This window comes from Peromyscus maniculatus, chromosome X (assembly GCF_049852395.1).
Source record: "Peromyscus maniculatus bairdii isolate BWxNUB_F1_BW_parent chromosome X, HU_Pman_BW_mat_3.1, whole genome shotgun sequence".
In the NCBI taxonomy this organism is placed as follows: Eukaryota; Metazoa; Chordata; class Mammalia; order Rodentia; family Cricetidae; genus Peromyscus; species Peromyscus maniculatus.
Window position 1 is genome coordinate 133,648,025 of NC_134875.1, and position 60,948 is coordinate 133,708,972.

The 60,948-nt window shown below is 39.1% G+C and overlaps 2 protein-coding genes across 2 annotated transcripts; both read right to left on the reverse strand.

Annotated features, from left to right (window-relative positions):
* Positions 1–9,096: 9,096 nt before the first annotated feature.
* Xk (X-linked Kx blood group antigen, Kell and VPS13A binding protein) lies at positions 9,097–58,064 on the reverse strand. The gene is made up of 3 exons (XM_006976913.4): positions 57,610–58,064; positions 47,010–47,272; positions 9,097–13,509 (listed from the first exon to the last, which is right to left on the reverse strand). The coding sequence occupies exons 1-3, from the start codon at positions 57,852–57,854 to the stop codon at positions 12,659–12,661; spliced, it is 1,359 nt and encodes a 452-aa protein (XP_006976975.1). The 5' UTR covers positions 57,855–58,064; the 3' UTR covers positions 9,097–12,658.
* On the reverse strand, positions 42,064–42,578 carry LOC121825676 (histone H2A-Bbd type 1-like). Its single transcript, XM_042269040.2, has one exon. The coding sequence runs from the start codon at positions 42,504–42,506 to the stop codon at positions 42,177–42,179; it is 330 nt and encodes a 109-aa protein (XP_042124974.1). The 5' UTR covers positions 42,507–42,578; the 3' UTR covers positions 42,064–42,176.
* Positions 58,065–60,948: the final 2,884 nt, after the last annotated feature.

Here is a 60,948-nt window from a genome sequence, read left to right on the forward strand (position 1 = left end):
ATATGAAACCATAATAACTCCCAATAGCCAAAGGCATTCTGAGAAACAAGAATAAAGCAGGAGATATTATGCTACCTGACTTTAAAAGATATTATAACACCATAGTAGTCAAATCAGTATTGGGTTTAAATAAACATAGACACACAGCACACTGGGAAAGAACAGAGAGTCTAGAAGTTAATTCCTTCATCTTTCACCAATTGACTTCTGACCAAAGGTGCCAAAAACATACTGTGGAAAATAAACAGCTCCTTTAACAAATGGTGTTAGAGAAACTGTATATCCACGTGCATATGAATGTTGGACCTTAATATAAGATATGACTTTATCAAACTACTAAATAAACCATAGGGAATGCTTCACAATATTGAAATTGGGAAGATATTTTTGGACAAGATGCCCTCAAAATACATACAATGAAAGTGAAAGTATACAAGTGGGATTACATCAAATGTAAAAGCTTTAGTACAACAAGGGAAATGTTCAAAACAGTGCAGAGACAATGTACAGAATGAGACCACATTTGGACTCTATCTGACAACACGTTGATATCCAAAATATATGCGATCCTAAAAACTCAACAGCAGTTAGACAGCCCAATGTCAAATGGGCTTAGATCTAAACAGATAAATCTCAAAAGGCACACAAATGGATAACAGGTACATGAGAAAATACTCAACATCATTAATATTTAGGAAATGTAATCAAAACCACAATGAATTATTACTTCAATAAGAATAAATAAAGCATTTAAAAAAGGTATTAAGCACTGGCTAGGGTATGGAGAAAGAGTAACCCTTGACCACTATTGTTGGTAATGTAAATTAGCTTAACCACTATGGAAAACAATCTAGAAGTTTTCCAAATTAAAAAAAAATAAAACTACTATATGATCTATCATTTCCAAGGAACTGAAATCAGTATTTCAAAGATATCTCTGCATCCTCATGTTCACTATAGCACTATTACAATATCCACGAAACAGTAAATATATATATATATATATATATATATATATATATGTATGTATGTATATATATATATATAAAATAGTGGCATAAATGTTATAGAGGTCACTAAGACCACTTTTTTTTATTAGATTTAAGACCTACTCCACAGGATGGAACTCAGGTCCTATATTGCAAATCTAGCCAAGAACCTATGGCGGAAGAAGGTCATTGACCCTAGGGGAGAACCTACTACCATTATTTCGCTAAATGATATCAAACTGCCCTTTAAACACATCTTTATACCCATAGATTAGCACATCTCTGAATCATCTTTAGTGGCTTTTTTTTTTTTTGCAGTAGATGGCAATTAATACAGAGATTCACATTCAATCAGTGTTGAGAATAAGGGACTGTGGAGTGCTCAGCTCTAAATGGGACATCTTGTCATATTCATTCCTCCAGTGGCTCAGGAATGATTGCAGAAGTAGTAGCAGAAAGATTGTAAGAGCCAGAAGTTTGGAGTTCTGAAAAAGTGTTGTTTGAAAATGATAGGGCTTCACATAAGAACTCACAGTTGCTGTGACTGTATGCACAAGGCCTGTACAAGATCAAGCCGGTCAACATTAAAGCATGGATAAGGGAGAAGTAGTGGTAGTTATGAGAGGCATTGGAGGGGAGGGAGTGCGAGATAGATTTGATAACAACACTTTGTAATTGTGTATTAAATTCCCTCCCCCAAATAAAAAACAATTAAAAAGCCTCCTCTTTTCTGAAAGTAAACAGAGGAGGAGTGAATCTAAGGGAAAGTGGAGGGGGACAATTAGGAGGAGTGGATGGTGGGGGCTGTCATCAGGATGGAATATATGAGAAAAGAATAAACTTTAAAAAAGAAAAAATATTACAAATGTATAAAAAATTCTCCATCAACGCAGCTGATAGCAGCAGAACCTTGAGAAATATACCTTGAGAAATTTTTTATACATTTGTAATAGATAGGAATAAACCAGAAAAAAAGAAGAAAAAAAAAAGTGGTGGAGGAAAAGGTGAACACTGCAAGAATACTCAAAAGGGCTGAGAGTTGCAAACGCCAAGAATGGCTTTGCATAGTAAATGGAATAGAACAGCTCTGAACTATAGCTTACTTTTCCTGGTTTGGTCTGACAGAATGATTGAATGCTTTTGTACAAAAATCAGAGCCTTAAAAACAAGGATTTGGTGAGATTGTAAAATGGTGTGCCACTTTGGCAAAACAGTTTGGTGGTTGGTCAAAATGCAAAACATTGTTACTCTGTTACTCAACAATTCTACCCTTAGGAATATATCCTCAAACTACTGAAAATGTGCACCTATGAAACATGTACATGAAGGTTTACAGCAGTGTGTTGCTAATAGTAAAAAAGTTAAAACAACTCAAATAGCTATCAAATACTGGAGAGAAATAAAATGTGGCTTATTCATACAATAGAATATTATTAAGACATAAAAATGAATGAGAAACTGACAGATTAAATGACTTTGGTGAACCTTCATAATTTCATTTGTAGATCTTTCCATTTCTAACTTATAAATACATTTGGGGTTATAAATTATAAATGTACTGCCTCCTGTCAACATTGTATACTTCTATTTGATGATTTCTGTGTCAAACATTATATGGAAATGTTTCCAAGTATTTTCTGTATTAACTGTGAATGAATAGAACAAAATAAATTGCCTGTGATGGGAAAAAAAAAAAAAAAAAAAAAAAAAAAAAAAGAAAAAATAAATAAATCAAAACAGGTTTTCAGGAGAGCAGTCACCAGGTAATATGATTGAAACAGCTCTGTCCACTCTAACAGAAACCACAGAAGGGAGCTAATGGGCAATTCTAAATGCCTTAGTAGTCACAATAAACAGCAATTTGGAAGAGGTAAAATTAATTTTATTAAATGAAGTAAAATTAATTTTATTAATCCATCTTATTTGGAATAAACTCCAAGTATTTTACTTCATCATGTCATCCAATGTAAAGGTAATCATTGTTAATATTTCCATTATGTTTTTTGGTATTAAGATTTCAGTATATTCATGTTTTATATCTACACACTTCAATTTGAAGTAGACACATTTCATATGATTAGTAGTCACATGTAGTTAGTGGCCCCCAAACATGATAGACTGGTATAGACATAATAGCATTCATTAATATTAGATGCTAAATATGAATGTTATCTAAGGACATTACTGTTGTGGGATGTCCTGTATGCTGTGATTATATGTTGTTATGATTGATTGATAAATAAAACACTGGCCAGTAGCCAGGACCAGTGTAGGCAGGACAGGAGAGAGGAGAATTCTGGGAGGTGGAAGGCTCCCAGAGAGACGCTGCCAGTCACCACGAGGAGAAGCATGATGTAAGATACTGGTAAGCCACAAGCCACATGGCAAGATATAGACTTGTAGAAATGGGATAATTTAACATATAAGAACCGATAGCAAGCAGCCTGCCACGGCCATACAGTTTATAAATAATACAAGCGTCTGTGCATTTATTTGAGGCTGAGTGGCTGCCGGTCCGGGCGGAACTGGAGGTAGCTCCAGCCACACATTACATTCTAATATATAATGTATTTCCCTTTGGAAATGTGTAAATATCGAGGCCTTAGTAATATTTATTTTATCCTGTAATTCTAGGCGGCTCTGTTAGGGTACAAACAGCTTATCATACCTGAATAGTTCTTTGGGGTTTAATATAAACCTTGCTCATCTTTTTCCTTCAGAATCAGTTCTCCAGAGAAAGGAGAAAGTAAATTCAGTGTGAAAGGTGGAAAATGGAATATAAAGAAATTCCAAGGAGTTTTAAAACCTAGGAAATGAGGTCAACATTCAGGCAGAGAAATAGGAATTTGTTTTCAATGTAACCCATAGTACTGGATGAAAAGTATGACCCTGGTGGGTGAAGACTACTCTGCCTTGATACACTTCCTGGGCCCTTTCTTTTTTAATAAATACATACATATATTATATTATAAATAAATTACACAGTTGACTTTCCCACATTTGGGGACATCACAGGGTTCAGCACAACTGGAATGCAATGAATAAACCTCACCCTGGAGTAGCTGGAGAGTTTCTCTCCAGGTCCCGCCAAGCCCCAGCAGTCCCGCAGCCCACTTATAAAATAAACACACAGACTCTTATATTATCTAAACTGTTTGGCCTAATGGCTCAGGCTTCTAGCAATCTAGTTCTTACATCTTAAATTAACCAATTTCTATAAATCTACACCTTGCCAAATGGCTTGTGGCTTACCAGTATCTTACATGTTGGTACTCATGGTGGTGGCTGGCAGCGACTCTTGACTCAGCCTTCCTGTTTCCAGAATTCTCTTCTCTGCTTGTCCCGTCTATACTTCCTGTCTGGCTACTGGCCAATCAGCAGTTTATTTATACAGAGCAATATCCACAGCACCCTTGGGATACCATCTTATGATCATGGTATCACTCCTGCCATTCCTGGACCCTATCCACACTTTAATCAAGAGAAGTTCAGAGTCAAGGTCAGATTTGAAGTCCAGGATTAGGCTACATTAGAACTCCGAAAGATTTGCCCTCTGGTAGAAGTGGCTGAACCCTTTACCCCACTGAGCTTATAAGTCCAAATATTAACAGAAGAAATACATACATGAAATACTTTTAAGAAATATAAGTGCAGGTTATATATCCTTTTAAACACTTAAACTTCTTGAATCTTTGTACAGTGTGGGGAAGAACCTTCCCACACGTGTCAAAGCAGCTAACTAGAGGTCCACATGGAGTTTAGAGGAAACAAACATTTTGCCTCTCTCTTGCAATAGATTTTTGTTCTTAGGGACACTGAAGGGAGAGACTGGTGGTCTAGGTGGGTAGTGAATTATCTGGGGGCCTGTGAGCTAATACTAAAATATGGCTATACAGCCCCTTAACCAAACTGTGTTTCCACAATGGGAGCTCTAGTAGACAGAAAAACTAGCCCAACAGAGAAACTCCTCATAAAATAGTAGTCCTGTAGTTTCGATCACAGTGACTGTCTTTTTTACATAATATTTTTATTTTATGTGCATTTTTAAATGTGTTTTGCCTGCATGTACATCTGTAAAGGTGTCAGATTCCCTGGAACTGAAGTTGCAACCATATGGGCATTGGAATTGAACCCGGGTCCTCTGGAAGAGCAATCACTGCTCCCAACAACTGCACCATCTCTTACCTGACATGATAGTGGTTCCATTTTCAACGTTTAATTCTTGTTTGTGGTGTAGGCTGGGAGGACTATGATGGTTACTCTGACTACAGTGACTGCTGTTACTCACAACAGCATCCCCATAGGTTTGAAAATAATTGTACAAGTGTGTGCTTGATACTTCTAGTTACTAGAGAGAACAGCAATTCTGCCACTCCATTTAAGAAAGTCCTCTTGGGAGGAGAAGGTAACAACAGAGTGTCCTTCTCAGTGCTATGGTGGTGGTAGTGGGGGATGGTCTTGAAACACTGCTCTAAAATAGAAATCTTACTTCCTGTTTTGTTTCTTGAGTGCTATCACTCCTAAAACTGACTCATTAACTGTAGACTTGAGGTAATTAAGATCAGAAGCAAACTGATAAGAAATTAAACCAGTATGCATAATGCAGATATATAAAGAGGATGGTATTACCAGGATTCTAGGAAGCAGGCTAATCAGGTTTCAATCAGAAACTCATCACTGGAAGAGAAAATGAATTCAGAAGGGGAGGGAGAGAGGGAGGAAAAGCACACCCAGAATTGTCAAATCTGTCTCCACAAATATTTTCTTTGGAGGGCAGCAGCAAACCCTGAAATTCCTCCCCTGCACGAAGTGTTGCCATGCTATAGTCACTGCGGAAAGTTTTCTCATCATCTGCTGCCGAGATGCTGCTGTTGTACATGCCTCAAAGATGTTCCAAATGCTGCTCAAACCAACACTGCTGGGAACCTAACAATTTGCATAGAAAACATAATGAGCTATTAAGGAAAGGCATTTCCCAGCAGGTGTGCCCAACCTCTTGACATAAAAGAACGCTGTCATCTACAAAGTTCACGCTTGAGAGCCATGCAATTGATTTTATTTTATTTTTTATTTTTATTTTTTTTTTGGTTTTTCGAGACAGGGTTTCTCTGTGTAGCTTTGCGCCTTTCCTGGAGCTCACTTGGTAGCCCAGGCTGGCCTCGAACTCACAGAGATCCGCCTGGCTCTGCCTCCCGAGTGCTGGGATTAAAGGCGTGCGCCACCACCGCCCGGCTGCAATTGATTTTAAAAGATTGAAAAAAAAAACAAAAAACAAAAAAAACCTGATAATGCTTTAAGGAATTTGGTGATTTTTGTGTTGGGCCTCCTGCATGGGTATCTTTGCTGTATGTGATGAGCAGATTGGACACACCGGTGGTCTAGAGGGTGGCTCTGCAAAAACCTCACCATCTTAGCACAACAGGGACCTCATCTGCCAGGGTTTGTTGTATACCAGGAAAGAAGGGGTTAAAAGTCTCTGGATGTGCACTTACATACCATGTTTTGCTGCTATGAAGGATCTTTTCCTGAAAAAGAGAACTGCTGAGAACGTTATTCATTTAATTAAAACGTATAATTGGCATGTCTGAGTGCTTTTTCAGTTGCAAAGACATTCATAAAATATATATCCCCTTAATTTATAGTTAGATATGAGAAGTTAAGTCCTGGTACTCTATTGCACAGATGACTACAGATGGTGACATTATACTGTGCATTACAAAATAGCTTGGAAAAAAAAGATTATGAATGCTTTCCCCATAGGGAAATGACAACTGTTTGAGGAGATAGACCTGCTTATTTCTGATACGAACATTACACAATGGATACATATATTAAAATGCCACACATCTCCCCATAAGTATGTATAAGATTTTGTCTCACTATGCATCCCTGGCTAGCCTGGGACTCGCTATGTAGAGCAGAGCTTGCCATTACCTCGAGTGCTGAGATTAAAGATGTGTCTCAACACATTCAGTGGTCCGTATAACTTTTGTTACTTAGAAAAAAACTCATCTTCTGTAAGAGGGAGACAGAGGAATATGGTCATAGAGGAATATCTACTCCCATCACCTCATTCCTAGTCTTTTTATAAAAATCATATTTTTATTGAAAACAAATCTGTTTTCATACAATATATTCTGATCACAGATTCTTTCCCACAACTACCTCCCAGATCTTCCCCATCTCCCCAACCTTCCAACTCCATTCCCTTTCTTTCTTTCTCTTTAGAAAAAAAAACAGGCAAACAAACAAAAACAGAATTAAAAAAGAACACAAGAAACACACACACACACACACACACACACACACACACACACACACAACCAGAACCTATAAAAACACAAAATTGGAAGCCATAATATGCAAGCAAAAAACAGTAAGACAAAAACAAAATACGCAAACAAAGCAATATAAGACCAAAAAAACATTTCCAAAAATACCACTGAGCTTGTTTCACGTTGGTCGTGTACAGAGCAGAGGTGGGGGTTAGTGAGAGGGTGTGGCCGCTCCTCCCTCCCCCTGCTGCACCTGGAAGGCCTTACCAGAATGGATGAGGGCTTCCCCTTAACTGCATATATGGAGCCCTGCTTTAGTCTTCTCCCAAACACATACACAATGTGCGAGTATAGATATATACACCTATACTCTAGTCCCTCCCCCAGGCCACAAGCGAAGTTGCCAGTTGCTAGGGAGCAGTTGCATACTCAGTTGGTGCTGGAGGCAGGGGGTGCAAACTGTCCCAGCCCAGCTTGTTTTTCCAAGGGGCACAGCTGACTGTGATGAGATGGTAGCTTCTTGGCATAGAGGACAGTCAGTCACCCTAGGCCCCAAAATTAAAAAAAAATACCATATGATCCTTCTGGGAATGTAGCCAAAATAAATAAAATCAAGATGTTCAAAAGACAACTGCACTTCCATGGTCCTTACAATAGCATTCCCAACAGCCACAATAGGGAAAGAATCGAAATTAATAAAGAAAACATAGTATATACATGCAATGGAATATTAAACAACGTCCAAAGAAGGAAGCTGCTATTTCTATCAACACAAATAAATCTGGAGGACATTATATTAATCAAAATAAGCCAGACACAGAAGAACAAATACTTTGTATCTATACTTACATGAGGTATCTAAAATAATCAAACTCATAGACACAGAGAGACAGTGGCTGTCAGTGGCTAGGGGGCAAACCATTGTTGTTAGATGGGTATGAAAGTTCAACTTTGTACTGTGTAAATTCTAGAGATCTGCTACACGACATAGTGCATAAATTTGCTAAGAGTATTATGAACTTTAAGAGGGTAGTTTTCATGTTGTGTTCTTCCAAAAAAGAAAAATAAGTAATAAAAATGAAACACAATGAAGCTTTTTGAGGTGTGGCATCTTGCTTGTGGTGATAATATCATGAGTGTTTGCAAATGTCTAAACTCATTAAACTGTACACATTTAATATGTGTTTTTTGTGCAGCAATTATACTTCAATAAAGCTAGTTTTTAAAAGACATACTATAGCTAGATCTTTGCAAACTGAAACGACACCTTCAGAAGCAAAGGAAGTATTTAAAAACAACCCATATCTAGCTCATGTTCTCCAAAGACCCCTTTCAACGTGTTTTTCAAATCACAGAAGCAATTCATTTTGATTATATAAACATATAATGTTTAGAAAATGGTCACAAAAAGCTAAAGCATCTTCATATTTTATATTTATGGATCACCATAACACTCATGTTTATCTAGAATTTTCATATATATATATATATGATACATAAATGTCATATGTTTATCATATATATAGTACATTTGTCTTTGTGTCATATACAACAACTGAGACAATTCAGCAGAATCTTAGTAGCAGTACCCAGCAGCATGGCTTCAATAAACTGAGCAAATTCTTGCACAAAAAGCAGTGTTTTCATGGACAGCTGTTGTATTGTAAGGCTCAGTCTTAGCATTCTTAAATTTTTCATGCTATGGCAGGAATTTCAATCTTACATTAAAAATATATAATCACAACAAATCATTTTCAAATTTATCTTTCAAATGGGTCTTAAATTTTAAAAGAAGTCATTTGAGGACTATAGAAGAAATAAAATGCAAGAAAAACTGAAAAAAATTAATTTATTACATGAAGAAACATAAACAATATTTGAGCCAGTGACTCAGAGAAGCAGTCCACAAAAGTTCATATCCACAATTCATTAGCTGAGATGTACTGGCACATACAACCATACTAAATGTTGTAAGAGAGATCCCAAGGAAATGCTGTGTTGTCAAGACAATTAATGCTAATGCTTATTTTCCCATTTACTACAATGAATTACATTCACATTTAATTAATGCTTTGAACAAGCCATTCAAGTTGTACTGTACAATCATCAAAAGATTCTTTATGAAATATATCAAGACAATAAACTTCTTTCCCATCAGAAGCTCTTTCTCAGATCCACTGGGTTTTTTTTTTTCTGCCAAGTACTAAGGGCTTGGGGCTATTTTTAAAATATTTATTGCATTGTGCGTGCGTGCATGTGTGTGTGTGTGTGTGTGTGTGTGTGTCTGTGTGTGTGTGTCTGTGTGTGTGTGTCTGTGTGTGTGTGTGTCTGTGTGTGTGTGTGTGTGTAAGAGAGAGATTCTGTGTGTTTACAACAGGGTGTGCTTGTGGAAAGCAGACAATAACTGGTGGAAAGTGTTTCTCTCCTTCCACCCTGTAGATCCCAAGGATGGAAGTCAGGGTGCTGCGCTTGGCGGCAAGCACCTTTCCCAGCTGAGCCATCTCACATGCCCTGAGCACGAAATTTTGTAATCAGCTGGTGGTAAGAGAGGGTAAGTGCAGAGAAGACCAAAGACCCATATGTTCACTCAAGACACTGATGTGGATGAAACTACTTATTTCATTTCAGACAGTAAATAACAAAACAAAACACAAACAATAACCTGTTTATGGTCTTGAATACTATAACAACTCTTTAAAAGGTATTTTGAAAATATTTTAAAAATATTTTTATATCTATTACTTAATGAAATCTTTCCAACAGATTTGTGAGGTAAGTTGGTCAAGTATATCATCTTAATTTGGTGAGTGAGGAAGCTGAGATATAGAGTAATTAAGTAAGCTCCTGGGAAAATGCCTATATGCCAAGAGACTGAAATAATATCTAATTTGCTAAAAAAGAAAAATCAGTCTTTATAAAGTTTGAATTGGGCCTTCCATGTCTGTTAGTTTATCACTGTTAGTTTTGTTTGAGGTCATTCAAGATGTTTACCAACTGTTTAAAGTAAAGGGGCTTACAATATATTTGAAAATTAAGAGTTTAAAAATATTTTGGGTCATGTTTCCAAAGCAGGCTGGGAAAATACAAGTGTCCTTACCCTTGTCTAATTCTGAATCTGCCTAGTAAGTGACAAGCTGGTAGTTGACTCTAGTCCCAGTCCCAAGGCAGAACCCGAAATTGGAAAACAATATCATCACCTCTACTCCCTAGTCACTGTGAATCTTCAAGGAAAGATGGTCTTTCACTTGAAAGAGTGAAAACATATGGTGTCTGTAAACAGAATGAAGGATCTGACAGAGGAAAGCATTTTGGAATGACGTAGGAACAGACTGCCTACTCTATTATTCATTCTGAACACTTTAAATTATGAAATAACCAAAACAAGAGTGCTTTAACATCTTAGCTTTGGTTTACCTGCAGTTGTTATATATTTTCAAAGACATTTCCCCCTGTATTACAGTTTTGTGGCTCTTAATATTTTAATATACAAAGTACAGAGAAATATCTATTGTATAAAGCATCATTTTGATGATGTATGCTAACTTTATCTTGTCCTATTAAAAACAGGAAAAGTGGTACGTGGGTCAACAGAGAATAGACAACCTTAAGTTTCATTTTTATATGTTAAAAGTAGTCAAAATGGATGTACTACCTGTGGATTCTCATAAAATTAAACTACAAACACTGACAAACCAGGTGAGTTACAAATGGGGAAAAATACCTCATGAAAGTAAAATGGCCATTCTACATTTTAGGACCTTACTGCATATGCATAATAAAATGGCATAAATATTAGCAGTGTGAATGACATGTCAAAGAATATTTGCTGTTTTACAAAGCCTCTAGTATAGTGAAATTTATTTACCAAATTAATTTTCATGTTTATGAAATTACTCATCAATTTGATACCAAAAAGAGTTTAAAAAGCAAATCATTACTAGTATAACAGCCAGATAAATGAGTTTTACTAATTTATGTGGCCAGAAAAGTAAATGTCTGCTCTATCTCATAGAAGCCATAAACAGAGGTACCTTTGAAATTTTCTTAAATTTTGCTACAACTCGCATTTAAAATTGGTGTAAACTTTATGGTCATCTGTTTCTAGACATTTCATTATCCAAATTTTAGTGCTAGAAATACTAGCACTGGTTACAGGCATTTTCATCAGACTAGTGATAATATTCTACCCGACCCTTTCAAAGGAAAATAAATAGTTGCAGATTAAAGAGAAATTTCACAGCAGATAAAAATGAAGATCTTATTAAAATGAATTCACAATTACGTCAAGTCAAAATGCATTTCATGAAGAACATCTGTTCATCTCACGACTTTCTATAACTTAAAACTTTTCTAACTAGGGGTGGTAACAAGGAAAACACTTCTTTCTTCAAATCATGAAAACTAAGATGTCATATATGCTTGAATTGGGGAAAAGATTTCTATAGGGTTTTCTAGAAACAACAGCAAATGAACTAAGTTCAATTTTGTTAAAAAAAAAAACAAAAAACAAAAAAAACAAAAACTTCCTGGCAGATGAGGAAGGAGGTGATAGGAATGAAAACTATTGGTTTTATATATTAATTTTAGCAAATTCTTCTAGAAATTTCCCAGATTTATAGGACAGGACTGAGTTATGAGGAGAATTGAGCCTACCTTCTAACCAATTCATATCTGCAGACATTTGGAGAAGTTAACAGTTTTATCTGTATAAACTCCCATCATTTTGACGTTTTTAACAACTGTCCCAGTCCATCCTGATCCCTAATTTCTTCCACATATGGAATGAAACTCAGCTTTCCTAAATTCCTCGGGAATCAAGTCCCCACATCTAGGCCCTTAAAACCAATGAAGATGGCATGCCGGAGTGGCTACAGCTGGTTATGTACAAAAAGTCTTAATGAGGTGAAAATGAAACATACTGATAAAACAAACTCAAACAGCTCTCCCTGTAAGCTACGATAAGAATGAGGTTGTAAAATTCCTAGGAACCTATTCCAACTATCACGGTGACCTTTGTATAAAGCTATATTCAGTAGTAGTAAAGCATCAGGCTACTGGGACAACAGTGTAGAAAACAAGCATTTCTCTTCATTATATCCGACGAACATGACCAGCTCAACTGAAACCTCAGGAATGCTGTGTCAATGAAATGGCCAGTAAGGCCTCTGCAAGAACCTAACCCAGTCAACTGGGAGACCAACTGTGGGCTAGCAGGCTTCCCTAGTGCTCTCCACAGCTGGCTCCAATCAAACGGCTCTAGAAAAGGCAGCAGCTCACAAGGAGTTGACAGCTAATTTCCTGCCGTATTCCCTGTGCAGGGCTCATTACGTGTATGAAGAATAGTTATTAACCCAGAACACAATATCCCTTTCTCATAAGAAGCCCCAGATTCCATTAAGCAGAGCACAGATCAACAGCACTCCACGTCTCAGTGGGCTCAGGACTTAACATACTGGTAGAAGGTGTTACATCTTGATTATGATCTTGGTCTTGATCTGTGCGTGACTTTAAGTCTGTATCTGCCTTTACTACTATCTCAGTGGATTTTCTTCTCACCCGGGACCAGCAGACACACCTGAGACATGACCTAAAGCTCTCAGAAACACTGGAGGAGAAGAGCTTTTTGCAAGGGTGAAAAAACTGATAAAACACAAGCATGAAAAGAATGCCCGTGCAGTATGCAATCAGTAGCTGCAGAATCAACAGAGGCGCACACACATACATGTATATGTCAGTTTTGAAAAAATACCACAGGAGCAGGAGGACAGAGTTCTCGATGAATCTCATCATGTAGTAAATCAGCAGCCTGTACCAATTCTGAGATTTGCTGATGAGGTCAGGACTGTCGATTTTGAGCTGTACAGCTGACCAGCAGAACATGTTGATACCAGCATAGAGTAAAGTGAAGAAACATAGTACGATGGTGGTACCCACCCTGCTCAGGGCCTTCTCAATGTTCTCGGGGAATGGGGAACCACTGTACCAGAAAAGGATCCAAGGGTATAAGAAGAAGCTGAAGAAGTTGACAAGTATGACTGCCACCACCCAGATCTTCAGGACAGAGGTAAAGAGGACCAGGACGATGACCCGAGTGGCAATCTCAAAGCTTCTCCATAGGAAGATACAGATATAGGCCAGGGGTTTGACTTTGACCTCATACTCATCGTACTTGATTTTGATGGCTAAGATGTTGCAACGTAAGGCTCCATACACAATGGACAACAGGGACAAGGTCATGATGACGCCTGAAGAGAGAAGAGAAAGAGCACTGTCAAATCTCACCTCCACCAGGAATCCTATGGCCAATGTTCTGCCATCTCCCACTCACAGGAATGAATTCCTCTGTATTACATATGCAGGCTACCTTCCATCTGTTGATATCAGAGACTGCCTGAGGACTTTTTCCAGAATTACAGAAGGCTGCTGTACACACATTCCTGTTAGGCTGAAGCACAAGGGAATTAAGATCCACGGGTGAACCCCTTAATAACTCAGGTCTAGCCCCAGTAAGAGCTAGTTTGCTCACCTTCTCTGTAGAGTAAGTGTGAAGAATGTGTTCTCTGCTATTTCCCATAGGCTTTCACTTGCAGTCACCTACTGTGATTTTTGTCTCATCACCTCCCAAGCCTCAGTTTCCTCTCATGCTTGTTACACATTCCCTTCAAATGCATGCCTCGACGCCTCTGGGTTTGCTTCAGAGGCGACTCAGACTTCAACTCATTCCTGATGCCAATCTCGGTCAATGAGAATATGAAGAGCCCTTTACATAATGTGTTTTGTTTTGTCAGTTGGTCTAGCAGCTTCTGCAGAGTCAAGACTGTGTCTAGCATTTCCTCTTCCCATCTTAAAAATACTTATTTTACTTTATTTATGTGTATGCCTGTTTGGTGGTTCCAACAGAGGCCAGAAGGAGGCATCAGATCCTTGGAAGCTGGACTTGCAGGTACTCGAAAGCCACCTGATGAGGGCGATGGGATCTGAACTCGGGTCCTCTAATAGAGCAGTAAGTGTTTTTAACTGCTGAGCCCTACCTCCAGGCTGTGCTATATCCTCTTGATGTCCCTCAGCACATTCCAGCAGTAGGCACACAAACAGAAGGCACTCAATAATAAATTACTCAAGATGTTTGCTCCACCAGAGACTGTTTTAGATGCTGACCATAGGAGTGCAGTTGGTTTCATTCTTAAAATGCTGAAAAAGGGACAAATCTTGCTTCTTACTAGGAGTCAGCCTGCCTTGAACTGAAAAGTTTTAACATTCAGAGATGTCTCAATTCCAGGTGTTTATTTCTCAAAATGGCTTATGGAAAATGGGTGGATCCAGCACTTATAAACAGTGGCAGTTTGAGGACACAGGATGTGGCCCATTTCACTGGAGCATCGGATAATGTTTCAGATTAGTATACAGTCAGCCTTGAGTTCTATTATCTAATAAATATACAACCACTTAGAGTTATGGGTACAGAGTGTGGTTAAAACAGAAATACAATCACTTATTACAGGATGCTACCACCTGCACCCATCAGCATGAAGAGGAATGGAAGAAGGGCTATGAATTAGGAACCATGAGTCTGGCTCTTGGTTTGACTTTTGCCTTATCACTTACACTGGGAAAATGGCAACCTCCCCGTCTTCAATTTTCTCATCCATAAAATGGGAATCATGATACCTTTCATGTTGATTCTTCTTTTGAAAAAACTGTCTTAAGCTGGGTGGTGGTGGCACACGCCTTTAATCCCAGCACTCAGGAGGCAGAGGCAGGCGGATTTCTGTGAGTTCAAGGCCAGCCTGGGTTACAGAGTGAGTTCCAGGAAAGGCACAAAGCTACACAGAGAGACCCTGTCTCAAAAAACCAAAAATTAAAAAACTGTCATAGCATGTTTTTATTTACTTTACAGAAGCCTTAGGTTCGTAGCAAAATTGAACAGAACCCACACACATGCCCAGCCTCAATCATTACTTTATCATCAAGCAGAGTATTGTATACATCATAATTGATAAAGCTATATAGACACATCACTATCACTGAAAGTGCAGTTTACATTAGGCTTTACTCTTGTACATCCTACAGATTTGGGTAAATATATAATACATGTGTCAGGCTGCCCTAAAAAATCATCAATTCTCTGTACAGCCATCCTTCCATCCTCTGAACTGATCTTTTTACTGTCTTCATAGTTTTCATGTTTTCCAGAAAGTCATATGATTGGAATCACATATTATGTGGGCCTTTCAGATTAGTTTCTTTCACTGAATTTTAGTTAAGTTTTTTACACTATATAGATATCAAGTGAGCTTGACAGCTCACTTATTTTTAGTGAAGAATAATATTTCATGCTAGTTTATTCACTTACCAACTGAAGCATAATTTGGTTGTTTCTAAGTCATTGCAATTATGAATACTCCTGCTACAAATACCCATATGCAGGCTTTTATGTAGACATTAACTTTTCAACTCCTTTGGAAGGAATACAAATGTGGTGATTGCTGAGTCACATGGTAAAAATATTTTGAGTTTGTATGAGACTGCAAAACTGTCATCCACAGTGGGGATCTCATTTTGCATTTCCACCAACAATGAATGAGGATGCAGCTCTTTCTCTGTATCCCCACCAGCATTTGGGGTTGTCAATGTTCTGGATTTTAACTAGTATACTTAAAGTGTACCATATAGTATCTTGGCACATAAAACTTTAATTGAAAGAAAACTGAGATTATCAATTCTTTTTTGTGATATTACACATACAAACCCATTACCAAACCTCAGACCCTTGAGATTCTCCCATACTATCTTTCAGCACTTATACCATTTCATTCTTTCCATTATGTTTGTTATCAATTTTGAGTTCATCTTTATAAAGAGTGAAAGGTCTGTGTTTAGTCACATTTTGCAGTTGTTCTACGGGGGATATGCAGTTATTCTAGCACTAATAATTGAAAATATTTTCCTATTGTATAGTCTTTGCTCTTTGGTTGAAGATCAAATTATATAGACTCTAAGGGGATCTATTTCTGGATAACATATTCTGTTCAACTGAATTTTTCTACTTCAATCTATTTTTCTACTCTTTTGCCAATACTATACCACCTTAAGTACAATACCTTTATCCATACCTGCCTCTTAAAATGCACATCATTTATTTCCACACATTACTAAAAATATCTCTATCTAAATGATACATAAAGGGAGGTAGTGAGATTTCTTAATAGGTAAAGATGCATACCCCTAAGCTTGACAATGTGAATTTGATTCCTGGGACCCACATAGCTGAAGGAAAGAACCAACTTTGTCCAAGTTGTCCTCTAACCTACATATACACATCACAGCATGCATGTGAATATACACATTCACACAAAAATTAATTAATTAAAATGATACATGAGAAGCAAGTTTTCTCCTTAAAGTCTGAGTAAATTGAAAAACTTACATATTTGATGAACCTAAAGACTCATATGCCTTGGTTTTTAATTTGCCCAAGGGAAGCTTAATTTTACTGAAAGTTATCAACTTTACTCACAGTTTTTGACACTGATTTTAGTTATCGTTATCATTCCCTGAAAGACTGGCATCTACTAACAACATCTAAAAACTATAAACATCATAATCATGTAGACTAGGAAGTAATTAGACTGAGTTGTTTTTCTTGAGAGGCTAATTCAGTGAACACTGTAATGCAGAATATTCATGTGGTTGTCTTTATATGTGTGATTACAGATGTTCACATCCTGAGGATCTAATTTTGAAGCCTTTTCTTTTATTACTTACATTTTTTCCACTACAAAAAAATACTATATATGCAAAAAACTAGTCATGTATAGTTAGAATGTAAATTATGCAATCATACATATAGTTATTTGTGTTAAATTTATGATATTTTAATCTGAAAATATGCATTGCATTAAACAAGATGAGAATTCTAATAATTTCCAGAATCTACTCAATTTTTTTCTTGCAAAGTCAACTATTTCCAAATAATATCCTTTTCTCCATCAAGAGAATTAAGCAATTATTACCCAGTTGGTGCTAAGTAATCAAGCACAGAATTATGAAAATGCAAAGCAATTATCTTTATGTCATATACTTCAATCACACAACTCTAACTAGTAGATGCTTATTGTAAAATGTCATAGAAATTGGGCCAAGAAAGGTGATACCCTAAGGCAATGGTTCTCAACCTTCCTAATGTTGCAACCCTGAATACAATTCCTCATGATGTGGTGACACATAAAATTATTTTCATTGCTATTTTATAACTGTAATTTTGCTGCTGTTATGAATCATAATGTAAGTATCCCATGCTCTTAGGCAACCCCTGTCAAACTGTAAAGAGGTCGCAACCCACAGGTTGCCTAAGGAAACAAAAAAACTTACACAAAATGCTTATAAATATTTCTGCCTCTAGAGGCAAGCTGTTATCTAAGAAATGAGTAGGATGATGCTCATGTAAATACACACATATCAACAAAGAGAAAAGTACATGAGAGGCAGATGTTGTAGAATATTTGTGTACCCTGTGTAAAGATGTTTTACTGTGATTGGTTGAGCTGAATGGCCAACAGCTAGGCAGGAGAAAATAGTCAGGATTTCCGGGGAGAGAGGGAACAAATAAGGCGAAGACACCAGGAAGACACGAAACGAGTCAGACATTCAGCACAGAGGAGACACATGATAGAAGGTAGGTTGTTAGAAGCAGGTGAATTTGAATTACAAGTGCTAGTTGGGGAAAAGCCTAAGATAAGATCAAGCTTTCATAATTAATAATAAATCTCCATGTCATTATTTGGGGGCTGGCAGTCCAAAGCTAGTCCATCGAGAAAGCTTGCTACAGGCAGAAATAGTGGAACTCTGAACTTTGACAAAGAATCTTCTCCATCTCCCTAGTGAACCAGACCTTGCCTGGTACCCTTCAACCATATACCTTCCTGTCCCTGTCTTCATCTTCCTACACATACAGAGACCAAGTCTTTAGGGGTTCTCTGACATCATTTCCTAAACTTATCTATTTATAGCCAACACAGAAGGGGGTTACTTGGCAATCCTGCTTATTTAAGTAGTTCTTTATCAAAGTCTAATATACTTTAATAATCCTAGCCTCATCTTTTATCACAATTGCCTTGTGATAAAATTTACACAATTTTAGGTAAAAAGTGAACTAAAAGGCTTCAGCAAATTCTAAAACCGTGGCACAATCTTGCTTCCTCTTACCTAATTCTAGTGCATTAAACTTGTGCAAGAATTCAGCTATCTCAGAGAAACTGTCACTAGGTATGAATTTGCTAATTTCTTAACACCAAAACCTTAACCTTTATACAAAGAGGTGAACATTCTTTTCTTGCCCAGAATTCTGCTTGGAGAAGGAATTCTATTTGTAGGACCAGAGGATAGTTTCTATGTGGCTGTAAATTCATACCAAAGGCTGCCCATAAGATAGAGGAGGGTAGATGGTGGTTCTCTGTTATGTAATTGCCGTCTGAAGACATCAAGTTTTCAGTAAAACCACTGAACTCATGAAATACTTGGGTCAAACAGACATTAATAAAATTAATGAGCTGGGCATGTTGGTGTACGACAGCAACCTAAGAAGCCTCAGGCAGGGCTGTAAATTCAAGGCCATCATGAGGTACTTAACTAGACCCTGTCTCAAAATAATAATGGACCATGTTATGGGGGTGGGGCAAGAATGGAGAAATCCGAAATGGATATGGAGTGTAAAGGTAAGGGAACCTGGAGATAGTTGACACACACAGTAAGCTGCTAGAAATTCAAGTTTCAAGCAGACTCTGAGATTCCAAGAATCTCACCTTTTGTTTCTGTCAATTCAGTAAACAAAGTGTCTCTTATCTAGATCTTGGATTGTTGCCTTACTACACTCATGACTGGTTTTCTTCTCAAAATCTTTATTGTATCAAGTACTGTTGTTCTCCTCCAAATTGTCAATTGCTCTCTCAATGTTGGCTCTTTTATCTGAGTATATGAATCTACTTGAGTCAGCTGCATCTAAAAAGTATCCTTCATTTCCAAAACTGTACAAAATTGTTTTGGGAGACTTATGTAATAATAAGGAACGGAAGGGGAGAATGGTGGGAAAGGAAAATAAAAAGGAATGGGAACAGAGATAGGTAGATGAAAGAAGAAAGGATATCCCCTCTTTACCCTGTATTTTCTTTTGCCTGCTATTATATATACTCTAGACACTTTTCAGGAAATCCTCTTGAGTTGTTTCTAACCAATACACTCACTTCCTAGTCCTCCACTCCCTGCTGACTGAGTCACAGCTTTGTGTTCCTTCACGATGTATCTTTGCTGTGCACTATCATCTTCACTTCTGCCTATAACTGTAGGTGCCTCGTTTTCTACTTTCTCTCTCACTTTCATGGCAGCCCATACTCAATGCCTTCATGAGCACATTTCCATTTTTACTCAGGAAAGTTTCATTTTCTCCTGTTATGTCTGTCATATTTCTCTTGCTAGATATTCTGTAGGTACCCCCAAAAGCAAAATATGCACCCTCAAACACAGAGCAGGAGGGAGGTGGGAGAGAGGATGGGAGGAGTGGAGGGAAGGGAAACTGCGGTCAGGATGTAAAATAAATAAATACAAATTTAATTAATAAAAAAGAGGGACCATCATCACCATAAGCTTGTGCAAATCTTTCTTTAGTCCTCTCATCATGAACCAATCCTCTGCCAGCTTTAAGCAACTACCAGTCTACTTTCTGTCTCTATGGATTTCCTTAATCTTGAATTTCATATTAGTGCAATAATATAATGAAAGACTTTTTTCACTTACTGGTTTTATGTATCATGTATCAACACTTCATTCCTTTTTATGGCCAAGCAACATGTAGGTTGTTTCCAGTTCTCAGCTACTGTAAGTAGTGCTGCTATGAATAATCCCCTTGACTGGATAGGAGTTATTGGATGGCATAGTAATTTTATATGTAATCTTTTACAGAACTGCCAGCCTGATTTCCAAAACAGTTACAGCATTTTACATCACAAGCAGAGTATTAAGATTCCAATTTATTTATATCCTCACAAGCATTATTTATTATCCAACTTTTAACTTTAACCACTCTAAAGGACGTGAAGTTTTTTTCTTGGGGTTTTTATTTCCATTTTCCAGATGACTTAAGGGTATTTTTATGTGCTAAGTGGCCAAATGTATATCTTCTTTTATTGCTATTGTTTCTGAACTGTGGATAAAATTCATAAATTTTATCTTGTAAAGGTGTTCCCCCAAACTCAGCAGTCAGATCTGTACAGACTGATATGCTATAGAATAAAACATTGATTTATTTTATTTATACATATTTACATGTATAAAAATACAAATGTATTTATACATACCTGTGAACAAGCACTTAAAAGGAAAGGGAGAAAAATAGCAAAACCAGAAAGGATTTCCATGATGGCAAAAAGGCAGATTCAATTTTTTGTTCCAATATTCCTGCCAAGAACAACTGACAACTGACCCATTATGTACACAAAGGCATTAGAAACTGACCAAAGTACTGAAAATTTCTGGGGCTGAAGAATAAAGAATAAAGGTTCCTAAGGAAAATTCTGAAGCTGTTTGTTCCCTGTAAAATATTTACTCAAATAAAAGTAGATACTAAGAGATTAAAAACTGGAATGAAACTTCCAGCAGACTCTCAAACCTGTTGGGTATGTGAGTAAACATTGACTTTCAGCCTCAAAATGGCCTTGGTACATATCACAAGGTTTCTGACGGCAAAAAAAAAAAAAAAAGACACTAGGTTTAAATGTAACTGAAAAATAGACTGAGTCCTCACAAAGACTAAAATACAGATTTCAGTTGATTGAGGTTGTGATCTACCCAGGTTGATTTGCTAGTTCAAGGCCATGACATGAACAAAGCAAATTAACTTATCCAGAGCTTCAAACCATCTCTTCTCCTGTATATACATATTTGGAGTAAATTAAATCTAACATAGCATGTAAACAACAAAGTCAAAAATATTTGCATACAAGTATCAATGGATTATAAAAACAAACCTAGAAGAAATACAGCTTTAGAATTATTTAACATAGCATAAAAACTATAATTAATATGCTTGTGAAATTATATGGTAAGATTATTTTATCAGACTATCTTAAAAATGCAAATGAAAATTCAAGAACTGAATAATACAATTAAAATCAAGGAATTGACAGGCTGGCAATATGACTTAATTGATAAAGGCACTTGCTGCCAAGCCTGACAATAAATTCAATCCCTGGAACCCATGTGGTGGGAGGAAAGAGAAGACTGACACAAACTGTCTTCCAACTTCCACACATGCACTACAGCACACACGTATACACTACATAAATAATAAATGTAATGAAAAGCAAGTGATAAATGGGTAGATGTAATAGCAGATTAGGTAGTCATAAATATAATTTAAACTAATTAGAAGGAAAGTTAGAGGTAAGCACTCAAATGAATGAAAATCCATTGACCATGTAAATAGAGAAAAGAAGAAAGGAAGGGAAAGAGAGAGGACAGGGAGTAAAAGAAGAGAAGAAGGTAAGGAGGGGGAGAAAGTGGGAGGAGGGAAGGGAGGGCAATATTTGAAGCAATAAAAACTGAAAATTTCCTAAGTTTCTTTTTTTTTTTTTTTTTGGTTTTTGGAGACAGGGTTTCTCTGTGTAGCTTTGCGCCTTTCCTGGGACTCACTTGGTAGCCCAGGCTGGCCTCGAACTCACAGAGATCCGCCTGGCTCTGCCTCCCGAGTGCTGGGATTAAAGGCGTGCGCCACCACCGCCCGGCAAATTTCCTAAGTTTCTAAAATACCAAGTCAGATTCAGGAAATATTATAGGATAAAACAAAAATAAAAATATGCATATCATGTTAAAGTGGCTGAACATCAAAGCTAAAGAGAAAGTTTGAAAAGTCGTCAGAAATAAAGCAAATAATCATGGCCCATGTCAACAGAAATGATAATGGAAACCGGAAGAGAAAGGAATGATAACATCCAAGTGCCGAGCAAATAACTTCTGACATAGACATCCATATCCAAAGATGAAGGTAAGAGAAAGTTATCTGGCAGCCCCACTAGCCAGCCAGCAGGCAAGGCACCTGCGGACAGGTCTCTCCACCACCACCCCATTGACTCTGTAATCTACAAGTCCCACTCCGCCCAACACCAACCATCCACCACTGCATCAGGTGCTCCTGGAGACACACCTGCACTGATTGGACCAAGAGCAGCTCCCGCAGACACAGACACTGCCTGTACCAAAAGCAGGAAGGGTAGCCCCTGAAGGCTCAGACACCACCACCACAGATTGGAGCAAGAGCCGCCCTTGGAGCCACAGACACTGCCTGCACCCATTGGAGGAAGAGAATGGGTAGCCACCAGTGCAAAAATACACTCAACAACAAAAAGAGCAATATGGTACCACCAGAACCTAGGGTTCTAGAACAGCAAGACTTGAAGAGCCCAATGCAGATGAGGCAGAAGGAAACAACCTTAAAAATATCTTTATGAAGATGATAGAAGCCTTTAAAGTGAAAATCAAAAATCCCCTTAAAGAAATCAAGAGAAAAGCAAAAAAAAAAAATGGAAGAAATTAATAAATTCTTTAAAGAGAGCCAAGAAAAAAAAAAACAGGTGAAGGAAACAGTTCAAGAATTGAAAACTGAAATAGAGGCAATAAAGAAAACACAAACCAAGGGAATTATGGAAATGGAAAATCTGGGTAAACAGGAACTACAGAATACAAGAGGTGGAAGAGAGATTCTCTGGCATAGAAGATAAAATAGAGGAAATAGATTCATTGGTCAAAGAAACCATTAAAGCCAAGAAAGTCATAACACAAAACATGCAAGAAATTTGGGACACCATGAAAAGACCAAACCTAAGAATAAGTAGGGATAGAAAAAGGAGAAGAATACCAGCTCAAAGGCACAAAAATTATATTCAACAAAATCATAGAAGAAAACTTTCCCAACCTAAAGAAGGAGATTCCTATGAAGATACAAGAAGCTTACAGAACACCAATTATACTGGACCCCCAAAAAAGATCCCCTTGCCACATAATAATCAGAATACTAAACATACAGAATAAAGAAAGATTATTAAGAGCTGCAAAAGAAAAGGCCAAGTAACATACCAAGGCAGACCCATCAGAATAACACCTGATTTCTCAATGGAGACACTGAAAGCCAGAAGGTCCTGGACAGATGTTATAAGATCATGGATGCTAGCCTAGCTTCTACATCTAGCAAAACTTTCAGTCACCAAAAGTGGAGAAAACAAGATGTTTCAGGACAAAAGTAGATTTAAACAATACCTATCCACAAACCCAGCCCAACAGAAAGTACTAGAAGGAAAACTCCAACCCAAGGAACTTACTTAGCTGCATCCACGAAAAAACAGGCAATAGATATTCCCACACCAGCAAATTCCAAAGATGAGAAACACACACATATTACCACTACCAACAACAAAACAAACAAACAAAAACAGGAATCAACAAACACTGGTCATTAATATCCCTTATTATTAATGTACTCAATTCGCCTATAAAAAGACACAGGCTAACAGAATGAATATAAAAGCAGAACCCATCTTTCTGCTGCATACAAGAAACACACCTCAACTTCAAAGACAGACATTACTTCAGGGTAAAGGGTTGGGAAAAAAATTTTCCAATTGAGTGGACCTAAGAAGCAAGCTGGTACAGCTATCCTAATATCTAACAAAATATACTTCAAACTAAAATTAATCAAAAGAGATAGAGGCCGGGCAGTGGTGGCGCACGCCTTTAATCCCAGTACTCGGGAGGCAGAGCCAGGCGGATCTCTGTGAGTTCGAGGCCAGCCTGGGCTACCAAGTGAGTTCCAGGAAAGGCACAAAGCTACACAAGAGAAACCCTGTCTCGAAAAACCAAAAAAAAAAAAAAAAAAAAAAAGAGAGAGATAGAGAAGGATATTTTATATTCATCACAGGAAAAGTACACCAAGATGAAGTCTCAATTCTGAACATTTATGCTCAAATACAAGGGCACCCACATTTGTAAAAGAAACTTTACTGAAGCATAAATCATACATCAAAACCCATACACTATTAGTGGGAGACTTCAACACCCCACTCCCACCAATGGACAGGTCTGCCAGCCAGAAACTTAACAGAGAAATAAGGGAACTAACAGATGTTATGACTCAAATGGACTTAGGAGAAATCTATAGAACATTTCACCCAAACACAAAAGAATATACCTTCTTCTCAGCACCTCATGAAACCTTCTCTAAAATCCACTACATACTTGGTCACAAAGCAAATATCAACAAGATAGAAAAAAATGGAATAACCCCCTGTATCTTATCAGATCATGATAAGATGGCTTAAAGTTACATTTCAACAACAACAAAATTTACAGAAAACCTACAATCTCATGGAAACTGAACAATGCCCAAATAAATCACCAATGGGTCGAGGAAGAAATAAAGAAAGAAATTAAAGATGTCCTAGAATTCAATGAAAATCAAAGTACAACATACCCAAATTATGGCACACTATGAAAGCAGTGCTAAGAGGAAAATTCATAGCACTAAATGCCCACATAAAAAAGTTGAAGAAATCTCACACTAGCAATTTAACAGCACATCTTAAAACTCTAGAACAAATGAAGCAAACTCACCCAGGAGGAATAGATACCAGGAAATAATCAAATTGAGAGCTGAAAGCAATAAAATAGAAACAAAGAGAACAACACAAAGAATCAATGAAACAAAGAATTGGTTCTTTGAGAAAATCAACAAGATAGACAAGCCCTTATCCAAACTAAACAAAAGGCAAAGAGAGAGCATCCAAATTAACAAAATCAGAAATGAAAAGGGAGACATAACAAAATCCAACACCCCTTCATGATAAAGGTCTTGGAGAGATCAGGAATACAAGGGACATACCTAAACATAATGAAAGCAATTTACAGTAAGCCGACAGCCAACATCAAATTAAATGGAGAGAAACTCAAAGCGATTCCACTAAAATCAGGAACAAGACAAGGCTGTCCACTCTCTCCATATCTATTCAATATAGTATATGAAATTCTACCTAGAGCAATAAGACAACAAAAATCAAGGGGATAAAGATTGGAAATGAAGAACTCAAACTTTTGATGTTTGCAGATGATATGATAGTATACATAAGTGACCAAAAAATTCCACCAGGGAACTCCTACAGCTGTTAAACTCCTTCAGTAATGTGGCAGGATACAAGATCAACTCAAAAAAAATCAGTAGCCCTCCTATATACAAATGATTAAAGGGCTGAGAAAGAAGTCAGAGAAACATCACCCTTTACAATAGCCACAAATAATATGAAATATCTTGGCGTAACTCTAACTAAGCAAGTGAAAGACCTGTATGACAAGAACTTTGTCTCTGAAGAAAGAAATTAAAGAAGATACCAGAAAATGGAAATATCTCCCATGCTCATGGATAGGTAGGGTTAGCATAGTAAAAATGGCAATCTTATCAAAAGCAATCTACAGATTCAATGCAATCCCCATCAAAATCCCAACACAATTCTTCACAGATCTCAAAAGAACAATACTCAACATATGAAAAACCAAAAAAAACCCAGGATAGCTAAAACAATCCTTTGCAATAAAGCAACCTCTGGAGGCATCACCATCCCTGAACTCAAGCTCTACTATAGAGCTATAGTAGTAAAAATAGCTTGGTATTGGCATAAAAACCGACATACGGACCAATGGAATCGAATTGAAGACCCTGACATTAACCCACACACCTATGAACACCTGATTTTTTACAAAGAATCCAAAACTGTACCATGGAAAAAAGAAAGCATCTTCAACAAATGGTGCTGGCATAACTGGATGTCAACACATAGAAGATTGCAAATAGATCCTTATCTATCACCATGCACAAAATCCAAGTCCAAATGGATCAAAGACTTCAACATAAATCCAGTTTAATTGAACTTGATAGAAGAGAAAGTAGGAAGCACTCTTGAAAGCATTGGCACAGGAGACCACTTCCTAAATGTAACACAAGCAGCACAGACCCTGAGAGCAACAATTAATAAATGGGACCTCCTAAAACTGAGAAGCTTTTGCAGGGCAAAAGACACAGTCAATAAAACAAAACGACAGCCTACAGAATGGGAAAAGATCTTCACCAACCCCACATCTGACAGAGGGCTGATCTCCAAAACATATAAAGAATTGAGGAAACTAGACATCAAAAAATCAAATAATCCAATTAAAAAATGGGGTACAGAGTTAAACAGAGAATTCTCAAGAGAAGAATCTCAAATGGCCAAAAGACATTTAAGGAATTACTCAACATCCTTAGTCATTAGGGAAATGCAAATCAAAACAAATCTGAGATACCATCTTACACCCGTCAGAATGGCTAAGATCAAAAACACTGAAGACAGCTTCTGTTGTAGAAAATGTGGAGCAAAGGGAACACTCCTCCACTGCTGGTGGGAGTGCAAAATTGTACAGCCACTCTGGAAATCAGTATGGTGGTATCTCACAAAACTGAGAATCAACCTACCTCAAGACCCAGCAATACCACAATGGCTTATACTCAAAAAATGCTCAACCACACCACAAGGACATTTGCTCAACTATGTTCATAGCAGCATTATTCGTGATAGCCAAAAACTGGAAACAGCCTAGATGCCCCTCAATGGAAGAATGCATAAAGAAAATGTGGTACATTTACACAATGCAGTATTATACAGCTGTAAAAAATAATTATTTCAAGAAATTTGCAGGCAAATGAATGGAACTAGAAAACATCATCCTGAGTGAGGTAACCCAGACCCAGAGACAAACATGGTATGCACTCACTCATAAGTGGATACTAGATGTAAAGCAAAGCATAACCAGACTACAACCCACAGCTCCAGAGAAGCTAGCTAACAAGAAGGACCCCAAGAGGGATACTTGGATCACCCTGGGAAGAGGAAAGAGATGAGATCTTCTGGGTACACAGAGAGTGGGGGAGGTGATAAGGGGAAGGGGATGGGAAATGAGAACATGAGGGAATGAGATAGTTGTGTTGGGGGAAGGATGGAGTGTGAGAGCAATGAAAGAGATATCTCAATGGAGGAAGCCATTATGGGGTTAGGGAGAAACCTGATGCTGGGGAAATTCCCAGGAATCCACAAGGATGACCCCAGCTGAGACTCCAGGCAATAGTGGAGAGGGTGCCTGAACTGGTCTTCCCCTGTAATCAGAACGATGACTACCCTAATTGTCATCATAGAGCCTTCATCCAGTACATGATGGAAGCAGATGCAGAAACCCAGAGCCAAGCAGCAGGCCAAGTTCCAGGAGTCCGGTCCAAGAGAGGGAAGAGGGATTGTACAAGCAAGGGGGGTCAAGATCATAATGGGGAAACCCACAGAGATAGCTGACCCAACCTTGTCGGGGCACACAGACACTAGACCAACAGCGGGGGAACTGAATGGGACTGAAATAAGACCTTTGCATGTGAGTGACAGTTCTGTAGCTTGGTCTGTTTGTGGTACCCCTGGCAGTGGGACCAGGATCTATCCCTGGTACATAAGCTGGCTTTTTCAGGCCCATTTCATATGATGGGATGCCTTGCTCAGCCTTGATGTGAGGGTGGAGTCAGGTGGGGGCACTTGGTCCTGCCTCAACTGAATATGCCAGGCCTTGTTGACACCCTGTGGGAGGCCTTACCCTTTCTGAGGAGTGGATGGGTTGAGGGAGGTGGGGGAAGTGGGAGGAAGGAAGGGAACTGTGGTTGGTATGTAAAATGAATTAAAAAAATAAATTTAAAAGAAAAAAGAAAAGCACTCCAAAGGATGTGTCTAAGGACTGTGTTCTCAAGCAGGCACATCTGGTATCATTAACCCATTCAACAGGAGCTTCTACAGCTTTTAATATATTTTTCTTACAAAACTAAAGAAAGATACCATACATTTTACAAGGTACATTCTCCAGTGAATTAGATCAAATTGAGAGAGTCTACCTCGTGTTTATTTTGCTGGAGACATTAAGCCAGACTCTGAAGTAATCAGACCACATCAAGGATGGTCAAGATATTGTTAGCACGAATTTGTAAATTTGCTTTAATAATTGGCAATGTTTTTATGTTTTTATTATGTGTGCCTAAATTATAAAAACAATAAAGTCATCCATCTTTCAATAAAAAAGGGAAAGATGCCTTATGAGAAAACAAAACCAGGGAGAGGAAATGTGTCGCCAGCAGTTCTGTTATGAAGGAGATGCTCAAGATAGTATGTCAGGCTCATAGCTAATGATCTCACAGGACACAATGGAGATACAACCCAAGTTTAAAACATTAGTTCCTTTATTTTTTGAGATGATTATATTCTTCTCCCTTTCCATTTTCCCTCCAAACATTCCCACATATGCTTCATTGATCTCAAATTCATAGTCTCATTTTTCATTAATAGCTATTACATGTGTATGTGTATAGACATATATGTTCCTAAATCTAAACTGCTCATTCTCTATGGTGTTACTCGTATGCATGTTTTCAGAGCTGACCAGCTGGTATTATTAGAACCAATTGGTGTGCTCTCCCTGGGGAAGAATATTTCTCTCTCTCTCTCAACATGCTTTAATTAACAGTAGTTCTTTGTGTTTATTTTATTTTTTATGTGCATGTGTGAATGCCTAGTGCCTACAGGTCAGAAGAGGGCACTGGATCCCTTTGAACTGGAGTTACACATGGTTGTGCATTGTTATGTGAGTGTTGAGACCCAAATTTGGGTCTTCTGCAAAAGCATCAAATCACTAAGATGTCTCTCCAGCTATAAAATCCAAAATTAAAAAGGTGTAAATGTGGTACATATACACAATGGAGTACTACTCAGCAGTAAAAAACAAAGGTAACCCAGACTCAGAAAGACAAACATGGTATGTACTCACTCATATGTGGATACTAGATGTAAAGCAAAAGATAACCAGACTCCAACCCACAGCTCCAGAGAAGCTAGCTAACAAGGAGGACCCTAAGAGGGACACATGGATCACCCTGGGGAAATAGATGAGATCTCCATAAGTAAACTGGGAGTGAGGGGAGGGGGCAATAGAGGGTAGGGGATGGGGTATGAGAACATAAGGGAACAGGATGGTCGAGCTAAAATAAGGACGGAATGGGAGAGCAAGGAAAGAGATACCATGATAGAGGGAGACATCAGGGAGATAGGGAGAAATCAGGAGCTAGGGAAGTTCCCAGGAATCCACAAGGATAACCCCACCTTAGACTACTAGCAATAGTGGAGAGGATGCCTGAACTGGCCTACTCCGGTAATCATATTGATGAATACCCTAACTGTCATCATAGAGCCTTTCTCCAGTAACTGATGGAAGCAGATGCAGAGATCCACAGCCAAACACCAGGCCGAGCTCCCGAAGTTCAGTTGAAAAGATGGAACAGAGATTATATGAACAAATGGGGCCAAGATCATGATGGGGAAATCTACAGAGACAACTGAACCAAGCTCGTAGGAACTCACTAACTTTAGACCGACAGCTGTGGAGCCTTCATGAGACTGGACTAGGCCCTCTTGTGGGAGCCCACAACTGACTCAGTTTCCCAGTTTGAATCTGAAGTCTATTCTGAGCCAATAGAGTTCAGGCTTTTTTGCTCCAAGGCTGTGAGAAAGTCCTGATTAGCCCACAGAATCTCCTTGAAGGGCCTTGAGAAAGTCCTGATTAGCCCACAGAGCCTCCTTGAAGGGCTGTGAGAAAGTCCTGATTAGCCCACAAGAAGGAACACACTATCTAGCTAGACACAGGCTGCTGATGCCAGCCGGAGGTACATCGAGATAGAAAAAGAAACTGCCTGCTCCTTGACGCAAGGCAGGATAGATAGAGGTTGAATGCCTGTGCTGTGCATTGTTCTACCTCTGTCCTTCAAGACTGTATACAAGCTGCTGTGAAATAAACTCGGGGCTGTCCGGCATTGACCGGCAGACCTCTCGACTCTGTTCTGTCTTCTTCATTGTCTCTTCAATCCGCGCGCCTTCAACCAGCTACCCAGCTGACTGTCGGCAGGCCCAACACCCTCCGCATAAGGGAGACAGTTGTGTAGCTTGATCTGCTTAAGGAGCCCCCTGGCAGTAGGGTCAAGATCTGCCCCTGGTGCATGAGCTGGCTTTTTGGAGCCCACTACCTATGGTGGACACCTTACACAGTCTTGGTTCAGGGCGAGGGGCGTGGACCTGCCTCAACTGAATGTACCAGACTCTGCTGACTCCTCATGGGAGGCCTTACCTTCTTGTAGGAGGGAATGGGGGACGGGTTGGGAGGAGGCTGTAGGGGCAGAAGGAGGGAAGAGGGCGATCTGTGATTGATATGCAAAATGAATAAAAAGCATCTTAATGATAAAAAAGGTATATAAGACTAAAGTCACTTCACACACATAGCCAGCACAATGTGAAAATAAAATCAAATTCATTGTCATTAGGAAATGAAAATTCAAACTGTCAGACTACCACACAGTCACTAAATTACACAAAGAAAAGTAAAATCATGCCATTTGCAGAAAAAGGGATGGGACCTGTCATCATTATGTTAAGCAAAGTAATGCAGACTCAGAAAGACAAATACTACATGATAGCCCTCATATGTGTATATAACAATAAATGATTATTAAATTGAAATTTTAAAGGTATAAAATATTATTTCATTGCCATTATGAAGTTGCTGCAGAGGTATTTTCTAAGGCCTCTACCCTGATAGATGTCAAACAGAAAATCAACACAGTAGCAAGGTCTATTTACATCCCGCAGCTTGTCTTGTTTTACAGCTAGAGCCAGGACCAGTCGTCATTCCAGCCTGTCAAAACCTTCAAGTGTTAGTGACAAAGACTTGTACCATTTTTTGTTTTTGTCATAAGTACTTTTAGCAGATGCTTACTCAGAATCGAGGACTTTTCCTGAAATACAAACCTATGTTTTACTGAGTTGTCAGACTGCCAGAACAAATATTTTGGCCCATCAGTTTATAACCCGCATGATGTCAGCGTAGCTGTGTACTCTACCTTCCCTGGAAATCTTGAATCATTTTACTCTTTTCCTCCCCAGACATACTTCCATTTCTTGCCTAAGGACTTCCATAAGACTGCCTCTGGGTGATCTTTTTTGTGCTCAAAAGTATTGTGCTTATTTCATGCCAAAGGCTTATTGTGAGAATTCTACAGGCACCAACCACTTAATTCTGTCAATACTATAGCATAAATAGAAAGAAGATAGTGTTATTCTCCTCATATGCTGATGTTCAATAATCTCCCTGGGAATGCTCAGCTTGGTGAACAGTACTGGTATTGCAACCTGAGCATTCTTGTTCTAGAAGCTTGATCTCAATCAGGAGGCTTTTCTACTTAAATAAAGCTAACTGGGTCTATTGCTCAGCTCCTTGTTCATCTCTCTTGTCAACGAGAGACAAGAAAGAAGCTGTTATCCTTTCAACTGCTCAGCCCTGGAACTAGAGAAACTTCCCTGACTCTTGTCAAGTTGATCACACTTCCTCGTTTCCACTGAGCCCACATTTTCACCTGTTTTCTCCTCTATGAGTATTTTGAAATTAGACTGCCTGTGCCAGAAAATGGGTAAGCCTTACTTCACTGGTTTCTAGGAATCACCTCCCAGGACACAAGCAATGCCCAGAAAGAGGTAGGGCTGGGGCACACTCCTCTATCTGCCCTACCAACTCGTCTCCCTCCTTCCTTATCATCCTGTCTCAGGCAGAGAGGAGCATCAGTGAGTTGAGCTGGACAAGAAAACTCTTTGGCTTTGATAGTCAGATGAAGGAAGGAAGTCCCTGCACTCCTGTGTGGGGCCTCTAACATGCTGTCTCACAGCCACCCAGAATGCAATGCAGAGGTCCTCCACTCAGCCACATAGCCACAGCTATGTCAAAGCATGGCAAACCCTCCTAAATGCTATGAACACTGGACCCCCTGAGGCTAAAATGAGCTACTCTCTCTCTTTGCTAACAAGACAGACACATTCTATCCTCTATTAATCATCTCAGTGCTCATATTTCTCAGTAAACCTCCCCATCTCTTTATCCTTCTTTGTTTTCAAATGCATTATTCTGTGCTCATTATGGTAAAAAAGTTTTTTAGTAACTGAAAATTTCAATAACAGCCTTCAATGAGTTCCTATTTCATCATTCTACCAATACTCTATTTTTAGATAAAAAGACAGATGCTAAATTGATATACCTGATAAACTAAAATTGGACAAAGGCAAAAATCTTATATTATTCCCTGGTGTCTGGCATATAGTGTATTAAAAAATCTTTGAATGGCTATAATGAAGTACCTGAAATAATAAACTTCAAAAGATAAAAGGTTTATTTTGGAGCCAATGGCAAGATTTGTGTGGTGAAAGAGCTTTTTCTGACTTACTATTCCAGAGGGAAAAAAGGCCATTGGGGGGAAGGACTGTAGGAGCCAGAGGGGTGGAGGACACCAGGAGAACACAGCCCACAGAATCAACTAAGCGGGGCTCTTAGGGACTCCCAGAGACTGGATTAACAGTCAGGGTCTGCATGGATCTGCGCTAGGCCCTCTGCATACATACATGCTGTGGTTGTTTAGCTTGGGCTTTTTGTTGGACTCCTAACGGGGAGAGTGGGGCTGTCTCTGACTCTTTTGCCTGCTCTTGGGATCCTTTTTCTCCTACTGGCTTGCCTCATCCAGCCTTGATATTAGGGCTTATGCATCTTACTATGCCATGTTCAGTTGATATCACTGGGAGGCCTGCACTTTTCTGAAGGGAAATGGAGGAACAGTGAGTCTGAGGGAGAGGAGAGGTGTGGGGGAGGCCTGGTAGGAAGGGAGGGACGGGAAGCTATGATTGGGATGTATTGTATGGAAGAATAATAAAGAATAAGAAGGAGGAGCCCATCATGACAGATAAACATGCCAGCAGCAGGCATGGGTGGCCAGAGCAGGAAGCTGAGCAATGACATTTTCAAATAAAGCACAAAAGAGAAAGAGCTTACTGGAAGTAGAGTGATGCTGTATAATCTCAAAGCCTGCCCCCAGTGATATACTTCCTCCAGCAAGATTGCACTACCTATACATCCCCAAATAGTGCTACCAATTGAGAAACAACATAACAGAATTTCCCAAGGGCCTGCCCTGAGAAGATTCCTCCCAGAGTCCTGGGGAAGACACTACGTCCAGCAAGGGGTTATCTGAGCAAAAAGAATCTACATAAAAAAGTCCATTACTTTATTTCTCTATAACAAACTTCTATCCACACAGCTTCAGCTCCGTCCTCACATTCAGCTCCTCTCTGTACCTACTTTTCCTGTCTTCTCACAGTCCTCATTAAGCTCCTATGCTTTTGACCTCATCTTCGTCTCTGTTTCTTAACTGGATATAGTGTACCAGTTGCTTCTAGTTGATGCTGTCTTGACTTCCCTACCGTGAAGGATTATACACTTAAGTTGCTTTTTTCAGTGGTTTACAAAACCGAGACAATTTTCTAAACTTCTAAGGAGATAGATTAGAAAAACAATCATTAACACTTTTGCTTTAAAAGAACCTGATGCCAAGGAAGTCACACAAATCAAGGAGAAATGATACTGTTATAGTCATAGTGAAGAACAGAAATCATGAAACTGTGTCCCATCTCAATAGGACTCAAGAGCTAAAATGTGATAAAGGTCAAGACTTACAGAATCAGCACATATAGTACTTTGTCAAATGGTGTCTCCACAGTGCATTCATAAATCAGTTAGAGTGATAAATACTGAAATCATGACACAGAAGGTTCACAAGGTACTCCCCCTCACAGAAATTTTATTTCTAAAAAGTAAACATGTCATGTGAAATTTTGGTTAATCAGGCAAAGAAGTAGGTAGTTATTAATTTATTTTCTGATCCTATTTAATAAGATATATTACCAAAATTTTGAATTAAAGTCCAAAACGGTACCTATAATTAGTAAGTGTATGGACATTATAAACATTAGTGTATCATTATCAGCAAGGCCTCCAGTAAACAAAACAAAACAAAGAGAAAACTTGGCATTGTAGCTTATGATTGTTATCCCAGAATTCTGGAAAGCAGAAGCAGGAGGATTGCTGGGAGTTCTGGGCAAGCCTTGGCTACAAAATGAGACCCTATTGTCAAACAATTCCAAAAAGAAAATAAAATGAAAGAACAAAAACAGACAAATACATCACCCTTCATAGTAACTTTATGGACGAGTTAAGAAACTGGAAAGATGCTAATGTAAGGACAGTTACATGGGTTCACAACTAGTTAAGCAATGTTTTTCTGGCTAAGGTGTTTCTAGAAGTTGCAGAGCTTTTGACATTGGTCCTTAGTACTACCAAAGTTGTCAACTTTTGGATGAAGACAGACTGATAGCTGGAACAAAGCTTAGAAGTTATAAAAAAAAAACTTAAAGACCTAAGATTGTCATGATTCAGACTTTTATTTCAACAATATATTACCTTGAGTATGAATCCAAGAAAAGGAAATTAATAAGAATATGGAGTCTTTCCTTTAAACATTTAAAATTATACTATAAACGAGTACAGATATTCTGGAAAGCAGTAAGTGACTCAAAAAGTAAAAACAGAACTACTGTATGATCTAGTAATCCCTACTACTGGTTATATACCCAAAGGAAGTAAGAGTAGTATGCTAAGTGTTATCTGCTCACCCTTGCTTAAGGCAGCACTATTCACAAGAGCCAAAAAAAGTGAATCAAGATGTCTGCTAACTGATGAATATACATATATATAATACATACATAAAGTGGAACTCTATTCAGCTATAAAGAGGATTAAATCCTGTCATTTGTGACAGCAGATGAAACTGTAGGTAGTTATATCAAATAACAAAACCCTTACATGGAAAGAAAAGTAACAGATGACTTTATTCATACGTAGCATCTAAAAACACTGACCTCACAGAACTTGAGACAAGAATGAGCTACAATAGGCTGTGGAGAATAATGGGAGGGTGGCAGTGAGGGTGAACTGGGGACTAACTTGTCAAAGGATGAGCACTGACAATGTAACTGAAAGTTATAATATTGGCTCACGTAAAGGACTACATACAAGCACAAAAGACTAACCTTCAACTCATTCTCCTAATTTGTCTCTAAGAAGGGAGGAATTGAAGCTATTGTATTTAAATTAATTCCGATTAAACAGATGAATTTTTAAGTCACCAAAGTTAAAAAAAAAACCCTGTATTATAAAGTTAGACCTATGTACCCTAGTTTATTCATCTTTCAACAAATGTAGTAGAAATGACACAGTGAGAATAAGTAATTAATGATTTTGCATTCAAGAGAACAGCTATTTAAGAGCTTGTCTAGGAAGTTTCTGATTTTTAAAATCTTTAATAAATAGGTCTAGATTTAGGAGTTTAATGTAAGTAAGTATGTCTTCTCTGAATTGCCAATGCTACACATAATAATACAAACATACATTTTAAGTTTCTCAGAAATGTTTTCCTAAAATATACATGTTCATGATCAAATGAGCAGAAATTACTCATACCAAATATTTAATATTATCAAAAGCTTAATTTATGTTGAGAGAAAATTAATCATTGTTCTGTTGAATTACTATAAGATATTGTAGTGGGTTATTTTGATCAGTATTTCTGGGGTTTTTAGAAAAGTAAAGATCAGATAGTCAGTGTGTTTTTTAAAGATAATTGCAAAGTAAGATATAATACTGGGAATGGACTGCTAAACATAACACCCACACTACACAGTGGTTCTATCTTTGGGACTCACACTACAGAGAGGTTCTCTCTTTGGGTCTGTAAATGAATACGATCATTTCTGCCACATTATGAAAATGGATAAGGAAAGTGAGTGGTATAGGGATGCATTAGGTGTGCCCATGAGACCTACTAAGTCTGATGAAAGAACAGAAATTAATAATTTTCCACCAGTATTCTTTTTTTCAGGAACCACAATAAGCAGAAGTTATAATATGTGAATGAAATTCTACTAGGAATCTCAAAATAATAAGGTTTATTTTTTGAGACAGCATATCATACTGTAGCTCAGGCTGACCTGAAATTGTGTCTTCCAGACTATCCTTGTTGAACTCATGGCAATCCTTCTGCTTCAGCCTTCCAAGTGCCAGCAATATTTTTAAGGGCAAAAAAGATAATGTTTCTGCCCTAAAAGTACAGTGATTTGCTGTTCTAGACTATAATAAGAGAAAATGGTGAATGACAAATTTGAGCTTTATAGAAAACTGTAAAAGGTCTAGAGAAAAGAAATCTAAAAAGGAACACAAAGAGGTACTAAAATTTTGCCAAATACTTTTGTGTGTATGTAATCAAATGAATTAAGACTTATTTTACAGTACCACAGGTTAACTTACCAGCATTTAAACCCCTAAGGTAACTTCCCCCTCCCCAGCAACAGTTAACTGCCAGCATCACCTCGGTCGGGGGAGATTTCATGAAGCTGCTTTCTACAGCTGTATTGCTTAGCTTCTCGATCCTTCTTTCATCTTGCTCAACTGTCTGCTAACTGCCTATAAGCCCTCAGGGATGGGAGGGGCCACTTGCCCCTTCCATGACAAAATGTTGATGGCCTAGTCTTGCACAGGTCTTATATAGTTAATAACAGTGGCTAAGAGTTCAAAATTGCAATGCTATCTTACCTTTATCACATTTATTAGTAAGATTGTCAAAGGTACCTGTGACTTCTTTATCAAAGCAAACCTAAAAACTGGTTTTCTCCCCATGAAAATGACAGTTTTGGAGGTACTAATCTGCTCTTACATGAATTGCTAAAACATTATTTACATTGGTTTTCTATGACTATTGTAACAAATTACCTTATTTTAGTAGTTTAACACAGAACATGTTTATTTTCTTATACTTTGGGAAATAAATAACTACATTCCCACCCTGGACGCTAGGGGAGAATCTATTTCCTGGGCTTTTCCAGATTCTACAGCTACACTCTTTGGCTTCTGCCCCTTTCCTTCTTCATCAAGGCCAGCAGTGTTACATCTTGCTTCTTTAGTCCTCAAACTGGATTCTTTTTTTCTTCATAACCTTGAAGTCCTACCCGAGTGTCATAACAAACTTGGGCAGTCTCATTATCCATAAATTCTCTTTTCCATATAAAGTGTCATTCACAAATTCCCGAGGTCAGAACCTGAATATCTCTGGAGGAGACATTATTCAGTCTAACATATTTTCTATATAATCTTGGCCAAACAGCAAAGATTGAATATCTGATCACAGTGAGGGTTTTCCTTCTAACATGATCATGCCCTTGACTATTAATTTTAAAACCAAAAAAAGTGCAGACTACATTTATAAATATGCTCAGGTCTTTTTTATACTTCTCTAAGTATTTTCACTGTAATAGATAGCCAAGATACAACTCAAACCTCCTAGCAACTATTTAATTTTGCCTTCCAAAGTCAAACCCAAAATAAAAAATGCAATAAAATAAAAAATTCCATGTTATCTTTCATGGCTAAACTTGCCTTTAAGATTTCCAAAGAAACACTAAAAACAAAAGATTTGTTTTTTCAACTTATAAGAGGGATGTTAGAAAAATTGGCTTTATCTGCTATGTAAGGATTGACAAGTCACAGGCAAAAACGTCAAAGCAAAAGAGTTGCTTAGCCTTGTCTATGTTAACTTGAGTAGGGAAAATAGTGTTAACGTAAGTATAGTTAGGACTCCTTATGCACAGGTTCTCTATCTACAATTCAACCAAATGAACAAAAATGGTAGAAAAATGCATCTGTGCTGAAGAAGTATAATTCTTTGCCATCCCTCCCTAAACAATCTAAAATAAAAGCTATTTATATTCCATTTTCATTGTGTTTTTTATAAATGACCTAGAGCTGACATGAATTATAGGCAAGAGCCAAGTGTGGTAGTGTATGCCTGGAGTAGTCCTAGATACTTAGGAAGCTGAGACAGGAGGATCACTTGAGCTCACAAATATGAGATTAGTTTAGGCAATATAGCAAAGCCCTGTTCAAATAAAATAAATTGAGATAAAATATAGGGGAATATGGGTGTATACTATAAGTAAATATAACACCACTATATGTAATGGACGAGCATGAATTGGATCTTCATATCTACAAGGGACATCCGGGAACCAATATCAGATACTGGAGAGCAAAAGTATTTAAGTTTTAGATTATATGGAAATTTCTAGAGCCCCACTTCTAATTCTCATGGTTCAGTTGGTGAGTTCCCTCATGATATTAGGCAATAAAATTATAGTGTTAGCAGTTGTTATTTCAGTAAATTAAAAAAAAACTTTGTATCTTCCTTTTTAAAATTTTGTTAAATATCTTATAACAGTAATTTTTGAAAAGTGTGATGTATATCACACTTTTCTATGTAGCTTTATTAAAAACATACACACCTAGAAATTAGTATATGCGTCTTTGAAAATATGTTTAGTCATTATAATTAGAACTTTTCTTGGCCAAAATAATCCTTTTCCATTAGTTTTATTATCTTATTGTGCATATCATTTTTCTATTACTATTACATCCAGTTATATTATATTTATTATGCACTCCCACCTGATTGTCTACTTGTGAAAATTATTAGAAGTCTCCGGTGAACCCCAGAGACTTAAGTTTCAGTCATCTCTGAAACTTTTTGATCTATCACGAATAGGGAGAATGGAGAAGAAGAGGATCTGGGGGGATCAAGAAAAATAAGCTATATTTGAAAATGTCATAATGAAACTTAATACTTGCAAGTTAATTAAAAAATTAAAAAAAATAAATTGGCAATTTTTTTCTTTTTTTCTTTTATTTTATTTTACAACACAATTCAGTTCTACATATCAGCCACGGGTTCCCCTGTTCTCCCCCCTCCCGCCCCCTTCCCCTTCCCCCCAGCCCAACCCCCATTCCCACCTCCTCCAGGGCAAAGCCTCCCCCGAAGACTGAGACCAACCTGGTAGACTCAGTCCAGGCAGGTCCAGTCCCCTCCTTCCAGGCTGAGCCAAGCGTCCCTGCATAAGCTCCAGGTTTCAAACAGCCAACTCATGCAATGAGCACAGGACCCGGTCCCACTGCCTGGATGCCTCCCAAACAGATCAAGCCAATCGACTATCTCACCCATTTAGAGGGCCTGATCCAGTTGGAGGCCCCTCAGCCATTGGTTCATAGTTCATATGTTTCCGTTCGTTTGGCTATTTGTCCCTGTGCTTTATCCAACCTTGGTCTCAACAATTCTCGCTCATAGAGAAAAACAATGACATTATGAGGTTTGCAGGCAAATGGATGGATCTAGAAAAAATCATCCTGAGTGAGGTAACCCTGACTCAGAAAGACAAATATGGTATGTAGTCACTCATAGGAGGATACTAGATGTGGAACAAGGATGACTGGACTGCTACTCACATCACCAGGGAGGCTACCTGGAAAACAGGACCCCAAGAAAGACACGGGGATCGCCCAATGACGGAGGAATGGATGAGATCTACATGAACAGCCTGGACATGAGTGGGAGTAATGAAGGGCGAGGGTCAAGGGAAAGAGAGCTTGGGGGAGCGGGAGATCCAAGCTGGATCAAGAACAGAGAGGGAGAACAAGGAATAGGAGACCATGGTAAATGAAGACCACATGAGAATAGGAAGAAGCAAAGTGCTAGAGAGGCCCACAGAAATCCACAAAGATACCCCCACAATAGACGGCTGGCAATGGTTGAGAGACAGCCGGAACTGACCTACTCTGGTGATGGGATGGCCAAACACCCTAATTGTCATGCTAGAAATCTCATCCAATGACTGAGGGATCTGGATGCAGACATCCACGGCTAGGCCCCGGGTGGAGCTCTGGGAGTCCAATTAGTGAGAAAGAGGAGGGTTTATATGAGCGAGAATTGTTGAGACCAAGGTTGGATAAAGCACAGGGATAAATTGGCATTTTATGAGCCTTAAAAAAGAAAGAAAGTATGCTTCCTAGCTCTCTATGGGATGATGAATGTGTGTGGTAGAAATCTTGGGAGTGGGGTTTTAGTACATACAACTAGCTGCCTTCCGAAAAGTAGCCTGAACATGTAGGGACAGGAAAGGACACAGATACAGCTATTTATAAGAAACTAAAGAGGAGGGGTTCTTATCTTCCAAGCTACACATAAAGAAGTCACTGCCCCGAGAAAACAGGGAATGTCTAAGATCACATGGAAAGAGAGCGATGTACTGATTCTGTTGTGAAAGCTGACTAGACTGCCTCTGAGAAGTTCTGTCTAAAAGGCCAGCGGCTGCACAAGGGTGCCTCCCAGGACCTGATGAACAGCGGAAACTTCCAATGTGGACGGACACTCACAGGCAGGGGCAAAGATTGTTGACATACTTGATTTGGGTTCCAGTGCTAAGCGCAAGCAACACTTGAAAGTATAACTAAGAATCCCATGCACTTTCTGGGAAACATCAGAGGCAGTACATACACAGGACAGAAAAACCCTTCAGCACAGGCTCAGCCTCTGATGGCGCTGCACTGCTCTATGACATACACCCTGACAACCCAGAGCCTCCTGCTGAGAGTGGCACTGGCAACCATGTTCACAACTGAAGATATTCATAAGTTCACTAATGTTCTGCCTGAATTTCATGTTGATCAGGTAGCAGCAGCATTTATATTCTATTGTTAGTTTATCAGTATGCCCAAAACTGGTGGCACATGACTTTAATCCCAGAACTTGGGAGACAGAAGCAGGAATCTCTGTGAGTTCAAGGCCAGCCTGGTCTACGTTCCAGGACAGCCAGGACTATGTAGGGAGACCCTGTCCCAAGGGGAAAAAAATAGAGAAAGAAAAAGAAAATAATATAGAAGCATATATACATGTATTCCACTCAACATCTTAGTACTATATCTACTCTTCCGTGTAGAACTCCTTTTAGAGCAAGGCAGAAAATTTCAAAAATCTGAAAGAAAACACAGACTACATTTTCTACTTTGTATATTTCCGTCTGCTTTCACTGTCACTGTTGAGTGCTCTGTGAACACTCCTAACCCTTGAAGCTCACGGCAACAGTGTGCCACATTCCATGGTCTCCCCTCTCCCACGGCCATCATCTTCTGACCTGAAATCGTACCTCCAATGAAGCCTTTCCTACCACAGTCCATGTCTTCATCCACCCCTCTCCAGCCAGCAGCTTTGCCCTGGGAATCCAATACGCCTGGGAGGTTGAAGCCAAATTCTTGGGCTCCCAAGCCTTTCCATGCTCACAACCTCCCAGGACGGCGTCTCTGCCCTCTACCACAGCCAAATCCTCCCACCAGGGCTACCCGTATTCACACCTCACCAGGAACCCTTTCTCTCAACGGGACCTCTACTTTCTCTCCTGACCACCGCCTCCCACCAAGACCACTGCCCACACAGTTCCCATTAGAAATTTCCCCTGGAGAGGCAGAACCAGGCGAATCTCTGTGAGTTCGAGGCCAGCCTGGCCTACCAAGTGAGTTCCAGGAAAGGCGCAAAGCTAACAGAGAAACCGTGTCTGGGGGGGGGAGGGGGGCGGGGAGCCGGGCGGCAGTGGCGCGCGCCTTTAATCCCAGCACTCGGGAGGCCGAGTTCCAGTGAGTTCCAAGTGAGTTCCAAGTGAGTACCAAGTGAGTTCCAGGAAAGGCGCAAAGCTACACAGAGAAACCTTGTCTCAAAAAACCAAAAAAAAAAAAAAAAAAAAAAAAAAAATTCCCCCGGAAATCAAATCCCCCATACTGACCACACCTCCAAACCCACCACCACCCTCCTGGGTGTTTTTCTATCTCAAAATGACAAACCAAAAGGAGTCAGAACCATTGGCTTCAGTTTAGATGCTTTAATAGCAAGTCTGATTAGCCCCCCAGGTAGTCGACCCCGTGACTGGTTGAGGCTGAAGAGGTAGTGGACTCTCCAGCCTCGGAGACCCAGGTATCATCAGTCCTCGTCGGTTTCTGGTGTCTCATCGTCCACAGATTTGTTGTTCTCTTCGAAGAGTTGGTGGAGCTGCTCGTTGTTCTGTACCACTTGATAGACGTGCTCTGGGCTGATGCGCTTCTTGCCGCTCACGTGGGCTTCTTCGCCAGCCAACTCAAGGATGTTAGATGTCAGGTACTCGAGTACACCAGCTAGAAACACGGGTGTAGATGAGCTCAGGCGCCGGGAGTAGTTCCCCTCTCGCAGGAAGCGGTCTACCCGGCTAACAGGAAATTGAAGTTTGGCTCTTGTGGAACGGGAAACGTTCCGTCTTCGCCTTTTCCCGGCCATGGTGCTTGTTCGATGGGATTGGTTCAGCTCCACCTGTCTTCTGGCCTTAGGTCTCTCAAAATAACCAAACCTCTTAACCGCCCCTGTATTTATCTCTGCTCAGCACAAAGGGTCTTTGTTACAACATAGACTTTATGATCTCACTAGTGTCCACTGAGCTCTGAGGTTCAGTGCAGAAATATGCCCATATTAGGAAATTTCTCACCTTTTCATGTGTGTTGTGTATACATGTGCGCATGTTGGGCGTGTGTGTGTGTGTGTGTGTGTGTGTGTGTGTGTGTGTGTGTGTGTACTGAAGTTGATATCTGGAATCATCCGTGTTCACTCTTCTATCTTATTTACTGAGACAAGATCTCTCAATCCAAGCGAGAGCTCACCAATACAGAGAGTCTTACTAGCCACCTTGCTTGAGAGATCCTGCCTTAGCCTTTCATAGCTGGAATTACAGGCAAGCCTGTAAGCCGACCTGGTTACATTCCCTTTTTATGGGAACTCTACTTGGTGTTAATGTTCTGAAAAGATCTGTGTCAGTGGAAAACTTCTGCCCATGGGATGCAACTCCAGGTTATGTATCAGACCCTAGTTTTGCCTCAATTTACATAGTCACCTCAATGTTCCTAATGAGTATTCCTGTTTCTATTTTTTACTCTTCTTTGAACTGCTCGTCACATTTGCCACTCCATTTAACATCTGCCAGATATTTGCATGTTAAGTATTTATTTATTTATTTATTTGGTTTTTCGAGACAGGGTTTCTCTGTGTAGCTTTGCGCCTTTCCTGGAACTCACTTGGTACTCACTTGGAACTCACTGGAACTCGGCCTCCCGAGTGCTGGGATTAAAGGCGCGCGCCACTGCCGCCCCGCTCCCCGACCCCCCCCCACACACACGGTTTCTCTGTTAGCTTTGCGCCTTTCCTGGAACTCACTTGGTAGGCCAGGCTGGCCTCGAATTCACAGAGATCCGCCTGGCTCTGCCTCCCGAGTGCTGGGATTAAAGGAGTGCCCTGCCGCCGCCACTACCGCCGCCGCCGCCGCCGCCGCCGCCGCCGCTGCGCGGCCACCACCACCCAGCTCATCATGTTAAATATTTAACAGGTGTTCATATCTCTTTGAGGATTTTGATTTTTACCTTTTTAGATAATCTTACTACCCATTTTGGAGCACATCCACACATAAACTTAACTGATTCACTTTATACTAGACACTACAGCCATTTCAAGTTCAATGACAGAAATGTACTCCCATGCCTTTCTGCACTTCATGCGAATCCTATACATCAACAGAACATTTTTTTAAATTTATTTTTACCACATATTAATTGTATAAATTAATGGGTTTTGTTTTGATATTTCCATTCATACGCATAAATTTTTATATTTATTTATTGGAGCGCATGAATGCTATGACATGTGGGAGTCGGGGAACAACTTGCAGGAGTTGGTTCTCTCTTTCCACCGTGTGGAGGTCACTGGATGTAGAGACAAGTGCTCTTAACAATCAAGTCACCTCTCCAGCCCTGTTTTTTTTTTTTTTTTTTTTTTTTTTGGTTTTTTTTCGAGACAGGGTTTCTCTGTGTAGCTTTGCGCCTTTCCTGGAGCTCACTTGGTAGCCCAGGCTGGCCTCGAACTCACAGAGATCCGCCTGGCTCTGCCTCCCGAGTGCTGGGATTAAAGGCGTGCGCCACCACCGCCCGGCCAGCCCTGTTTTTTAACTCTGTTTTTACTATTTTGTTTTCCCGATTTCTAGTTTTGTGTGCTGTTTTTTTTCCTATCCCTTTACAGTTGATGTTATTCTCCATTGTGAACAATAATGGCTGACAATTTTCTGATTTTGTTTTATTTTCTTTTAAGATAAAGTTTACATAACAAAATTTACCATCTTAGCCAATTATAAAATTTGGTGTTTATTTGCAACATTATGAAATTATTAGCATCCCACCATGATCACTGCCTATACTATTCCTATGGAAACTGCTTCCTGGAAATCAGATTCAAATGTCCTTACAGTTCTCATACCTCCCAGTCCTTTACACAGTAGCTTTTAGGTATTACGAGGCCTGATGCCCCAGTCTGGTCTCAGATTCTTATAGAGACATGGATGACCTGCCTCTACTCCCAAATGCTGAATTATAGGCAAGTGTCACCACCATACCTAGTTTATTCTGTGCTAGTGCAGGAGATCAAACCCAGAGCTTCAGGCATGTTGGGCAAGCAGTCTAGCAACTAAGTCACAATCAAGACCCCCACCCCTTTTTGAGACAGGCTGGCACCAAGGTATCTTAGACTTACCTTCCTGTCCCAAGTGTTGTAATATAAGTGTGCACCACCACACTTGGCCTGTGTGGTTCTGGGGACTAAACTCAGGGCTTCACGCATGCTAAGTAAACCCTCTCCCAACTGAGCTAGGACAAATTCCTAGTCCCCTTTATGTTTCTTCTGTTCTTTTGTCTTTCTCTTCCTATGGTACTGAGAACTGAACTGAAGGCCATGTGCATGCTAGGTAAGCACTCTTCACTGACCCACATCGCTAGTCCTACCTTCTGACATCCATTGAAAACAGATTTATCTCCCTTCACACACCCATTTCAATATTCCTTCTTATATTCCCAGGTCTGTTCTTCGGTCTATCTTTTGAGGTAGTTTTAACATCTTCTTTTTCTCTAACGATCTACATAGAATCTTTATATTTCATTTTGTGAAAATTCTAAATCTTAAATAAAAAAACATACCACAGAATCCTGCTCCTTGTCCAGAGAGCTTCTGTGACTACAACTGTGGCAGGGGCCTGGAAACTCTCTTAGCATCTCCTTTGCTTCGCCGTCATAGCTACTTAATCATCAGTCATTCCTTTCCCATATCTTTAATGCTGTTCCAAGAATCCATTATCACTGTCACCTCAGAAACTGTAGCAACCCACTTACTTACTTATTCCTTCCCTTACTATTTTCTAATTCATTTCCCAGAGTACTCATTTTCTAATACTAAATCTGCTTATGACACTGTATTGCTTAAAACTCAACAGTGGCTTCTTCCCACTGCATGTGGATTATTAACACTTGAAATCCCAAGATGCTCTATATTGTTTTTCCTTCATCTAGCTTCTCTGCCTCATTGGACATTTTTAAATATAAATCTAAGTTCTGCAAAACTTTGACTCATTTCCAAGCTTGGTTAGAATCCACACAGTCTCCCTAACTTTTACTTTGCATACTTTATCAGAAGTAAAATAAATACATGATTAATCATTTATTTCATGTCTGTCATTTTCTTCCAAGGTAACAGGAGCTGTCTACTTCATTAACCCTTTATCCACAGAGACAAACACAGAGACTAGAACACAGAGCATACTCAATAAATCCTCATTGCAACCATGAATGAAACCACACTAATCTTAGCGCATGGTTCCTCTAGTAGACTGTAGGTGATTTCTCTCTTCACGAAGATGAAAAGAACATCATCTACCTCACAGGACACCATGAGAAACAAATGCTATGAGGTTCATCACAGTACCTGGCATAAAATAAGTGTTCATGGAACAGTCTTTATTACAGCCAATTTTATCTCCTATTTAGTACAATAGAGAAGAGTACTCTCAAGCCTGGGCAAGGCAAATGCTAAGCTGTCTGGACCTTCCCAGAGCAGTATAATCTTAGAATTCTAACCTGGGTTTGAGACCAACATATCCTCCAAGATGCCAGTGACTTGATGAAGCTTCTGCTGAAAAATGACTAAACTGAGGGAGTCAAAGGATGGCCACCTCACCCAAGATGAAAGCTCACAGGGACAGGATCTGTTATTTGTTAACTATACAAAAACTTTCTAATAGTACATAACATTATTTATATGAAATAGGCACAATAGACAAATCCATAGCAACCACAAGAAGATTCATGGTTGCTAAGGGCTAGAGCAAGGAAAATAATGACTGATAATGTGTAGGTTTGTCTATGTTCTAAATTTTGGAATCTAAAATGATAGGTAACAGTTATCACTGTAAATATACTAAAACCATTGAATTTGTTCTACAAATTAGACTGCATTAAAAAAAAAGAAACCTCCAGTTATCATGTAGCTGGCTCCATGATTCCTAAGACCAGGTCAGAAAAGATGACAGTTTCACACTTGGAAGCAGTACCAGGCTGTAAGGAAGCCCAAACTCCCCCCACATGGAAAAGAGGTGAGACTCCAAGAACATGTCAGTAAATGAGACTTCAATGAATTCTAGCTCTCACATATTTGAGCCACCTCAGCTGGTTCACACTAGAGTACAGGTGAACTTTTCCTTTTGAGCCCTGGCCAAAATACAAATTCATAAGACACACACCCCCACGCCCCCCTAAAAGTGTTATCATTTTAATTCCCTGGGATTTTAGGTTAGCAAACAGAACATAGATTCAGAACAAATGAACACATAGATGGATTTCACCTGAATAAAAATTGTTTTGCTTCTTAATTTGAACCTCCAAGGTAAGCAGAGATTTTTTAAAAAGCGGGCATACATACCTCTTCCAGTAGTGATGCTCTGCTGTAAGACGGTAATATACAGCTGTAGGGTCAGTTGTGGAGCAGAGCCTAGGAAAGCCTGGATCACTGATGCCCGACTGAAGGCAGAACGGTGGGTAAACATCTTGCCTTCTGCCTGGCCCACCTCCTTCTCAACCTCCTCAGAGAGGCCATCTTTGGGCATCTGCCGTTTCTTAGTGATGCTCACATAAGGTTCTTCATTCTGGTTGGACTGACAGTAGAGGCAGAAGACTTCAAAACACCTATAAATAAATGAATGAGGCATAGAAATGAGTGACTGGCAGAACTCTGTCCGTTCCCAGTCATCCTGTTTTCACTTAGCCTGATTCTCAAACCCTCACCCAGCTACTCTAAATCTCTCCAAATCAGTCACTCTCAGGATCGGTTCTAAGGAGTCAGTCTTCTACAAGCTCTCCAGTAGACCATTGGGAATCAAGTGACATTGAAAGCTACCAAGGCAAAGAAAACAAGACAATGGGAAGTAGTTCACACTCTAGAGCCATAGAAAAATGTTTAGTTTTTCTTCTTGACACACACTAGCTCTGCAGCTGTAGATAAAGCCCTTATATTCTGAACTCTTCCCCTCACTAATAAAATAGAGAAGATACCTACTTTGTCATTCTGCTGTGAAAGAGGACTAAAGGGTAAGGCTGTGTGTGTGTGTGTGTGTGTGTGTGTGTGTGTGTGTGTGTGTGTGTGTGTGTGTGTGTGTGTGTGTTAATGTTCCACATAAAATTGATGCCACAAAGCACCCTAGTAAAAAAAGAATGTGCAGGCTCACTCCTATAATCTCTATACTCTCTAGACTCTAGCGTCTAGAGGCTGGGGCAGAATGATTGCCAAGCGTTCAAGGCCAGCTTGGGCTACACAGTGAGTTACAGATGAGCCTGGGCTACAATAAGGCTGAGAGGTGGTAGAGGAAAGAGGAACGGAGGGAGGGAGAGAGGGAAGGCGGGAACGTGAAGATGAATAAAGTTGGGTATGTGTACAGCACAGAGTTGCTGGTCATTTAGAATTTCTTTGGAAGACCACAACAAATTATCTATTTCTTTATCCTAATAAGCCCATATAGGCCATGGCTAAATTCAAACATGCCCAGAGGTTGGCAAATGTCTTATTTAAGTATTCCGAAGCCTACTCTGGGGACACATCCTTAACTAGTGACTCAAATTTTTCTCTCTAGGTAATATTATAAATAGATATTAATGGAAAGAAAAAGTATTGGTGCCTATGATTTACTTTGAAGCATACATACACACAGAGAGAGCCACATACATAGATGGAGAGAAATGGAAAGAGAGAGACTGAGACTGATTTGATGGATGGAGAGATGGAAAGATACATGAAACAAAATGTTATAGTTGGAAGTTTTCCTGTGTCCCACCTGATCCACATCCACTCAAACCCCAATAAACACACAGAAGCTTATATTAATTACAAACTGTATGGCCATTGGCTCAGGCTTATTACTAACTAGCTCTTACATTTAAATTAACCCATAATTCATATCTATGTTTAGCCACATGGCCTGGTACCTTTTCTCAGTTCTGCCTTGACATCTTGCTTCCTCTGTGTCTGGCTGGCGATTCCTGACTCAGCCTTCTTCTTCCCAGAATTCTCCTTGTCTGCTTGTCCCACCTATACTTCCTGTCTGGCTACTGGCCAATCAGAGTTTTATTTATCAACCAATCAGTGCAACACATTCATAGCACACAAAACGCCATCCCACAGCACTTCCCCTTTTCTGTTTAATCAAAAAGGGAGGTTTTAACTTTAAACTAGTAAAATTACATGTAATAAACAGTTATCAAGCAAGAATTACAGTTATAATATCTAGTCTATTTGTATTTGGCAAAATTAAAGAAAATATTCTATCTACCCTATATTTATGAATCTAAAGTTTCATATCTAATTTATCTTTTATCATAACCAAGGAAAATTAAAACTATCTAGTCTTCAACTACATCAAAGACCCCAGAAGGATATAAAATTACCTAAGTAAACAGGAAGGGCACTGTAAGCAACTTCTAAAAATCTAGAATGACAGAGACAGCTGGCTGCCTGGATAGTCACCCAATATTTCTCTGCAATATTGGGGCATCCATCTTCAGCTTATAGTTCTAGAGTCTCTCAGTTGCTCCTCTTTGTGTTCTGTAGAATGTCTGACAGTTTCTTTTGTGAAGCAGGAACACAAAGGACCATCTTGCCTTGCAAAGTTCAGTGGTCACCTTCCTATGGGTCCTACATGTCCAGTTTATATAACATATTATCAGCAGTCCAGGCAAGAACAGTTTCTTGCCCAAATGGCTATTTCTGCCAAGAAGAAGATGAACTCTACATGGAGTGTCTCTGATGCCCATCTTTTCCTTTGAAATAAATTGGTGCTGCCAGGAGCAGACATGTCTCAATGTCCAGAAAAGTCTAAGTTTTTAAAACATTTTAAATGCCATATTCTGTAGGTCTTTAAAGTGTTTGAAGATTATCTACCTAATTGAATTATAGCTATGTATACCTAGAAAACTTAACTAGCATGACTATAAGTTTGACTACCATAGATAAGTAATTATTAATCTGTATTTCTTAATTATACATTAAAATTTCAAATGAGCTGCACAAATATAATACCTTAAACAAGAGTAGAAATATAAATACAGTATAACAAAATTAACTTTAAATTTGTATGAATAAACTAAAATCCACAGCATTGTAAAATATTTCAAATAAGTTGTTACTCTTCAAAAGTAGATTCAATAATCTACCCTTTTTATCCTATCATATCTATATCCTCTCCTCCTTTTTTCTTTAGAAAGATATTGACTATGACCAATAACAATTTGTAAGCAATCTCTAAACAAATACAAATATCCATAATCCATTTTTTGGGAATGTGGGTATAGTGTTCTAGGCTACTTCCTGCTGATAGAGGGTGCTGTATTCTTATGGGGCTCCTAAGAGAATTAAGAATTATAGTCAAGTCCTGACTGGAATAGTTGCCTTGAAGCTGTTCTGGATGTTGGATCATCTGGAGACCTCTCAGGGGGTCTTCCTTGATCAAACCATATTAGCCTGGAAGCAATCCATAGGTTCTCATCTTCTGCGGAAACAAAAGCAGAACCTCTTTTCCAAAGCAATATATCCTTAGACATAAATTTTGAAATCAAGATAACTTTAAAATATACATATTGATTTAACGCAGTAGCTTTTACAATCAAATGTCTTTCTGCAGTTAAAACTCCCAAAGACAACCTAATCCAGATTCTCTGTGTAATATCCATCTTTATGTGGCTTATTTTTTATATTACTTTTACTTTCTCTTTAAAGATTTTATTTTTTAAAACTTTCTATTTCTTTATATAACTGTCTATATTCCTTTTCCTTTCTCTTCCAAGCCTATGTATATTTTTATACACATTGTAGACTGTTTAGAGGTTTATTTCATCTGTATCTATTTTATTGTGAATCTATTGCTTTAAACTTCAGAGTGGTTAGAACAGAAGCAACAGCCTTGGCTGTTGACTCTGCCCACCTCAGCTTTTGCAGGAATCTGCAGCCATACCACTTAGCTCATGGTGGCTGGCAGCCAGCTCCATCTCACAGGCAGCTGTCAGGAGATGAGTCTGCGCTGCTGCTAGCATGAGACTGTGAGACTAGGAAGCCCAGTGTGGCTCCATTTCTATGTGTTCAGAATCTTTAAGCTTTCTTAGGTCTATGTGGATCAATGCCCAATGGTGAGGTGCCAATTGTAGTTGGAAGTTTTCCTGTGTCCCACCCAGTCTGCATCTGCTCAGACCCAAATAAACACACAGAAGCTTATGTTAATTACAAACTGTATGGCCATTGGCTCAGGCTTATTACTAACTAGCTCTTACATTTAAATTAACTCATAATTCGTATCTATGTTTAGCCACATGGCTTAGTACCTTTTCTCAGTTCTGCCTTGACATCTTGCTTCCTCTGTGTCTGGTTGGTGACTCCTGACTCAGTCTTCCTGTTCCCAGAATTTTCCTCCTCTGCTTGTCCCACCTATACTTCCTTTCTGGCTACTGGCCAAGCAGCATTTTATTTATCAACCAATTAGAGCAACACATTCACAGCATACAGAACAACATCCCACAACAAAATGTTAATTATATAATCTAGGTTGTAGGCACTTGGGTGTAAAAGTCAATAAGATTTTCCTCTGCATGTCTCAAAACTTACATAATGAAGTGCTAGGAAAAACAGATTTTCCCTTGGGTTTAAAGATTGACTTTTATGCCCTAAAACATGCACTTTCATAACAATCTTACAATGCTGCTAGATTTTATGGCTTCATTGGGTTTATTGAATGTTGTTAACTTAATAGTATCACCTGGAGGTATCTATGACAACCTAAGTACATTTATAATTCAAAATAGTAAAATAAAGCCTTTCTGATGCAGTAAGTGAACAGATTTCATGATTATTACCTTTGTTCACTTGTTTCAGGGGAAAGAAGGTATGTGGTTTGTGTGTCAGAGGAAGTCTGTCTACTATCTTGTAATACATAGTCAACCAAAGATGCTTTAAAATTTTTCATCAAGACATGACAGTGTAGTCTAGTTTTTTTGGAAGAAAATGATAATACTTAGGTTTAGTTCATGAATTCAAGCCCAACACCTCCAAAATTTAAACCTTTCACTGATGAATGAACACCCCTTAAAACTGTTGGACCATCAAAAGTGGCAAGTTGAAGAAGACAGAATCAAATGGCCATGGTATTTATTCTCAAAGAGGTGATGACAGCAGATGTACTTTACTAAGATAGCTTGAAGACTCCCACTCCATTCATTCAGAGATGTTCACTATCTAGATGGAATAATGGGACATACATAGAATAAGTACAAGAATAAGTATAATATGCAACAAAACAATATTTATGTCATACTTTTGGTTCACATGATAGTTTCTAATATACCAGTTCACAAATCTTACTGAAAGAATTTAAACCAACATCATTTCTAATAGCAAATTAATGGGATTATTTGAGAGATCCTCAAAATGGATCTCTCTCAAATGGTGAAAGTCTCTCCCAAATTATCCTCTGACCTCCACACATGCATATAAACACAGATACACAAATATACAGTCATATTAAAAAAGTTTTTAAAAATTAATCCTGGGCTTGAGATACAGTCTACTTAGCATGTATTAGGCCCTGGATTCAATACCCAACACATTTAATTTATTACAATTAAAATACATTTATTATATTTAATAAAATATTTTATCATATTTGATAAGGGAAGCAAACTTTAAGAGAAAACTTCACACATATAAATGTATACAAACTACACAAAATTACACATACACATAAACAGTGGAATTACAGAACTGAATTATATTGACTCAAAAGTGACAACTGTTAAATAGAAATTGTGTAAACAAGTTGTTAAACTACTCATACCTTGGTTAGACTTGATGGGGATAAGTAAATTTTGAAATTAGCAAACTGTTGAAATTCGGGCTCATTTTCCCTGACAGCTTACAATCATAACCCCATATACATACTAGTAAGGATATAAAACAAAAGCCTTAAGAATTCTCTTTAGGCAGTCGAATTAAAGGTCTCATTCTCTTCACTGTGCAAATATACTTTCTGTTTCTCTGTTATTTTAACAAATATTCTTTACTTGTGATATAAAAGTCAAGCTTAGAGCTTTTAAAGAACAAACTAAACAAAAGGTAGAACATGCTAAAAGCTACTCTATGAGATGAATGAAGGAACTAAGGGCTTGTAGAAAACTGCAGTTCTAGCCCGGCAGTGGTGGTGCACGCCTTTAATCCCAGCACTTGGGAGGCAGAGGCAGGCAGATCTCTGTGAGTTCGAGGCCAGCCTGGGCTACCAAGTGAGTTCCAGGAAAGACACAAAGCTACACAGAGAAACACTGTCTCAAAAAATCAAAAAAAAAAAAAAAAAAAAAAAAAAGAAAAGAAAAGAAAAAGAAAAAAAAGAAAAGAAAACCGCAGTTCTATTGATGTTTGAAGGGAAGTTTTGAATGAAACTTCAGAGATCAGCCATGTAAATGAAAAATGTTTCCAGGAAAAAAAAAAAACAAACTAATGGCACAGATAGCTCCGATGGTGGAGCCTCTCACAATCCACCGCTTTTTCTAAGTGATACATTGTCCTTTTTTCCCCTTTGAGACAAGAGTCTCTCTATGTAGTCCTGACTGTCCTGGAACTCACTCTGTAGACCAGGCTGGTTCAAACTTACTCTGCCTCCCTAGTGCTGGGACTAAAGTCATGCACCATTACACCTGGCATATCTTAACAATGCTTCAAACATCGTATCTTATAAATTTGTGAACTGTCCCAAGACCTCTTACTACTACTAAGTAGAAAACTAAGAAACAAACTACTGCTGTTTTCTTAAAATTCTGCCAAGACTTATGTATTTTTTCCTATTTTGTTTAGAGTTTGTTTTAATTGTTGTTGTTTCTCTGCATGAGCTTCTTGAATAAAATCACCCAAGGTAAGGGCTAAGGATGTAGCTCAGTGGTAGAGGACCAACATCCTTCATAAAAATTATTCAAGGTAGTGCTTCAGTATCACATATTCCATGGCTCAGGAACCTTTGTGTAATGTAAGTATTTTAGGCTCAACAGGCCAACAGGGTCTCTGCAGACAAACAATCTATAAAGAAATGACTATATGAAGGAGTGACTATAGCTGTGTTTCAATAAAATTTTACTTACTTATTTCTAATACAGAAACAGGCGGTGGCATGATTTGGCCAGTGGAGCATAGTCTGCAGACCCCATGATGATCCCTGCTGTAGATACTTAGTAATTTGATTGACCTTTTTTCACTTAGTTCCATTTTCAAGCGTAATTCATTTGTCAACCATAACAGCAGTTTGTTCCCTAGGTAAAACTAGGCATGTTGATGGCAACACAAATAACTTGAGGTACCAAGGACTCTAATGAAAATACTTTTTCCAAAGAAACATTACCATCTCCTGTAAGCTATATTATGTTCATGTGAGACGCATGTCTGAGAAGCTACATCAGAAAGTTATGCTGGTTAAATAGAAAATATTGTGAAACCTTTGACAAGCCACTTGCTTAATCTCCTGAATCTCAGTGCCTGGACTGTAGAAATAAGACTGTGCCAGTTAGCTCACAGGGTTTGACTACAGAGGGAATTAAACAATGCATGTGCTTTGCAAAGGAAAGAAATGCTTTTCAAATGTGGACTTACTATTTTAAATTACTTTTAAAGTTCCCTATAGAGACATACTACTATGAATTACTTTGCAATGTTCTATAACAAATTTAGACCGTTTTAACTTACATCTTGTTTTTTGGTTTTGTTGTTTGTTTGTTTGTTTGTTTGTTTGTTATGGTTTTTCGAGACAGGGTTTCTCTGTGTAGCTTTGTGCCTTTCCTGGATCTTGCTCAGTAGATCAGGCTGGTCTCAAACTCACAGAGATCCACCTGGCTCTGCCTCCCGAGTGCTGGGTTAAAAATCTAGATTTTGTTCACCTCTCATTTTGTCTGTTAAACTGTGCTAGTAATAACGATGGGGGATGTCCTGAAGTCACTCATCTATATTGACTCCTCTCAGTTATTTAATGAAAGTTACCATAACTGTGAGAAGAATAGGAACCAGGAGGTAAAAGACAGTCTCCCTTCTGTTTGTTCAGAATATCTAGTATAGCTGAAAGTAAGATTTTCCTTCAAATTGGAAAAGGGGGTAATTCAAGACACTATCCAAAGTTCATATTAGAAAGCACCATAGAAACTGTAGCTATACATTTAAATATAAGACTAAAAGTATAATAAATAAATGATATAAAGAGTTCTACCAATGCCTCCCTGAAGGAAAAGCTCACTCCCATAAGTGAGCTAGCAGTTTGAGTCCATACTCATTAGTGTAAGGTATTGCAGACCGCCATTTTCCCCATACTGAGGAGCTGCCATAGGGATTCAAGCATACTAAGCCAAGCACTATACAGAGTAAACTACTGTATGTCACTTTAATTAGGTCATCATATGAACTCAAAAACAGCGTCTACCTAAAAATGGTAGTTTGGCTACCCTAACTTGAGTAGAAGAAAACTGTCCCCCAAACTTTAAAATATTACTAAAAACCACTGCTAAGGGGTAAATGGGAGAAATTATTGTGATTCCCTTGTTTGGGGGAATAATTTGATCTTTCTGAAAAGCTGATGAATTAAGAGTTCAAATTAGATCCAATCATTAGGAAGAAATCCCACTATTTTTTTAAGTCCTGTTAACCAAAAAATAAAGAAATTTCCCTTTCATTTGTAAGCTAAGGGTCTTGAAACTACATTTTGTGTATCTCAGTTCAAAGATCATGGGTCCAGTACTTCCTTGTCAGAATATGAAGCTCCTTTCCTTAATAAAGTTTTAAAAAATTACTGTGATAACTGAAGAAAACCAAAAATTCATAATAAAGGAGAAATTTGTTATATGTTCATGTTGAGAAAAAAACTAAACTCACACTCTGCCACTCAGTACTACTGTTTTTAACATCTTAGTATATTTCCTTGGGCTCTAGTTTATAGTTGCCATGCTGTTTTTATATGTAATATTCTATTAGCTTTGTCAAAGAAACACTTCAAAATGACAGCAATGAGAGAGGATTCTTACTTGCCTGGTTGCTCTGGTTGTTTGTTTTTTTATTTTGTTCACAAATGATCAAACATTTAAAACTTTAAAGATGGAACTGCTGATAAAATGTACTGCACACTCTACTTTCTTTTCCAGAACACAGAGAACACAATGAACCTAATTGCATTTTGGAAGGAAGCCTTGGGAACGTGTTCTGGAGCCTCATTTGCCTCATGTATAAAATGGCGACAGGGACTGGGGGAGCCCACAGCAATGGTGGAACATTGGTTTAGTAAGCCTAAGGCCCTAGGTTCAACTCCAGCACCAAAATAATAAACACACAAACAAATGCTGTGAGCACAGTTGCATGTACTTCATGGCAAGGAGTCAGTCAGCTAAGGCCTGTAGGTAGGAACCAGACCACTTAGCACAAGCAACTTTTGAGAATTCTCAGTTCCCCAAGTCACTCCACCCAAATAGGAGTTTTTCCCCCACAGATGACATTAAATGATGAGTGCCTTGTCTAAAGTCAAATCTCACTTAGTTTCTTTTTTTTGCTTTGTTTTGTTTTTTTGAGACAGGGTTTCTCTGTGTAGCTTTGCGCCTTTCCTGGAACTCACTCTGTAGACCAGGCTGGCCTCGAACTCACAGAGATCCACCTGCCTCTGGCTCCCGAGTGCTGGGATTACAGGCGTGGGCCACCACCGCCCGGCTCACTTAGTTTCTTGAGCAGGGGCACTAGCAGGGCCATGGCGCTGGCTTAAGGACATGGGTTCTCTACCAGCTAATTGATTGCAATGCTTTCTAAGTACCCCACCCACCTATTTTTCTGATTCCTCCCTGTCAGGACACCAGTAACAGTTTCTCACTATTACCAGCATATGTTTCTTGTCCTTTCTAGGATTCTCTGTCTCTTGAAGGATGGGAAACCTGTTTACCAAGTTTGCCATAACTGTGTTAAACTGCAAGTCAGTACAGTAAGCTAAAAGGTTGTTTAAAATGGCATGCAAAATTTTAATATTGTGAACATTTTAAAAATCTGAACATAAACGTTTACTTTGGTGTTTCGTCTAGTAAGATAAAAGATATGAAAACGATATATTTAAATTCCCTTCAAGTTCTGAGATTAAAATCGAGTCTGTTTCATTACTGTGTATTTCTTCTTGCTTTGTGTTCATAGAGTAATTCTTAGGGCTAAGGATATACTTCGATGGTAAGGCATTTGCCTATCCAGTACCAGGCCCTGGATTCCATCCACAGCACCACAAACTGCAACAACAATAACTTTTCCCCCCAGAAATGACATTAGTAGTTTTTCTTAACACAAAGCAAGTTCCTGTCTTCAAGGCACATCGTGTCCCAGATTTCATGGCTATATTAAAAATTGGGCAGAATTAGAAGATATCGCTGGTACTACGTGTGTTTTCACTCTAGACCAATGTTCATCACTCCAAGAGAAAAGTAGAGTGCATGACTTTCTAGACTTCTGTATATGAATTAAATAATTTTTAACAAAGCGCTTAGAATAGTACCTGGTGCACAGTTAAGTGTCATGTGTTTGATAAACTAAATTAAATGATCCATAAAGGCTCTGACTTTAACCGTGCTTAGAGTAACTTCCAAAGGTTTGTTCTATGACCACACAAGCCAATCTTGCCGAAGGCCACTTGACCACAGAGAAAGCATTGTATTTTTATGAGACCGAAAAAGGCAAAGACTGCTGCTCTTTTTGGTCCAATTGAAGCAAACATTGGCAATTCCATATGATGGCTCCCAAAATCCAGGGCATCTCAGTTTTGGTGCCACTCTGGGACCCTGCCACATGCTGGAGACTGGAATGGTGAGGCTTGGGAAAGCAGGGCGGGTCAGCCCTGGTCCTGGCCACCTGTCCCTTGCAAGAAGGCCTCTCCCTCAGCTGAGGCAGTAAAAGGGGAACGGCCAGGGGCTGCGGCCTAAGGGTTGGTTCTGGGTTCTGCACGCACCTGTACAGGGGCCCGAGCTGCAGCAGGTGCATCAGCAGCACCAGTGGGCGATCGCGGCTGAGGTCGCGGTGGACGAAGAGGAGCGTGAACTGCACCAGAGCACAGGGCATCAGGGAGAAGAGCAAAGTCAGCGCCTGCCACATGCGATCCCCGTCCGAGCGGTAGGTGCTGCTCAGGTAGAGCGCTGCTATGGTCTCGGCCACGAACAGGAACAGGGACGCTAACACCGAGGCCGGGAATTTCATCTCCGCGCCTCAGACTCGCCCAGCGGGTGGTGGCGGCGGCGGCGGCGGCGGTGGCAGCGGTGACGGTTCCCCGAGCGGATCCCAGCATGCCCGGCCCCGATCTGCTCGAGAGCAGCGCAGCCCGCCGAGGGCACGATGGCCCGGCCAAATGGGCCGCGCACGCTGTAGCCCGGCCTGGGGGCAAGTCACACCGGGGAGGGAGTGGGGTGGGGCGGGCAGCGTGGCCCCGCTCGGACACGCCCACGAGCACCGTGCGCAGCCGCCAGCGCGCGCCTCTCAGCTCGCCGCGCCGCCTCCGTGGAGACTGTTCCGGGCGGGCTGCGAACCAGGAGCCTTCTGACAGCTGGTGCCCAACCAGCAGCCTGAGGTCGCCAACCAAGCTGGCTCGCGCGAAGCCTCTGAGTCCTAGGATTGGTTGTTCTGGGCTGTCTCCAGTGGCTTTGATAAGCAGTAACCAGCAGAAACCAGAATTGGGGGTGGGGGAGTCTGAATTCCTGATCCACTGTCTAGTTTCTGAGCGGAAGAAACACCCGGTCAAAAGTTCAGATTTTCCTGCCATTCCAAAATAGCCAGAGCCACTGAGATGCTTTTCAGAGAGCAAGTGTCTTGTCATGCACTCGACATACTGGGAAATACGGTTAACTTTTCAATGTAACCCTTGAGCGTGTCCTTTGTCTTTCTAGTACAGAATGGGAAGGAGCATCAAAGGAGTTGTGGGAGCCAAAGTTTTCCTTTGCAAATCAAACTGCCTACAGAATATATTGCTGTATAGCTGTGACTAACTCATGACAGGTCAAAGACCAGAGCCTAATAAGGAAGCAGTTTCTAGCCCAACACATACCTCTGTTGGTATGCCAACACTAACACAATTCTTTTTCACTCAACTGTTTATGTTTTAAAAATTAATACAGTGCTCGCTTCGGCAGCACATATACTAAAATTAAAAATTAATACAATATATTTTGAACATATTCTTCCCCTACTTGACTCCCCCATCCTCCCTACCCACCCAACTTCATGCTCTCTCTGTCACAAAAAAAAAACAACAAAAAAACCCTAAAATTAACATCAAACAGTAAGATAAAAAATGTCAAAACCAACAAAGTGAAACAAAAAGTGCAAAGAAGAAGAAGAAGAAGAAGAAGAAGAAGAAGAAGAAGAAGAAGAAGAAGAAGAAGAAGAAGACGACGACGACAAACATGGAGTCTGTTTTGAGTTGGCCCCCTACTCCTGACCGTGAGACCTGCCCTGGAGTGTGGCTAAGAAACTCACTGACACTCAATTGGAAAAAAAAACAGAATTTCCCCTTCCCAGAACCTATCAATTGCAAATACCTTCTTGGTTAGAGATTGGAATTTGTGTCTCCTTCCTTTTCTCAGGGCTAGAGTTGATCTGGTGTTAACCTGTGCAGGTTCTGTGTATACTCACTGAACTTTTGACAACCTTCTGTGCATCAGGATGGAATCCCTGCTCCCCAACACACACACACACACACACACCCACTCCTTCACACCTTCTAAGATCATTTTCCATGAAGAAGTTGGGTGATTTTAATTTTCAGGCATCTTGGGCATTTTTCTATTTTGGAAAATGATGTAAATACAAACAAAATATGAAGATTCGTAAATCTCAACAAGAATGAAGATAGAGGAAGAGGCCAAGTTGAGCTGTTTGACTTGGTTGTTGAAGTGACATGGGAAAATCTATTTATAAGGGTTGAGGGGGGAATTCAGCCAAGGCCTGAGAAGTACCAGGCCCTTTCTCCAAAAGGATTACGAATGCCTATTTATAGAACCCAGCAGGCTACCATGTCCTGGATCCAGATACACACAGTCACAAACAGAATCACCAGCAGCACTCCACAGAGTATTTGTGTAATATTTTATTTGACACCATAGTTAGCTTTAAAGGGAAATTAACAAGTAGCTAAGAGTAATTAATGAGAACACAATAATGATTTAGCATCAGATTTTAAGGCAAAGGATTATCACAGGTTTTACATTATTAAGTGGACCATATTGTGGAGCAGGGGGACAATAAGCCAGCGACATCATTTTAAACACAATAAAGTCCAATTTGTGGCAGATTATTTTCTACAGTACAAAACTAATACAGAAAACACATGGGAAATATCACAGTGTTTTGGGTATTATAAGAGCAGTTAAAAAATAGTAAGGTGCATCACTAAGTTTCGGAGTCAGTCTTGCTTCTGAAGAGATGTCATTACACCATGCAGTGAACTGTGAGCGAACCCCCTCTGTGAATCAGAGGCAGATTCAACTGACAGGTGGCCTTCCTGCTCTAGGAACAACAGATAACAAAAGCTAAACTCTGGTGAACATTTAAGGTGATCTTTCCAAACTATCGTTGGTCATTTCACCCGTGAGAACAGAAACATTTACAGCTTCATTTCCCTGCCCTACATTTAAGTACATTTTCATGAAAAATCAATATCATATATTGCATTCTACTTCCTCACTAGGGCCAAAATACTCACTGTGATGTTTTTTAAAAATATGGGTACACAGTAATAGACTTATAGAAAGTGATGTTTGGGTAGAATAATATGTAATATGCCAGAATACTTGATAATTTTGTTTTATTATAAAATATTATAGTATAACATTTTTTAATATAGTAAAATGATTAGCAAAATGTTCTGCACTAAGATTAGAACTGCTACTGACATATCTTTCAAAGACCTCAAAGTACCCTAAGGAAATATAATACTTAGCGAGAAGTCAAAGTACTGGATTTTGGCAAAAAGGCATTTTTACAAAGCCTCTCAATTGGTGTGCAAGTATTTCAAAATTTTTCTTATATGCAAGAGATAACTGGGGTTGAATTTAATGTTAATAAAAATGAAAAGGATTTTAAAGTACTATTAACTGATTCCTATCATTTGGTTTATTTTTATACTTTTGTTTTACTTATAACTGTGGAGAAATACAGAAAAGAGCACAACTTTGTTAGTACTACTAATTTACTGAGCAAGTCTTTGAAATGAAACTGTGGTTGTTTGTTTACCTTAGCTTCAGGTAGGAGGAAGCTGTCAGACTATAATGACAAGTTACTAGTTGGGCTATTTCACTGG

Excerpts from the sequence above, each read along its gene's own strand:
- LOC121825676 (XM_042269040.2), bottom strand. The coding sequence starts at position 42,506 with ATGGCCGGGAAAAGGCGAAGACGGAACGTTTCCCGTTCCACAAGAGCC.
- Xk (XM_006976913.4), bottom strand. The coding sequence starts at position 57,854 with ATGAAATTCCCGGCCTCGGTGTTAGCGTCCCTGTTCCTGTTCGTGGCC. Across the intron at positions 47,273-57,609 it reads CAGCTCGGGCCCCTGTACAG|GTGTTTTGAAGTCTTCTGCC; the intron begins GTGCGTGCAGAA and ends ATTTATTTATAG. Across the intron at positions 13,510-47,009 it reads GAGCATCACTACTGGAAGAG|GCGTCATCATGACCTTGTCC; the intron begins GTATGTATGCCC and ends TTCTCTCTTCAG.